Source organism: Lycium ferocissimum, unplaced genomic scaffold (genome assembly GCF_029784015.1).
Source record: "Lycium ferocissimum isolate CSIRO_LF1 unplaced genomic scaffold, AGI_CSIRO_Lferr_CH_V1 ctg4949, whole genome shotgun sequence".
NCBI lineage: Eukaryota > Viridiplantae > Streptophyta > Magnoliopsida > Solanales > Solanaceae > Lycium > Lycium ferocissimum.
Window position 1 is genome coordinate 1 of NW_026725821.1, and position 51,244 is coordinate 51,244.

A 51,244-nucleotide genomic window follows, 5' to 3' on the forward strand; every position below is an offset into this window, starting at 1 on the left:
GTTTTTGGCCTTGGTTTTTTTTGGGCCGGTTATTTTGGATAGTGTAAAACAAAGGTTTCGAAATTTTTCCGGAAATTATAAAATTTGGAACCCCCTTTTTTTATATACTTGGAGCTTTTGATATACCTTGATAGCGTTTGAATGTGTTTGGGTCCCCGGAGGGGCGCTAGTCACCCACGGGGGGGGTGAAAATACGATCCATCTACAAAAATATACCTACAAATTATTGTGGTTATAGAAATATATTATAATTAAGAATTCAAACAAAATATAATTAAAAAAACACAATCCCAATCAATTCTAACTTTAAATTCTAACAATTCGAATTTTAATAACTTATGGATTCAATTTTAATATAACTTTTAAAAGCACAATCCCAACCAATTCAAATTTTAATAACTTTATTCTAACTTTAATTCTAAAAATTGAAAAGAAATCTAATCAAATAAAGTCTACATTTTAGTTTAGGGGTTATAGAAATATTATTTAACAATTCTAACCTTGAAAAGCACAATCCCAACCACTTCTAACTTTGAATTCTCAATAACAATTTAATTTAATAATTTTAGGGATTCTAATTTTAATATATTGGGAAAAGCACAACCCCAAACCAACTAACAAGTAAACTACATGACAATGAACAAAAAAAATAGCACAATTAAAATATATATATATATATATATAGATATAGATATAAAAGTAAACAGTCAAAAAAGTTTACATTTTTTACAAATTGAACATCGAAAATTTTAAAGGGCACAATACCACCAATTCAACTTTGAATTCTCAATAACAATTCTCTTTAATAACTTAGGGGTCTAACTTTAATATAATTTGAAAAGCACAACCCCCAACCAATTCTAATTTTGAATTTAAAACCCAATTCTAACTTTAATAACTTATGGATTCTTTTAATTTTAAAAAATTGAAAAGTAAATCTAGTCAAATAAAGTCTACATTTTAGTTTTAGGTTATAGAAATATTATAACTTAATAATTCTAACATAACTTAATAATTCTAACCTTGAAAAGCACAATCCCAACCAATTCTAAAAATTGAAAAGTAAATCTAGTGAAATAAAGTCTACATTTTAGTTTTGAGGTTATACAAATACTATAACTTAACAAGCATGGTATATCATGATACATGTAGCTTAGGGTCATCATGAGTTAGAACAGAAACCCTAAGTCTGTGAAATTCCGTATTTTCATGGATGAACGTGGCGTGGGAAAAAAAAAAAGATATTCCCACACACAGATAGAAACCCTACATACATGTAAATGCTCCAATCTAACGAAGTAGTTTGCTTTTCTGACGAGGACCACCCAAAACCCTAGCTTAGATCACTTGAGATGGATTACCTTGGAAATCCTATATATTTTTTTTTTTAGGAATCATGTCCTTAGTGTTAGCATTGATTAGAAATTGGCAGAATGTTCTTACCTTGGTATGAGAGGCTGGGAGGAGAGAAAAGTCATGCTTAGGGCTTGGAAAACTGAAAATGGAATTAAATTCTCGAAAAATGCATTTTAAAGAAAAAGGACTGAATGCGACGCATATCCCATTATGCAGTCGCAGATGCGAACGCATCTCGAACCAGTGAACTAGCACTTTTGTGACAGACATTTTTGTTCCGAAATGCGTCGCATAACCCCATATGCGACACATAACCCGATAGGCGGACGCATATGTGAACGTATAGCCCGATATGCGGACACATATTGAAAACAGAGAGTTAGGAAATCCGAGCGAAGGTCTGCACGTCGATATGCGGTGCATATCCTTACCGCGGACTGCTTGCGACCTTTTCGTTGCCCAATCATAACTCCTTGTACTTAGGTCCGATTGGCAATCCTTACGTGGATGGAATGGTACTTCAAAACACATCTTACATTCCTCATGGTGGTTCCATTATATCTCTGTCTCCTAAGTCAACGCTTAGCCCGAAGGCACGAAGTGTTACAATATAAATTTTTTCCCTATGTAACACGAGCACGGGCTATGGTAGGTAAATTAGGGGAAAAGACTTGTAAAGAAATGAATCTTGGGTCTAACTCAATCCCAAAAGCTAGCTTATGAGGGGAGGATTGCCCAAGTCCATATAAGGAGTCCACTCATCCCTTAAACCACCGATGTGGAATATTTTAACACCCCACCTCACGCCCAGGACTAGACATCTGGTGCGTAGGTAATTTAATATGGGGCCCACTATCGAGAAATAATAATTGGGATGAGTTCTGCTCTAATACCATGTAAAGAAATGAATCTTGGGTCTCACTCAACCCCAAAAGCTAGCTTATGAGGGGAGGATTGTCTAAGTACATATAAGGAGTTCACTCATCCCTTAAACCACTGACGTGGAATTTTTTAACAGTATTAAATAGAGATCTTACATCCCCGCATTTATTATCTTTGCCTCTAGCTAGATACATCTTTAGGAAAGGCGTATTGGATGCTTTTCTTTTTCTCTTTTTGAATAATGTCATCATAATTGATGAAGTACTAGTAAATAAGCATAATACTTTATTTTCCATAGTTTATCTTTTTAAAACTATAACAACCTGAAATGAAGTTCTTCTTACGTAAACAAAATTGACTATAAGTAGCATTAATCATATCTTCTAAAATTCAACCTACATTCTCACCTTAAGCATTAGTGCATGGTATAAAAGGTATAGCCACAATATTATTTTATAAAAAATACGACGGCTATTTGGTCATTAGGGATCATGCAGAAGTCAATAAATATATTCGGATCGGAGATGATTACATTCAGGGGATCAAACCTCTATAAATATAGATTTTAGTCTTATGACATTGAGTCCAACTAGGAATAATTTGTTTTTGTCAGAATTAAGACGTCTGAATCTGAAGCACATTACAAATATTAAGATATGCATTAAAATATAAATGTGTGGACTTGAATGCACATCTGAACATTAAAATGTTATGTTAAGATCTAAATACTAAATAATTAAGATTGTTTGTTGTCTCAACATCTCAATGCATAAAACTTGTTTTTATTTAAGACTTACCAAACATAAAACTAGAATAACATACTAAATTAGTCTAATATTATATCAACAAAACATATTGCGGTTGTTGGTGGTGATCATGCCTGGCGATAGATGTTGTGGGTACCGATCCATAATGGTGTTGGCTGATGGTGGTTTGTTTTTAGGTAAGAACTAGTGGTGATGTTGGTTGACACTAGTGCTTAAAGGTGCAGGTTGTTGATGGTGGTGGCGGCTGATAATTATAGTGGATGATAGTGATAGCAAATAGTGATGGTGGATGATGATGGTAGTTGGTGTTGGGTGTGCGAACAAAGTACCACATTGGTAGCTGAAAAGAAAAAGAAGCTACTTATAAGGTGTTAGATACTCTTAATGATGTGAGGGCTTTGGGAAACTGGTATGGTTTGGCCCAAAACAGACAATATCACATCATGTTAAGAGTATCTTTGGACCATTTTAGCCCAACAAAGTGGTATCAGAGCTTGTGGTTGTATTTGGTTGTGTTGATCGTCTATTTGAATGATAGAGACAAATATGAGCAAGATGGTTTGCTTAAATGGCAGTAATTATCATATTTAGAATAGCAAGATGAAAGATCTTCTATTTATCAAGAAATTGCATTTACCTGTGTTTGCTTCTAAGAAACCCGAGTCTATTGAAGATGAGGATTGGGAATTTGAGCACTTACAGGTTTGTGGCTAAATTAGACAATGGGTTGAAGATAATGTTCGAAATAATATTGTGAATGAGACAAATGCTAAAAGCTTGTGGGAAAATCTCGAGATGCTTTATGCTTCGAAAACTGGCAATAATAAGTTGTTCCTACTGAAACAATTGATGAATATTAGATACAAAGAGGGAAACCCTATTTTTGATCATATCAATGATTTTTTGGGCGTCCTTGAATGGGTGTGAAGTTTGATGAAGAAATACAGGGACTTTGGCTTCTTAATACTCAGCCAAACTCTTGGGAAACTCTTTGAGTTTCTTTGACTAATTTTGCTCCCAGTGATAGCGTAACTATGGAACATGCTAAAAGTGGTGTTTTGAATGAAGAGATGAGAAGAAGATCTCAAGCTTCGTCTTCTTCAACTTCACACTCCGATATTTTGGTTACTGAAGACAGCTGGAGAAGTAACTTCAAAGGTCAGAATGACAGAGGCAAAAGTAGAAGCAAGTCAAGATCCTCCAGATACAAGAATCTTACATGTGACAATTGTCACTTGAAAGGACACATCAAAAATCATTGCTACAAGTTTAAGAGAAATCAGAAAAAGCAAAAGAAAGAAGGCGATAATGAAAATCGTGTTGCTGTTGTTGCTGAAAATGATCTTCTTGTTGGTTGTGGTAAAAATGATATCAATCTTGTTTGTGATAAGTCTACTTGGTTTGTGGATTCAGGTGCCACTTCTCATGTCACGCCAAAGAAGGAATTATTTTCTTCTTATACCCCGGTAATTTTAGAATGTTACGCATGGGCAATAATAGTGAGGTTGAGGTATTTGGCATTAGCACAGTTTGCTTGAAAAGTAAGAACAGTTCGAGGTTGGTTCTTAACAATGTCAAGCATGCTCCAGATGTTCATCTGAATTTAATTTCTGTAGAAAAGCTTGATGATGAGGGTTATGATCAAACCGTTGGTGGTGGCCAGTGGAAGCTTCTTAGAGGTTCAATGATTATGGCTCGAGATAACAAGATATCTGACTTACACTTATTTTAGGGCTCCAGTTGTGGTGACTCAGTAAATTTGGTGGAGAATGATACTTCATTAGAGTTATGGCATAGAAGGCTGAGTCATATGAGCGAGAAGGGGATTGATAACTTGGCTAAGAAGAATTTGCTTTCTGGAGTGAAACAAGCAAAGTTAAAGAGATGTGTTCATTGCTTAGCTGGGAAACATAAAAGAGTTTCCTTTTAGAGTCATTCGCCTTCAAGAGAGCTTGACTTGCTGGAATTGATACATTCTGATTTGTGTGGTCCTTTTAAAGTAAGCTATCGTGGTGGTGCACTTTACTTTGTGACTTTATTGATGATCATTCTCGCAAACTCTGGGTATTTCCTTTGAAGTCCAAAGATCAAGTACTTGATGTGTTCAAGACTTTTCAGGCCTTGGTTGAGAGACAAATAGGGAAGAAACTAAAATGCATCCGCTCAGACAATGGTGGTGAATACATTGGTCCTTTTGATAATTATTGTAGACAGCAGGATATTCGGCATCAGAAAACTCCACCAAAGACTTCTCAGTTAAATGGTTTAGCAGAGAGGATGAACAGAACTCTAGTTGAGAGGGTTAGATGTTTGCTTTCATATGCTAAGTTGCCAGATTCATTTTGGGCGAAGCCTTAATCTGCTCGCTATGTTATCAACTTATCTCCATCGTTGCTTTGGATGGTGATGTCCTGACGAGAGTTTGGTTTGGTAAGGATGTCTCTTATTCTCATCTGAGAGTCTTCGGGTGTAAGACCTTTGTGCATGTTCCTAAGGATGAGAGGTCAAAGGTGGAAGTTAAAACTAGGCAATGTATCTTCATTGGTTATGGTCAAGACGAATTTGGCTATCGTTTCTATGATCCAGTTGAGAAGAAACTTGTTAGAAGCCGTGATGTTGTGTTCTTTGAAGACCAGACAATTGAAGATTTTGACAAAGCTGAGAAGGTTGATTCTCAGAGTAGTGAGAGCTTAGTTGATGTTGATCCAGTTCCTGTGACTATAGCACCTGAAGAAAATCTTCAAAATGATGAAGCTCAAGTTGATAATGAAGATAATGATCATGTTCAGAATGACCAGCATGATGTTGTTAATGCTCCAGTATTGCTACTCGTAGAGTTCTCTCAGAAGATCTATTAGAGAGAAAGTACCTTCATCTCGTTATTATCCCAATGAGTTTGTACTGTACCTTCATCTCGTTATTCTCCCAATGAGTTTGTACTCTTGACTGACGGGGGAGAACTTGAAAGTTTTGATGAAGCCATGGATAGTGAAGAAAAAGAAAGGTGGTTTGATGCTATGCATGATGAGATTAAATCCTTGCATGATAATCATACATTTGATCTGGTTATGATTCCTAGAGACAGAAATGCTTTAAAAAAATAGGTGGGTTTTTAGGGTGAAACATGAAGATGGTAACCTAGCTCCACGGTACAAGGCTAGATTGGTTGTCAAGAGCTTTAATCAGAAGAAGGGAGTTGATTTTGATGAAATCTTTTCTCCAGTTGTGAAGATATCATCCATTTGCGTTGTTCTGGCCTTGGCTGCAAGTCTAGATTTAGGGTGTTGCATGATCACCGGGATGGAGGTCTCCTCCACATAGTCAGGAGGGGGAGAACTGTTGGGTTTTTGGGTTTTTCCTTCCTATATGGAATTGGATTAATAAAACCCAATCCAATTTGGACCAGGCCACTTTTGCCCTAAAATCCTCTATATATAGGATCAACTTAGGTCTTATTTTTATAACACAAGAGTGAATTCATAGCAGCCATATAGAGAGAAAAATTGAGAGAGAAGAGGTGATTTTCGGACCAGTAAAAATCAGCCACATCAGGCCACTTAAAATTGTTTTTCCAATTTGTTAACCGTTGGATCATGCTAAAATTTGAACTGAGGGTTCTCAACATCTGGTTCTTGGATTTCAACGGTGGAGATCGGATTTTGTGGTCTGTAGCTCCAGTTTTCGAGTACGAATAGTAGCTCATTTTTGGGGGTGATTTCTCTCCTTTCTTCACTAGTTTTGGTGCTATCTTTTATGTATTGTTGCTCTGTGTTTGGTTTTGATGTTGTAGCCATTTGGAGAACATTGTTGTAACTCTTGTTGATTTTAGTGAAGCTTTTGTGGGCCGGAGGTCCCGTGGATGTTTCCTCTTCACCTTGAAGGGGTTTTACCACGTAAATTTAGTGTCTCTTATATTGATTTACTTTTGCTTGCTTTGCTATTTTGTTGTGGTATAGTTGCTGTCCGGATTTCCATTTGTGCTAGTGTTTATTGTCTTCTCTTGGTTCAAATAGTGTGAGAAGCTTTGACTTGGGTATTTCTTCCGTTGTTACCTCGTCGTGCAATTTGGTTATTGCTTGTTTCTTCCCAACAGTTGGTTATAGGCAAAAGTGGTTGATGATGGCGATTGTCGTTAGTGATCAATGATTGTAACGGTGGTGGTTAGTGTGATGATTGTAAATGGTGGTGACGACTAACTGTGGTGATTGGCGGCGATAGTGCTTGTAGGTGGTAATAGTTATAATGGCGGGTGATGGCGATGGTTATAGTGGTGAAAGTGAATGGAACAGTGTGAACTTCTATTTTGCAAAAAATTTTGAATATACATCTTAATGATATTAAGATTTTGAAATAGACCTTAATTATTCAGATACATTTTGTGGTTGTAAACTAAAAAGGAGAAACAAATTTAATGGTTAAGATGATTAAGATTCTGGCTTAGGAAATAATAAACTTTCATTAAAATTTAGACCTTCATTAAGTGTATTGAGATGAGACCTAAGACTCTTGGTGGAGCTATATCTATGATCCTATCTCAATTACTAGCTCGTTAGGACTACAATACATAGCAGCTAACATTTGCACTTAAGCTACACAAAACCTGAATTGCTATCTCTTTCGGTTTCTCAATACTAACGCAACAAAAATATTTTTCCATAACATTAAGCAGTGATATTTTATTTTCTATTTTTAGAGTAAAAAGGAATATTTTGCCACAGTTAATTGGAAAGAAAAAATAAAAAAGAAAACCCGAGCTTGGCCAAAAAAAAATATAGCTGGCAAGGGCCAAAACGTACAGCCGTGCCAATGGGAGATTTAGGTTTAATTTTCCATATCATTCTAATGTAATTTTTTTTTCATAATCCCTCTAACGTTATAAAAAATTTAAAAAGAAAAAAAAAGGCTCGTAAGGGAGGCAATCGACACGTTTGGTATACTGAAGGTACAGAATGTAACCTTTAAGTTTGTACTTTGACGTTGTTATTCATGTCCAATAGGTAATACGATGTATCGCGATGTGAAACATTAATTTACCCAAAACCACAAAAGTGAAAACATCAGGAAAGTAGTAATATACAAACATACCTCTTTCTTTAGGTATAAACTGTAGCTACTTATATAGAGTAACTCCATGTGCCCCTTTTGCTTCAAGTGGCTATACTTATAACTTTACATAAATACATATTCGCATGGACATATTTCTTACATATATAGATATACACTTTTTAGGGTATAAAAATGTATAACTTAAACGGTAAAATTTTAGTATTCAGTTCTCAGGTGAAATCTATTACTAGTGTATATCTATTGTATGTTTATTAGTAGTTGTCTGTTTGAGAATACATACCAAGTTGATTGGGCTTTTTTAGAAGGGCAGAGATTTGAGAGAAAAAGTTACGAGCACTTGGTGTTTATATCGGTCAATGAGTCCAAAAAATGTATCTTTATTACTATATGCATTTAACGCTTAACATAGTATATAATATGTGTATTCTCAGTTTAATTTATAAATATTAAGATTTAAAATATTTGATTTAATATAAATATCATGTGAATAAGTTTTTACTAAACAGAAGCTGGCGTAGTGGCTGGAGCGGATGTACGATGACTTATGAATTCATCAAAATCCACTAGCTTCAACTTGAATTTCGTCTATGTAGTAAACTAATCATAAAATTAAGTATAACTAATAAATTTTAAACTTAATAAATCGAATGAGTTAGTATGATATATCTTAGGCCTAACTAAATCTCAAAAGCTAGATCTTGAGAGGAGGATTGCCCACACCATATTAAAGAGACCACATATCTCTTAAAGGCCGATGTGGGACTCTTAACAAGTTTAATAGCTTGCTATTTGACCAGGCTTCTAGGAAGCTAAAAGTGCGTATATTTTTAAAATTGAGGTGTTTGGTCAAAACTTTTAGAGAAAAAATAAGTGTTTTTGAACAGTAGTGGAAATTATTTTTTAAAAGCTAAAAAAAGCAGGCCAAGCATAAAGTACTGATTTAGTCAAACACACTGCTACTCTCCAAAAATACTTTTTCGAAAAATACTTCTGAACCTACAAAAAATACACTTTTCAAGATAAGCAAGACTTAGGAAAATTGACCAACCATGCTAGATAAGAAAGAGTAGCTGGTTATAGTAAAGTGACCAAAGATAGGGCATATCAGGGCTTCCATTTTCTCTCTCTCCCCCCTTTCATATCACACTGTTCATGTCACTCATTTCCACTAAATTTGGGTACTCTTTTATATCCACATACTAGCAAAAGTGGGTTCAGTTGTTAACCTAGAGGGGAATAATAATACTTATAGCAACTACACTTATTTCTTCTTTCTTCTGTGAGAGAGAAAGAATGGGAAGGGGAAGAGTAGAACTGAAGAGAATAGAGAACAAAATAAACAGGCAAGTCACTTTTGCTAAAAGAAGAAATGGACTTCTCAAGAAAGCTTATGAACTTTCTGTTTTATGTGATGCTGAAGTTGCTCTTATCATCTTCTCTAGCCGTGGTAAACTCTATGAATTTTGCAGCACTTCCAGGTATATCCATATATGTGTGTGTGTCTAAATGTTTTTGTGTCTATTTTGTTTATACCTTTTTGGTGTGTGTTTTATGTCTATAAACGTAGTGCTTTTACTAAACCCTTATCTGTGAAAGTTCTGTATTAAAGTAGCAAATTAATTTGCTGTCTTTAAAAACTTTGTTTCGTTTTTTATATTTCATTAATTAACTCCAGCTTAAGAACTTCTCTTTCTCCTCAATTTTGTTCAAGATCTAAATGTTTTCTCCATTTAGGTCTAGTACTATCCCTTATATTTGTTTACGTACAACTATATTTGTTAGATAAATCCTCTATCTTCATTCCCAAGATTTAGTTATAAGGGATAGCAAATACTTTGAGTCATTTTTTTTTGACTAAGTTTCCTTCATACCTTTGAAGATCTACTTCTTTTCTCTATATAAGAAGATCGATTTGGTTTATCTTTATTTTTTCTACTATGTTTAGTACATGTTGAGGTATAAAATAATCTTCTTAAGAATTTAATTAATTTTTTCTCATCAATTTGATTCTTGCGCTGTAGATTGCATGTGGATTCATATTTCCTTTTTTATTTTTATCTTTTTTTAAAAAAAAAAAAAAAATCTTTTGACGGTAGACGTTTGTGTTAGATTACTAATTACTTTGCTCATCTAATGGATTTTTGGATGAAAATTAGCGAGTGATTAAGGCCTTGCTAATAAGGAATTAACAAAAGTCTGAAAACCTAATTAAGAATTTTCCAGGGTAACCAATTCACTGTTAAGATTTGATTTGCAGATGTGTCATTTTTTAACGGTGCAAAACTGCTAGTACTCTCTTCTGATTTTTATTGATTTCCAAGAAGGGAGAAAAGGCTGCTTTTATGCAGGGTGATAAAGATAAATAGCTTTAAATATCGTGAAGATAACATAATCAATAACATAATATTAACTAAATTCGAAGGTAATTATCCAGCAGATAATCTTCTGTCACGCCGTACTGTATACTTCTAAGAATCATCACATGAGAAATATATGATTTATTTTCTGCAATGGTTTTTAAGCAAATTCAAATAAACATAATTTATCTTTAAAAAAAGAAAATAGTTCCAAAATGTAATTAATTGACAAGATCTGATATCCTTTTTTTCCAGCATAATCATATTTCAAACAAACGATAATTGTTGTATGTCTATGGTACGTATAAATTGAACACTTTGTTTGAAGAGCATGCTTCATATTTTAATAAGTAAAACGGAGTGAAGTTTGCTAATCAAGGTTTGATTTATTTGAATATTTAATAAAGGAATAAGCAAGTTTTAAAACAATTATTTTTCAGATTAAAATAGTCAAAAATGGCATGTAAAACTAGTTGTGGAAGAACTTCAGAACATCTCTCATTCTGTCTGATTTGTTTTTAGGATTTTTTTTTTAAAAAAAAAACCTATCTCTATAATATCACAATAACACATGCAACAATCATATGTGGAAAACAACCGTAGCATTCTACATAGCCATCTACTACGCTTCACTTTCTTTGGCTTCATTTTCTTAATAACTTGTTCTAAAAAGAATAATATATTTTTATATTTTCTTGATGAAACTTTATCTTCATCATAGAGTGATTGTTCAATCTTTTTCTTCTTTATAATTTGTTTCATCATTCAGTCAAAATTTCTCGAGTTCTTCTAATTTTAGCTTTACCAAAATCGATCGAAATTTTTATAGCCACATAAACGTTATAATATATTTAAGATCACAAGTCACATCAAAAGTTTATAACCACACCCATGGTAACAAGGATCTTCTCGCGCTTCTCTATGAACCTCTAAGCGATTGTAGTGGTTGGAGTACAGTCAAACTCTGGAGGAAAAAAATTCATAAAAGATTCGATCTTTCTCACACTATCATCACCGGCAGTACAAGAAGGTCCTGCTCCACCCAATGGTACCACATGTTAGGAAGCCTCAATTAGAACTTGGACCAAAGTCTAAGTGGCTGGAATTGGCTGCTGAGATAGGAATAACAGTAGGAATTTGTGCACCAGTGGTAGTCTAGGCCTTAGTATATAGTAACTGGCTGCACTGGCACCTCAACTGGTTGAGGAGAATAGGACTCCAACACGCTCAATAGTCTTACCACCACATCCCTACAAGAGTAATGGTAGGACTAAAAACGGTAGTTTGTACGAGAGCATACTGCATCTCAGGTGCCACTAACTGCTACTTTAGCTCGCCTAGTAGTCGAGGACCCACCTCTAGTAGCCTTAGCAGTCGTGACCCTAAGCTGAGTAGTCTAAGAACCGGCCTGTGCTCTAGTCCTACCACATACCCTAACCATGCCTGCACTGGTGGTGCCTCATTCGGTCCTCTAGGGGATGATCTTGTTTTCACCATCTGTGTTGAAAACATTCAAGGAATAGACCTTAGTTCAAACTCTAAAATGAAAGAACGACGGAAAACTTTCCGAAAATGCTGTTATAACCTCCTATCTATAGACATGGTCGACAACATATCTTTAAACAAGACTCGACTAGGATACCCTTGACTCAAAGACATTGAACCTAGAGCTCAGATATCAAGTGTGTCACAATCCAAATCAAAGCCATGGCATTGAACTAAAAAAGCCACTACCATCAATAATAAGCCCAAAGGAGACATTATTATTGTCTCAGAAATCTCATAACGTACATAGATAAAATAGTATCTCATAACAATGAAAGCTTTAAGTAGGAATTCAATGACCGAAATGCCCAAAACCTGATAATACAAATGTCAAGGAGCACCTAACATGGAATAAATACATACGTTTGGAAATACATAGTTCGAAAATAAAAGAACTAGAATAGAAGCTGCTCCACGATTAAACTGTGGCAAGCTCACACGTGTTGGAAACTCTTTACACCTCGAACAAGATCAATGAGGCCTAATAACACTAGTAAACAGATCTGCACAAAGAAGTGAGTGAAATTTGGTGAGCCTAAGCCCAGTGAGATATTGACGCGCTTCTCCATCTTACCCTCACAGAAAGTCTTTCTGAATAATGCATGAATGCAACAACAATAGAGTGTGTGTGTGTGTGTGTGTATAACATGTAGAAGCATGTACAAGTCAAGCCACATCGTAAGCCAACCATGAGCTCTCGTGGGTTAGAATCACTAGACCAGTCAATCTAATTTGTGGGCCTTGTGGATAGCCTGTAATCCACTGGACCAAAATCATATAGCTCCTTATGGATACTCGAGATCTATTAGATCTGAATTCATAGGTCCTCGCGTATAGTACGAATTCGATAAACTGATAAAATTGATATCAATATCAATTCAAATAGCTAAAATGCACAATAAAGTACAAGAAACACATTATACATTGTCATACAAGCTAAAACAATGCATGTAATGATGCCAAATACCATAGCATTATTTAACAATGAATTCTATTGTATGCGATGCTTAGTTTGTTGAAAACAGTTCTAGTCGTGCTTTAAATCTCTGTAAAGTCATGGCATAGTTATAAAAGATCAGTATAACATATGAAGCGTAGCTCAAAGTATTAGAAATGACCTTGTACGCGCTCTCCCAATAATGTACCAAGTATTTAGAAAGCAGACAATCAATAATGCACATTTCTAGTCATGCTTTTTGAAAACAAGTAATCCAAAAGTTAAAATCTCACTCACATCGAAGTCGGTGAAATTCTCGAACCTAGCACTATCCAATTTTCCTCCTGAACGACCTCCAATAACCTCAATCTACCCAAAAATATGAAACAATGCATCAATTAGGTTAGATGGTCTATTTCAGAAATCTTTTTGGATAGTTAAAGTCAAAGTCAAAATTAACCCCTAAAGTGAACCGTCGGTCAACCCAATCAAGACTCGGAATAAATTACATCGACAGGTTACCTATACACTCACGGATTTCAATTCTACAATCGTGTATTGATTTTGATTTCAATTGCTACGTCAATCTCAAACTTACCCAATTAATAAACTAGGTCAAAATCTCCCAATTTTAGGAATTTAATTAATTATACCAGATCTAACCTATCTTCGCGATTGTTAAAGAGTCCATGATGGTCATGAAGTGAAACTTTTCCAGATTCTTCGCGGTTACGGTTGGGACCTCGCGTTCAAGGAGAACAGTTGACTAGTTGGTCAACGTCACACCTTCTCCTCGCGACCGTAAAACACAAAATGCCATAGACCAGTCAAACCGCCGGGTAAACTTTCGCGATCATGGGGTCTGGTATTGCAATCACGATGCACCAAACACTGACAAAAAATATGAAATTTTAATTAAGTTCAACATGAGCCAAAATACTCTTGAGCCCTCGAGTTTCCACCCTGACCATCTCGACAAGTCCCAAATATACATACAAACTCATCCCAAAATTTAAAATACAAATCTGATTACATTTTAACAAATTTAGGAGTTGATTTGTTATAATGATTTATATTCACACAAATATATATGTTTTATACTAAATTACAGATTTTAAAAGTCTTTTCATATATCTTCACCTCTGTGCCATTCAAAGTGCAACACATGTGAGATGGGAGGAGTAATTACTAATTAATGTGTTCAAAGTTATGCTTTCTCATCTAAAAAACTCGATTGCTTAAGTATACGACATTTTATAACTTTTAGAGGCAGTTTTTTCTTAAGGGTGCATTTGGTATGAAAGAAAATATTGTCCACGCGTGAAATGTTTTTGTAGACAAAATATTATCTCAAAAATATTTACATGTAATCTAGGCAAATATTATGGGAGAGTAGGGGTGGGAGTGAGGGTAAGGTATGTTGGAGGGTGGGGATGAGACATTCAAGAGTCGTTTGGTTGCTAGTTAATTAAAAAGTGAATTGTTCATGTATTAAAGCCCGCATAACTAATTAATACCATCCTTGACAGCATTTTAGTAGCTACGCATAAAATTTTGCACACCAGGTATAATGTTTGATTCCAGTTTACAATCTCGTATAACTAAAACATGTATAAGTTGTGAGTCAACTTTATGTACTCCCTCTGTCCCAATTTATGTGCAGATATTTGACTGCGCACGGAGATTAAGAGAAAAATGATGACTTTTAAAATTTGTGGTCTAAAACAAGTAATATAAATTTCTATGGCTATAAATCATTTCAGCAAGTGTAAAATGAGAAGTTTGAAGTTAAATTGTTACTAAATTTTGAAAGATGTTATTCTTTTTAGGACTGACTAAAAAGGAAAGTGTCACATAAATTGGGATGGGAGGAGTATTATTTTATGCTGGGTAAAAAATCGAATAACTAATACATGAATAACTAAATTCTGCATAATTCATCCCTACATTATTAATACCTGCATCCTCTAACCAGCAACCAAATGACCCCTTAGTGTAATATGCCACTTATAGAGCTTGTTTTCACTACTTTTACGAGGCAAATCATTTTTCTCATTTTTAACAAACTGATTTTCCTTGAGAAAATGTTTTTCAAAACTTTTGACCAAACAAACATGAAAAAGCCCTACCAAACACACCCTTAGACAGATAGTGTTTTCCTTTTTGCTTTTGGTGATGATGCTTTATCTATTTTACCATGCATCCCCAGCATTTGTGAAAGAATTTGAGCATTGAACGTCCAACCTGAATTTTAATGCTATACGTGGAGTGGTGCAAAACCTTCTAGACCCCTCCGGATGCGTGTCTATACTTGATGTGAGACTATATATAATCCAACAATGGCAGCTTTAACATGGTCCAGGAAAATGACTAATTGTGTTTTTTTTTTCCATAAAATTGTTGAAGCATGATGGCAACACTTGAAAAGTATCAACAGTGCAGTTATGCGTCTTTGGACTCGATGCAATCAACTAATGATACTCAGGTATTATTTGTCTACTTTATCTTGTATATTTTAGCTATGATTGTATGATTTGATAAGCTATCAAGGATATTACTACCATTACTTGGTGTATACTTGCATTACTAGTCTCTTTAAACATTTGCAATTGTTGTGTAGAGTGCAGAGGATATCTAGTACTTGTTGAGATGTTACAGTCCTTAATTAGTACTAACTAATAGTTGCTAAGTGAAAAAAGATGGAGGTCACAAATGTGCAATCGTTTCCCCGAAGAGAGAATACATAAATACCCCCGGAGATGACACCTTTTTTCAATAAGACACCTAAACTTTGCGGGGTCCTAATACCCCCTTAATCTTATTTACAGTGGATTTATCACCCCCTTATGAGCCCACGTGGCATATAGAGTGTATTCACTCTCCAATAGAGCGTGAGTTAAGTTTTGTTTTTTTTTTTTTTTTTTTTCAGCATTTGTTTCATTAAAAATACCTTTTCCTTTTACTTTATTTATTTTATTTAATATTTTTTTTTTCCTTATCTTCTTCACCAAGAAGACCCAATTGGTTACCCTTTTTTTTCTTTTTGTTTTTTCCTCTGTTTCTTCAAGATAGTTCTTCTATGGACTTTTCCGAATCGTCCTTATTCTCTGTCTTTTTTTGCTTTTGATTTTTGTTATGGAGCTTGGGGTAAGTCATTGGAGATGGAATGGTGGCTTGAAGGTGATTTCTAAGTTTCAAAGTTTGATTTGGTGATCGTTAATGCTATTTTGATTGGAGATGGAATGGTGATTCTTCCAATTCTGGCCAGTTTGAAAAACAATACTTTTGTTTTCTATCTTATTCTTTTTTTTTTTTTAGTTGGGTTCATTAATTTTTTTCCTTCCTAAAAATGGAGGTTGAAAGTGGTGAGGTTAAGGGATATTGATTTGGGGGTAAGAAGTTGGATAGATGTTGATTTAAATTTCACATTTGGTTTGGTGCTAATTTTAATTATTTGGTGATGGTTTGGCAACTTTCGGTGGTGCTATGGTGGAATTGGTGGGGCAGTGGCGGTGATGGGGTGGCTAAGGTGGGGGGAAGTTGAGGTGAAGAAGAAGGGGGGAAAGAAAAATAAAAGAAATGAAAGAAAAGGAATCAAATAGGAAAAATAAAAATCAAAAAATTTAAAAATCAATTTGACACGTGGCAAGTGATGATTGGTGCGTGAGTTGCACAGATCTTCTTATACTTGGGGTTGATCGAAAAAAGGGTGAATATATACTATTTTGAAGCTGTTCAGGGGGGTCATAGGACCCCCGCAAAGTTAAGGTGTCTTATTGAAAAAATGTGTCATCTCCAGAGGGGTATTTATGTATTCTCTCTTTCCCCGAATAGTATAATATGACTTTAAGTTATATTATGAAAAAGTTTGAAGGAATTAATGTTGTAATTGAAAAGGCTAAACCCAAATATATATACAAATCCTAAACCTTGCTAACCAAGAAAACCTATCGTAAATAAGGTAATAGTCTCCTAAATATATACAACTTCCTAAAATATTCCACTGCCTATTTACACTTATGGTACATCTTCTTAATACTCCCCCTCAAGTTGCAGCATGAAGGTCACGAATGCCCAACTTCCGAAGTAGATACAAAAACTGTTGCTTCCCGAGCGCCTTAGTAAATATGTCAGCTAGTTGTTGAGAAGTGTGCACATGAGATGCAACAATATGACTAGCTACTATTTCATCACGTACGACGTGGCAATCAACCTCAATGTGCTTCGTGCGCTCATGGAAAACTGGATTTGCAGATATATGGAGATCAGCTTGACTGTCACAATACAACCGAACAGGATCCTTGTGAAAGACGCTGAAGGATCATAACAAAGCCTTGAGCCATTTCAACTCACACACCGTTGTTGCCATAGAATGATATTCCGCTTCGGCTGAGGAGCGAGAGACAGTATGTTGCTTCTTGGTTTTCCAAGAAACTGGTGAATTTCCCAATACAATAAAATAACTAGTTATAGAGCGTCGTGTTACCGAACAACTTGCATAATCTGAATCACAATATGCATTTAAGAGCAAATTGCTATCAGCTCATAAAAAAATTCCTTTACCTGGCTTGCCTTTAAAATATCACACTACGTGAAGTGCTTCCTCCTCCCAATGTCTCTCCTTCGGATGATGCATGAACTGAGCCAATATATGAATTGAGTAGCACAGCTCATGATGAGTGATGGTCAAATAAATCAACCGACCGACCAAGCGCCTATATTTTTCAGGTTCAGCAAAATCATTACCGTTGTCCAACGCGAGTTTGTGATTTTACTCAATAGGAAAACTCGTTAGTTTGGCACCAAGAAGACCAGTTTCACTCAAAATATCGAGTGCATATTTTCTTTGACAAAGAAACAGACCACTTGTACTTCTGGCCACTTCTATGCCCAAAAAATATTTTAAAAGCCCAAGATCTTTCATGTGAAAACACCGATGCAAATATTATTTGAAGTTAGTAATAGCACCAGAATCATCTCCTACAATGATCAGAACATCGACATAAACAAGAACATGTAGTGTCAAACCATTCTTTATATGAGAAAATAAAGAGTAATCCGCTTATGATTGAACAAAACCAAATGTCTTTAAAGCAGTAGCGAGTTTGGCAAACCAATTTCTTGGAGCTTGTCCCAATCCATATAATGATTTGGGAGATGACACACCTTCCCTTGAGTCGAGGTCTCAAATCCATGTGGATGTTGCATATAAACTTCTTCATCTAAATCACCATGCAAGAATGCATTATGAACATCCATTTGATACAACTCCCATTTTTTAGCTACAGCAATGCTAAGGAAAACTCGTATAGTTATCATTTTCGCCATCGGAGCGAAAGTTTCATTATAATCAACGTCGGCCACCTAGTTGTTGCCAAAAATCACAAGTCGAGCTTTGAACCGCTCAAATGTACCATTGGAATTATATTTTATCTTATACACCTATTTGCATCCGATCGCCTCTTTCCCCGGAGGAAAAGACTCCAATGTCCATGTACCGTTCTTTTCCAGTGTATCAATTTCTTTTTTCATAGCATGTCACCAAAGAGGGTCGCGCACAGCATCAAAAAACGTTGTGGGTTCAGTTCCTGCAGTTTACGGTACGTCAAAAAATACTTGTGCCTAGAAGAAAAATTATTGCAAGTCACAAAGTTAACTATAGGATACGGCATACCTGAGGACTGTGAACTAGTGGGTGACGAGCTTTGCGCTGGGGTATTTGTGCAGCGAGTAACATGACATTAAGTTATATAACAAACATGATCTTTCAGTCTACTGGAAACTTTGTGTTCCCGATATCCCCGACCAAAAGCATCATCCACAATAGTAGTAGTAGGTTGTGTATCCATAATAGGCAAACTTGTGTTCTTATTTTCCTCCTGAGTAGGACTAGGAGAAACAATCTCTACCCTACTATCTTCATTGGCGTTAGGCTCAATATCGACGCTCCCCCTTGAGTCAATAGAGGGTGAGTGGGCATGTTGCATAGTAGGAGAATTCAGCGAAGTGATAGTCTGGGGGCAGTTACTATACTAGCACAAGGGAAGATTTTTTGATCAAAAGTGACATCACGAGACACAAAAATATCTCCAGTCTCCAACTAATAAACATGCCATCCTTTCTTCCCGAAAGGATATCTAATAAAAATACATCAACGACTCCTGGACCCAAACTTATCTTTGTCACAGGACTTAGCAAAACATAGACGTCCAAATACTTTTAGGGGCTTATATGAAGGTTCTTTTCCAAAGATTATGTCATGACCCAACCCCGTAGGCCGTGACTAGTGCCCGAGCTGGACACTCGTACATACCCAATAACCAGAATCAGCATACAAATAGCTTATACATATACAAAGGTCAGACGTCGTCTCCAAAGTGTCGCATGTACAAATAGATATCACAGGCTGCAAAGGCTATCATAAAGCACAACGTCCCAAAATATGTACATACGCAAGCCGATGAGGCTGCCACGGCGAGTGGGACCGCCCAAAACATATATCATACGAACACAACTGAACAGTAATACTCACAACCCACATATATGTCTACAGACCTCTAAAAGTAGCAACAAAATCATATGTCGGGACAGGGCCCCGCCGTACCCCTGAATGGATATATGCATATACAACGGAAGAGTCTGTACCAAAATATAGGCTCCGGAACAAAGGAGCACTCCAAGATAGTAGAGTAGATGTCCTAAGCTGGCGGATCACCAAAGTGGGCGTCGTACGCGGGCATGAAACGCGACCCCGAAGAAAGAAGGTCGAGACGGAATATGTCGAGTATGCAAAGCATGAAATACAAGAAATGTGATCATAACCGGAACGAGAAGCAAGAGAATAAGTACAATATCCAAAATGCCAAAACATTTACTTTTGAAACACAAATCATGCGTGGGGCTCGTGGAACATGGTCGCCACCCCGTCTTTGGCGCCATAACACATCATGCTCCGAGAAGATTTCATATCTCCGTAACCCAAAGATATCTCCATAACACATCATAACGCCATAACACATCATAACACTGAATATATATACGGTACCCGGCCCTCTAGCGAGGGACTCGCGAACCATAACACATCATACTCCGAATATAGCATAGTGCGCACGATGATATAACCGGCCCGGGACTCGGCGAAAGATGTAACAACAGTATGCACGAGCAGAGTCGTGAGTAACCATATGCATATAAATCATCATTACAGACTCAACAGATAAGTAAGTAATCAACGCTCACATGTTCAAGTACTAATCCGAGATCATTCAAACAAGATTCAAGTCAACCCGCACAATATTCAAAACAACCCAACCAAAACATCACTCCACCCGAAACCTCCCCAAACCCGACAAGCACAACAACAACACATTCCTCTCTCCTAAATTCATGAACTACACCAACAATCCACACTCTAACAATATCATTCTCATAAATATAAAAACTACATACAAATCACGTTGGCTTCTAAAATGCCCACAACGATTACAACTTCAACTTGAATCATTAAACTTTCATTATCATCATAGCATCCACAACAACAACAACCAAAATACTAAATAAAATTAGTTCATTCCTTGCCATACAAAACAGCCCATATTCGGCCACCACCCCAACACACAAATTTCATGATTTTCATCCATTTATACACTCTACAACACACACAAACGATCCATAACATATGAAAAAGAAGATTAAACCTTACCTTTTCCACTTAACTCCACAACTTGGCTAGGGTTGTAAATGGTAAAAACGAATGGTTTGATCGCTCCAACAACTATTTCACGTTAACAAGGACCTTCCAATTGGTTGAATTGCTAGAAGAAAATATTTTTTTGATCAATGTTTCATGGACCTTGTTCGGCTAGACCATGGCCGAATATGGCTTCTTCTTTTTTTTCTCCAAGGTTCTCCAAGTTTCTAAGGTGAAAGATGAATATAATTTGTCTTGCTTGTCATCAATTGTATGCCTATATAACTCATCCAAGTGGCCCATGCCCCACACATGGCTTGGATCAATTAAATTTGGCCAAGCCATGGGTGGGAACCCACCTATGCCACACGGCCAACTTGGCCTTTGTTTCATGAATTATTAACTTTCCATAATTAACTTTTAACCCCAAATTTTCCTTAATATTCCATGCCAATAAAATCATAAGCAACTTGTGCCTTAAAACAAAATCGGAGGTTAAGAGTCTTTACCTCGTATCCCGAAATAGTCTTGTCCTTAACTTATCACAGTTAGCTCGGAATGTCCCAATGTACAAAATACGGGATAACATCCTCCCCCCCCTTTAGAACATTCATCCTCGAATGTTAAACTAGCCCTACAGGGTCTTATAAGCATTTTTTGGGGGAGTTTCTTCTATAGCTATCACACACAGTTCATTCATCAATCAACATAACCAAGTAAGGGATTTAGATTACCTGTAGGCATCGAAAATGAGTGGGGATACTTCTTCTTCATCTCCTCTTGACTTCCCTGTGTCATCTCCTCCCTATTATTGTTCCGCCACAATACCTTAACGGAAGCCATATCTTTAGTACGCAACTTCCTCACTCGACGATCCCGTATGGCTATAGTCGCTCCTCGTAGGATAATTCCTCCGTCACCGGATATCTCTACGGAAATATTCTCGGAAGGGTCACCAATGCATTTGCGAAGCATAGACACGTGGAATACCGGATGCGCTCTCTCTCAATCGGTAAGTCTAACTCATAGGCAACCTTGCCTACCTTACGATGATCCGATAAGGCCCAATATATCTCGACCGAGCTTTCCTTTCTTGCCGAATGTCATAACACCCTTCATGGGTGACACTTTCAAAAATACCCAGTCACCAACCCAGAACTCTAAGTGTCGACGTCGATTATCTGCATATGATTTCTGTCGACTCTGAGCTGCTAATAACCGTTCCCGAATGAGTTTCACTTTATCAACTGCTTGCTGAATCATATCTGGGCCAATTAACTTAGTTTCACCAACATCGAACCAGCCAATCGGTGACCTGCATTTCCTGCCATACAGAGCCTCATACGGTGCCATCTGGATACTAGAATGGTAGCTATTATTATAAGCAAATTCAACAAGTGGCAAATGATCATCCCAGCTACCTCTGAAATCAATAACACAGGCCCGCAACATATCTTCTAGCGTCTGAATAGTACGCTCGGCCTGTCCGTCAGACTGAGGGTGAAATGCTGTACTAAGACTCACCTGTGTCCCCAATCCTTCCTGAAATGATCTCCAAAAGTTAGCTGTAAACTGGGCACCTCTGTCGGAGATAATAGATATGGGAACTCCGTGAAGTCTTACTATCTCCTTAATATATAACCTGGCATAGTCCTCAGCTGAATAAGTAGTCCTGACTGGAAGGAAATGGGCTGATTTTGTCAGCCTATCAATGATAACCCATATGGAGTCATACTTCCGTGGAGTGCGAGGTAAGCCTGTAATGAAGTCCATATTAATTATTTCCCACTTCCAAGTCGGAATCTCCATCTCCTGATGCTCGATCTTAACCTGTTGGCAATTCGGGCACTGAGCAACAAATTCGGCACCAGTACAAGCATCTGAGGTCATGATACATCTTTGTTGATCCCGGATGAACAGAATAACGGGCATAATGTGCCTCTCCCATAACCTGTCGCCGCAGCCCTGCAACCTCAGGTACACATAATCTGCCCCTATGTAGTAATACTCCATCAGGTGTAATCTCGAACGGGGTCTTCTCCTTTTCAAGGGCTGCATCTCTGTACTGTGCCAGAACAGGGTCCTCATACTGACGTCGCTTTACCTCTTCCATAATAGAGGATTCAGCAATTCCTCGAACAGAAATCCCAGTATCTCCAGAATCGGCCAGACGGACTCCAAGACTAGCTAGCTGATGGATCTCGCGAACCATTTCTTTTCTTTCTGGCTGCACGTCCGCCAAGCTGCCCATAGACTTACGGCTGAGTGCATCTGCTACAACATTGGCTTTCCCAGGATGATATAAAATGTAAACATCATAGTCTTTCAGCAACTCTAGCCACCTTCTCTACCGCAAATTCAACTCCTTTCTCGCTTAAAGATATCTTTTGGAGGCTTTTTGTGATCCGTATAAATATCAACATGAACGCCATATAGATAGTGTCTCCATATCTTCAAAGCATGAATTACCGCTGCTAGCTCCAGATCATGAGTAGGATAATTCCTTTCGTGCTTTTTGAGCTGCCGGGAGGCATAGTCTATAACTCTGCCATGCTGCATTAATACACAACCTAGCCCAACACCGGAAGCATCACAATAAATAACATAACCGTCCAGTCCCTCAGGAAGAGTCAGAACTGGAGCTGTAGTCAACTTCTCTTTCAGCAACTGGAAGCTTCGTTCGCAAGCATCGGTCCACTGGAACTTAGTTGCCTTCTGAGTTAGCCTCGTTAAAGGCGCTGAAATCGAAGCAAACTTTTTCACAAATCTCCTGTAATATCCTGCTAACCCCAGAAAACTACGTACCTCAGTAGGTGTCGTAGGTCTAGGCCAATTCTTTACGGCCTCAATCTTCTGTGTATCAACTCGGATGCCATCAGCTCCAATAATATGCCCCAAGAATGCAACTGAAGTCAACCAGAATTCACATTTAGAGAACTTAGCATACAATTTCTGGTGCTGGAGCACCCCAAGTACTACCCTCAGATGATCTGCATGCTCCTCTTCTGGTCGTGAATAGACCAGAATATCGTCAATAAATACAATCACGAACATATCTAGGAACGGCTTGAATACTCGGTTCATCAGATCCATAAACACTGCTGGAGCATTGGTCAGCCCAAAAGACATCACTCTAAACTCATAATGCCCATATCGGGTCCTGAATGCAGTCTTTGGGATATCTGCCTCTCTTACCCGCACCTGGTGATAGCCTGACCGCAGGTCTATCTTCGAGAAACACTTAGCACCCTGCAACTGGTCAAACAAATCATCAATCCTGGGGAGGGGATATTTATTCTTTATGGTTACCTTATTCAGCTGCCTATAATCAATACACATCCGCAGCCGACCCATCTTTCTTTCTCACGAACAATACCGCGCGCTCCCCAAGGTGATGTGTTGGGCCTAGTGAAGCCCTTCTCTAATAAATCCCTCACCGCTCCTTCAATTCTTTCAATTCTCAGTGCCATTCGTACGGAGGAATAGATATAGGCCGAGTATAATAGATATAGGCCGAGTATGGCAACACATCTATGGTGAACTCTATCTCCCGCTCGAGGAAGACACTGAAGTTCATCTAGGAATACATCCGGAAATTCATTAACCACGGGATCGACCGAGGCTCGGTGCCTCTGCTTTCAAGTCATGTACACGAACCAGATGATAAATGTAACCCTTTCTAACCATCTTTCTTGCCTTGAGGTATGAAATAAACTTACCCCTCGGCGATGCTGTATTTCCTGTCCACTCTATAACTGGTTCTCCTGGGAATCGGAAGTGAACTACCTTCTTCTAACAGTCAACGTTGGCATAACAAGAAGCTAGCCAATCCATACCTATAATAACATCGAATTCTTACCATATCCAGCTCTATCAAATCTGCTTTAGTGCAACGGCCACATATAATTACCGAACAATCTCTATATACCTGCCTTGCGATGACAGAATCTCCTACCGGTGTAGCTACCTCAAACGGTTCTATCGATTCAGGTTTTATCCCAATTCTACTAGCAACAAGGGAGAAATGTACGATAAAGTAGAGCCTGGGTCTATCAATGCATATACATCTCGGGAGAAGATCAATAATATACCTGTAACCACATTAGGTGACGCCTCCTGATCCTGTCGGCTAGCCAAGGCATATATGCGGTTCGAAGGACCGCTAGAACCGGAAGCTCCGCCACGGCCTCTACCGCGGCCTGCTGGTGTCGGCATACCCTGCCCCACAGGGTGCATAGCTACAGAAGAGGACGATGAACCAAAGAATCGACCCCGGGGCCGAGCCGCACCACCTGGACTACCCCCACGCGGACAATCTCTCATAAGGTGGCCCTGACGGCCACAGGAAAAACAAGCACCCGTAGCACGATAACACTCTCCAGGGTGATGTCTCCCACAGTGAGAACACCGAGGTATGGGTGGCCTCGACTGACCGGAACCTCTGTCCACCTGCGAACCCGAAGCCCTGGAGCTCTGACCTGCTCCTGAATACCCTGTACTGTCCGGTCTCCTACCCGTAAACTGTGGGGGTGTACTCCGTGCTGGCTGGGAAGGATATCTACTATGCTGCTGCTGAGGCTGCCTGCCTCGAGACTCCCCGGAATAACCAGCTGATCTAGCCCTCTTGGGCTGGCTCCTGTCATAATCTCTGTCGGGCTGACGCCCTCTATGTCGATCCTCCATACCCTGGGCATGCGCCTGTACCCGTGCAATATCCATCCCCGGGCCGGGAAGCCATCACCATACAGCTGTCAACCAAATAACGATCCAACCCCACCACATATCGATGCATCCTATCGGTCATATCGCCTACAATAGTGGGTGCATATCCGGCCGTGAGTCGAACTCTAGACTATACCTCGAACATTCCGCCCTCTCGTCTCAACCGCAGAATCGTCAACCCTAGCTCGCCGCATCTCCGGAGGCGTAAAGTGGCCAAGAAAGGCCTCTCGTAAACTCATCCCACACCGCCGGAGGAGCACCCTCGCCCCTAGACAACTCCCCAGACTTGTACCACCAGCGCCTACATCATGCAACCGATATGAAGCCAGCCGACAGACCCGCCTCGAAGCCTTAATTAACCGCAACGTACGCCGCATCCGCCGAATAAACTCCCCGGGGATCCTCCGCGGCCGTGACCCGAAGAACTCGGGAGGATTACAAGTCAGAAATCACGGCCCTCAAACCGTCATGTCCGTCGCCCGATCACCTCCCGGTCCGCGTCTCGCGAGCCCGCCCTCGCCACTAGTCCGGTCGAGAATCGGACCGCATCTCTCATAGCCCTATCCTCAACCCCGGCCGAGGAGCCGGAGGCTCGGCACGGAACCCGGAGCCGGCGTGGAGCCGCCCCCTCGATCCGCACCGCCGGCCGCCCTATGCGCCTCTCGCTAGTGGCGTGTAGCGCAGCTCGTCGCCGACGGAACACAACCTCGGGGCCGAGCACGGCCCCGGTAACTCTCCGGCCCTGGCTAGTCTCTCCGGCCGCCGCCGACTTGCCTTCTCGGGGCGCCCGTCGCCTTCTTTGGAGGCATCGCCGAAAACATAACAATTCGTTGGGGAGGAGTCATCCCGATAATACGGCTCTATCGCACGATCTAGGATAAGAAGGAAAAGGTAACATCCTAAATGTCCCGTAGCTTCCCGTTTATAGATGCGGTGCACAACATACCGATAAACAAGACTCTACCGGACACGGTGCTTGTAGACACTCCGAGGACGAACCGCTCTGATACCACTTTTGTCACGACCCAACCCCGTAGGCCGTGACTAGTGCCCGAGCTGGACACTCGTACATACCCAATAACCAGAATCAGCATACAAATAGCTTATACATATACAAAGGTCAGACATCGTCTCTAAAGTGTCGCATGTACAAATAGATATCACAGAAGCCAGCAAGGCTATCATAAAGCACAACGTCCTAAAATATGTACATACGCAAGCCGATGAGGCTGCCACGGCGAGTGGGACCGCCCAAAACATATATCATACGAAAACAACTGAACAGTAATACTCACAACCCACATATATGTCTAGAAACCTCTAAAAGTAACAACGTAATCATATGACGGGACGGGGCCCCGCCGTACCCCTGAATGGACATATGCATATACAACGGAAGAGTCTGTACCAAAATATAGGCTCGGAACAAAGGAGCACTCCAAGATAGCAGAGTAGATGTCCTAAGCTGGCGGATCACCAAAGTGGGCGTTCGTACTGCGGCATGAAACGCGACCCCAGAAAGTTGGGGGTCACGAAACGTGTCGAGTATGCAAAGCATGAAATATAATAAACAAGATCATAACCGGAACAAGAAGTACAGTAAATAAGTACAATATCCAAAATACCAAAATATTTATTTTTGAAACACAAGTCATGCGAGAACATGGTCGCAAAGTCTTTGGCGCCATAACACATCATAACACCGTAAAATTGCATATCTCATAATCTCTCCATAAACGATAAGTAACACATCATAAATAAATATAATATCCAAAATACCAAAACATTTACTTTTGAAACACAAATCATGACATAATGGCCCGTGGCTCGAAAGAGGAACATGGTCGCCACCCGTCTTTGGCGCCATAACACATCATCCTAATAGATAAGTAGACTAAGATTTCATATCTCCGTAATGCCACTAGAACATATCTCCATAACACATCATAACGCCATAACACATCATAACACCGTAATATATATACGAACGTAGCGATCCGAGCCCCCTATGAAAGTTACGACATTATACGACATAGGAACAAAACTTTTTATGCAACATTTGAACCATAACACATCATACTCATCGAATATAGCATAGTGCGCACGATGATATAACCGACATGCCAAAAGAAAGAAAGGGGCCTTACAACAACTACTACTAACATTAGTTATAGGCACTTAAATTCAATCTCAAGCTAGCAACAAGAAATTCGGCGTATGCACGAGCAACAACCCCGAGTCGCGAGTAACCATATGCATATAAATCATCATTACATAGTTCGACAACATTCCATTTACATTCAATTCAACTAAGTAAGCCAACATCAACACTCACATGTTCAAGTACTAATCCGAGATCATTCAAACAAGATCCAAGAACACTTCAAACAACCCGCACAATATTCAAAACAACCCAACCAAAACATCACTCCACCCGAAACCTCCCCAAACCCGACAAGCACAACAACAACACATTCCTCTCTCCCAAATTCATGAACTACACCAACAATCCACACTCTAACAATATCATTCTCATAAATATAAAAACTACATACAAATCACGTTGGCTTCTAAACAGCCCACAATAATTACAACTTCAACTTGAATCATTAAACTTTCATTATCATCATAGCATCCACAACAACAACAACCAAAATACTAAATAAAATTAGTTCATTCCTTGCCATACAAAACAGCCCATATTCGGCCACCACCCCAACACAAAAATTTCATGATTTTCATCCATTTATACACTCTACAACACACACAAACCATCCATAACATATGAAAAAGAAGATTAAACCTTACCTTTTCCACTTAACTCCACAACTTGGCTAGGGTTGTAAATGGTAAAAACGAATGGTTTGATCGCTCCAACAACTATTTCACATTAACAAGGACCTTCCAATTGGTTGAATTGCTAGAAGAAAATATTTTTTCGATCAATTTTTCATGGACCTTGTTCGGCTAGACCATGGCCGAATATGGATTCTTTTTTTTTCTCCAAGGTTCTCCAAGTTTCTAAGGTGAAAGATGAATATAATTTGTCTTGCTAGTCATCAATTGTATGCCTATATAACTCATCCAAGTGGCCCATGCCCCACACATGGCTTGGATCAATTAAATTTGGCCAAGCCATGGGTGGGAACCCACCTATGCCACACGGCCAACTTGGCCTTTGTTTCATGAATTATTAACTTTCCATAATTAACTTTTAACCCCAAATTTTCCTTAATATTCCATGCCAATAAAATCATAAGCAACTTGTGCCTTAAAACAAAATTGGAGGTTAAGAGTCTTTACCTCGTATGCCGAAATAGTCTTGTCCTTAACTTATCACAGTTAGCTCGGAATGTCCCAATGTACAAAATACAGGATATAACAGATTAACTCATAAGGAGTCTTTCCATTCAATACAGTAGTTAGTTCAATTAATAAGATAAACTGTGGTCAAGACACATTCTCTCCAAAATGAGATCGGCATATTCGCTTGGAAACGAAGTGCATGAGCAACATTCAAAATATGCCGGTGCTTCTGTTCCACTCATCCATTTTGCTGTGGGGTATCAACACAAGTTGTTTGATGCACTATTCCCTGCTCCGCAGAGAAAACATGAAGACACATGTGTTACGGTTCACTTTTACGTTGGTTAAGGCATAAAAGTTACTACAAAGTTGTTGGTGCTCAAATTGGATTTTTGTATTTCTAGAGTCGCCACCTAATTTATTATGGGAAACTAGGAAAACCAGATTTAAAGATTTTTCAAGCAAGAGAGAAATCTTTTGGTACCAAAGTTCGAGATAAGGGTTCTGGTGATCCCTTAGGGAAGGTTTACGCACCCTAGTATTAAAGATCCGTAGAATACGGTTGACCTATGAGCTTCAATGTGTCATTTAACTGTATTTATTTGTTTTAAAAATGTTAGTTTTCCTCAAAAAATCATCATTCATTTGTATCATAAACTCCAGGAAAAATTTGGCAAAAAGTCCCCTTAGAAAAAGGGGGTTTTAGGTTTCAAAAATCCATATAAGTGTTCAACTCACTTCATTTCCGGACCAAGACACACTCGGGATTCCTCTCGGGTAGAGTCACTACTATTTTGGTCCTAATGATATGAGTTTTTTTCTTATAGGTTTTATACACATATATAAGAATATATGGAGTATATCTCCTATTTTATACATATATACATAGGAAATGCTTATTTATTTGAAGCTCATATGGGCCAACTCATAGTCTAGTCCAAATTCCATCTTACTTCAAACTTGGTCCGAATATATTTCTCCTTGATTTGGTCCCTTAAGTTTGGGCTTTTGGCCCCAAAATACCCTTTATCCTATTTTGAAAAAAGAGTTTGTCCAAGTTAAAGGCAAAACGAGTCATTGTCTTGATTTTGAAAACTTGGTCTTTTACATCTATTTTTTCTCAAAATTCAGTCTAAGTTATAATCCCCAACAGTTGTTAAAATACCTCTGGTGCAGTCCAAATTACAACCAAAATCGTACAGCCTTGTTTTCCTTTTTCAAAGAAATTCTTTTGTGGGCTTAAGGCCCAAAAATCATTTCCGTTTGATCCATTTATATCCGAATCGTACAAGGGGCAGAAGCCCAAAAATCATTCAACTTCAATCAAGTTATTAGACCAGTTCAGATTTAACAAATTAAATACCGATTTCATGCAAAATTAGGACTAGTCGAGTTTGAAAATCTTTGGGCGACATTCCTACTAATACTAGCGTTTTCCCTAAATTCTAACATTCATAGGGGTTTCAATATTATACATATGTTTTCACAAATACATTTACATCATGTGAAATAAATAAAAGGAGGAGAGTTTAGGCTGGTGGGCCTACCTAATCCCACCAGTTGCCTATATTCACCCATAGGTGGGCCTTCAAATGCAAATGTTAGCTTCCCTTTCAATTTTTCCTGCGGACTCGATCAAGAAAGGTTATTGGGCCCTTGGCCCAATGGAATAGAAATCACCCAAACAATGATGTTTCATGCCAGCAAAAGGGAAAAGAGATATGAATTAGGACATGTTTAAACTGAGACTGAAGTAAAAGAAAACTTGTGTAATAGATGCATATAAGGCATGTAATTCTAAAATATACATCATTCAATGAAATAGTAACTCGACTAGACATTCGTACCCATATAGACTGGAAACAACAAAGAAAAAGGCCCAAAATTGCAAATAACTATAGACTTACAACTTTAAAGCCCTTATAAATTAAAACAGCACAGAAGCAGGCCCAACATCAAAAATAAAAAAAAACAGGCCCACAAGATCATCTTCTTGAACAAAACAGGCAATGCCACACAAACAAATATACACAACCATAAGCCGATATACCATGGATATATACACACCCATGGAGATACTAAAATAGCCCAAAAAGGAAAGCTTTCACCCTCTTGTTCCTGATGCCGCACAAGATCCAAGGGGTTTCCAAGAACCCCAGGCATGGCAGACACCAGGGAAAGCTTAAGCTTAATCCTTAAGTGTCATTTGGCATCTCCATTTATATGTTAAGCTCATGGTATATAGAGGAGTGTTCAAGATTGGTATACTAAACTTACAAGAAGAAACTTAGCTATACTTATCCACACATATAGTATACAATCACATAATTAATTAAGTTAATATGGCACAAAGGTCTGGCCCAAACACAGATGGCCCAACTGAACCAAACTTTAAAAGAAATGAAGAAAGTAGACAGCCCAAACTCTAATCGTATACTTAAAGAAAAAATTCATATGAGGTTAACAGATTTAGATCAAGGCAATTATGGCCCAGAAATGAGGCCTAAAGAGTTTCATAACAATCAATAAAGTTAAGGTTCAACAACAAGACATAGAGGAGTAGGTCCAAAACCAAGACACAACTTAACAGCAAAGGCAACATTTATGGACTCATATGGGTGGTATACCCACCATATACCAAGTATACAAATCCTCATATACTACAGAGTATATGACAATCATGTATGCCTAGTATACTGGGGTATATCCCTCATGTACAACATGTATTCACACAATCCACTTCATAAAAACTCACAGAAAATCTCAGATACACATTGATATACCTCATATGCATTCAACAAACAAATTCACATCTGGACAGAGATAGTGCATGCTTAAGATGCTATCTTAAATATGTAAAAGGGCATTCCCTAAAGGAAACACTACATTCAGCAGGTATTACTCCACATGTAGACAACAGTTTAACAAGGTATGCATTAAGACACTTAGAGGAAATAGTAGGAAAGCACAAAGAGGAAGGCAGGTCTCAACAGATTACATTTGACACTTTAAAAGAGTTTACAAAGAAAACCTTGAAGGACTTAAGCAAGATTCCAATCAAACACAGAAAGCTTTATTCACATATGCTCTGAACTTAAAGAAATTTGTAATACAACACTTGACTCACAGAAAAACCATTCTAAACACCAGCATGTATCAGACTCAATCAAACAAGATGCTGCACCCACTATGTTCAACTAACATGCTTCCTAGTCACAACTAGCTTTCAAAATAGGATAAGACAAGCAGGGATAGGCTTTGACAATCAAATGGACAAAAAACATGACCATAGTAGTAGGATACCCATATAGAAAACTTAGTTTCAGCATTTAAACACAGAGAGGCCACACACCCAACTAATTAGGTCCAGAACCAAGCACATAGAGTAACAACATAGGCTCAGACTCTCAAGTTCATCAAGATCGGTATGCGAAGCCTCAAATGAACTTAGCTATAGCATACTTGGACCCTTTTAGACTTCATGTTTCATATTGTTAATAGGAAACTAGGTGACCTAAACTAAGACAGACATGTTATAGATTAATTAGGCATACAAACATGATCAACAGGGTCTCAACCTATATAACACCCACAACTAATCACATAGCAATGTATAACATGTGTGCAGAATCTATTAACATTTTAGTATTTTGCACATGAGAGTATCAATTGAAAGACATGGTCCAGTCAAGGTAAACAAACATCCATATAAACTGATTTCCTCAACACTTTAGACCTTGACTGAGATTTAAACATGTAGAATGACAGCACATGCTCAGATTCTCAAACTTACAGGGAAGACTAGCATACACAGACTCAAGTAGGCATGGATATGAACTTAACCATAATTAGGCATGTCTAGATAACATGCACATCTCTACTTTATACTTCACATCATTTTGCTGACAGAATACTCAAGTAACCATAGCAAATAGGTTGACCATAAAACAGTTAGTACATATAAACATAGATGTTAAGCTAAATAAAATGAACTAACATGAGTTTGGAGAACACGCTAATCACAGGCAAAAATCATTTTAACATAAAGCTGGTAGATGGCTAAACTAGTTCAAACAAGCCTAAACAAAATTTTTCCTCACATACTAAGACTCTTAAAACAAACATGAACATAACTTGAGCCTATCTAAGGCGAGTGATAAAACCCCAACAATAATCAACTGAACTAAACCAAGCTAAGCACAACAAACAGATTTTAACTTCTTAAACAAAATATGGACATTATTCAACTGATTACAACTAACATCTACTTAACAAACAACTAAGCTAATACTTAATCTTCCTATTAAGATAAAGCAACATGTAATTTATATGCTTGAACAAACTAGACTAATATACCAACATGTTAACTACACAGATCAAAACAACAATTTGCAAGCCATACAAAAAAGCAATAAGCTAACACAGAGCAACTACAGAATAGGAAAGAATGCAGAAAAAATAAAAAAATAAAAAGATAGGAAATTACCTATTTTTGGAGCAGCCTTAAGTCGAGATTTTGGACTTGGAGATCTTCTCCTCCCAAATTAACTCAACTACGAACCCAAAGAGCACAAAGAAGACACAAATTTTTAAACTTACTAACTCAGAAAAGTTAAAGGTCTCAAAATATTGAAACCCTAGGTTTTTCGAGTTTTCTGTGTACAAGTAAAAAAAAAAATTCCGATCCTCTCTCTTTGCAAAGTTGGGGTTCTATTTATAAAACCCCTAAATCATAAAACCCTAAGTTCCAATCGATGTGGGACTTTTGAAATTTCTCAATTGCATATTATCACAACAAACATCAACGGCTGAGAAAAAGCAAACAAACAGATAAAGAGTTAGATTTAACCCAAAAATGAGTCGATCTTCTCGTTTCTTTGCGAACCAATGAGATTCGTCGATTCAAACTTGCAACACAACAAAAACCATTAAAATTTCTCAGTGTATTTGACCGTTGCTACACGAAAAGTCAAATAATAGAGAAAAAGTGAGAAGATATACCGTGTTTGGGGTTGAGTTTGGTGAAAATGGGTGAAGATAATAAATTCTTTACCTCAAATGGTCGGACGAATACTGAGAAAAGAAAAATCAACCTGCTCCTTACCATTTTAAGTCAGTGTGATGAGGAGAGAGAGAGAGGGTAACATGGCAGCGCCTAGCCTTAGGTTGAAGACAAACAACCCCTAAAGGGGTTTGTTTGGCCGTCCACTTACCCCTATATACTTATGTTGTAATGGGCCGGGTCTGGCCCTATATTGGGCTGGACTCGGCCAAATAGAAATAAAATGGAGGGGTAGCCCATCGTATACGCGATATATATATATATACATATATATTTTTATACTCGTGTATACACGCGTATACATGGAAGGGTACAAAAATGATTCTTTAAAAGATAGCAAACAAAAACATATTGAAAATGCCTATTGATTAAACCTTTCAATTATGACCAAAATTTGTCAGTATTTAATTAATTAATTAACTAGAGACACGGCCAATTTCATAAAAGGACTTTTAATTGCAAACATAGCCTTAATTGGCTTAATTTAAAGACCAGGCTATTTTACTTATGGTCTTATTTGGTCCAATTAGCCATCTTAGGGTAACATTTGCAAAAATGACCTTAATTACTTAGACCAATGATTTTGGCCCTTTCATATAAGGTTACAATTAAACTAAATAACAATTAAAAGGCTAATTTTGCAATAATGACTTCAAATAAGAAAATTGATTTTCAATTGGGTCATAACTGGACTATTAATTGATTATTCCAATTATAGTAATTTAATGTGTAATTTACAGAACAAACCACAATTAAACACTCAATTAATTATGATAAATTCTAATAAATTGATTAAACACGGATTGAGGGGTACAATGATTAATTTATTTAATTAGCCGGATTCCTTGTATTAAACAGAGCAAAATACTTTGCAAAATTGACATTTTAACAATTTAGACAATTAAGTGAATAATTGTGGTAAATTATTTTCTCTCTTGGTTAATTTTAGCAAAAGTATTATGATTTAAAAATACTTAAATTAATTTATAATGTTATAGAAATTATTTTATCAAGAAAAATTGGTAAAATATTATCTAAATAAATTTATAAAATTATTTTGACTTCTTAAAATACATATTTCACTCTGTTTAATATTCAAGGACTCTGGGTAATTAAAACAAATTATGGGAGGTCAAAAATTAGGTGTCAACAACGTGAACTCTTTACCGTTATCGCTTCTAAGTATTTTCACCCTTCTTCCAAACTGAGTAATTACCATGGAACAAAATTGTTTTATCTTATGCTTAGCCTCACTTTTCTCGGCCATTAAGTAGACCCACACACCACAAGAAAAATCATCCATAATAGTAAGAAAATACATTGCACCACAAGAAGAAGGAACACGATAATGGCCCCACACATCACAATGAATTAATTCAAATAAATCAACACTTTTATTCTTACTATTAGGAAAAACTTCTCGTGTCTGTTTTGCTCTTAAGCAAATACTACACAACTCATCTACTTTATTACGACTACTAATTTCAGGAAGAAAAGAAACTATCTTATCGGAGGGATGACCAAGGCGACAATGTCATAAATCAAAATTGTCCACTTTATGTGTGTTGTTTGCTTGTGCTTGAGCTCGTGTTGCTGCCTTGAGATAATACACCCCATCGCGTTGTTCACCTAAACCAGTCATTTTCCTCAAAGTCCGGTCCTGTATCACACCAAGCTTCTCATCAAATATGACTAAACAATGATTTTCAATAGTAAGCTTAGATACAGAGATTAAATTGCATTTTAACTGAGGTACATAAAGAACACTATGCAATTTCATATTATTTGCGAGTATAATAGTTCCGATCTTCGAAGCGATAGTCGTGGAACCGTTTGGAAGGCTGACCAAATATGGTGGCGCATCACATGAGTCACTTAATAACTTAGCATCACTACTCATATGGTGAGACGCCCCTGTGTCGACAATCCAGCGAATTCCAAAAACATTACCTAGAAACCAGCGCAGTCCACTGATCATTAGATAACCCCGTCCAAGCATTCACATCTGCCTCTGTCTTACTATTCGATTCGGTTGCTTGAGTAACATTGGCAACTGCTGCAATTCCACGACCAGTGCCACTACATCCGGTGCTACCATATCTGTTGCCACCACGTCCAGAATTACCAAAGCTTCCAGATTGTCCGCCATGATTCATTAGTCCTTCCTCCTCCTTGTCTTGTACCCTACCATTCAGGATACCCGATCAACTGAAAACAGTCTTTTTCCTCATGATTCAGTTTTCCACAATAAGCACATCTTAGTTTTTTCGAGTTATTAGATCGTCCGCCACTATAGTTGCTGTGAGCATGAGATAAGGACTGCACAACAAAGGCTACAACATCTGCACACTCCTCCTTAGCTCGAGCAACATTCCGATGTCGCTCCTCCTGTATAATCATGGCATAGACTCTATTTAACGTGGGCCGAGGTTCCGTGCTCAATATGTTGGAACGCGTAATCCCGAACACCTCATCATCAAGTCCCATCAAGAATTGATGAACTTTCTCCTTTTCACGTTCTTGCACCAGTTCCTTCGCTGCCCCACAAGTGCACCCAGCACATACGCATATTGGACTTTTTGTATAGCTAACAAGTTCTTCCCCCATGCTTTTCAGTTTACCGTAGTATGCAACAACAGTTTGTCCTCACTGTTTACAGGATGCAAGTTTGCTTTTCAATTGGTGCATTCTCATGTCATTACCAATTGAAAATTGTTCTCGCAAGTCTTCCCATAGTTCTTTAACAGTTTTTGTGTAAGAGATCGTCGAACGAAGTGGCAGATCTATTGTGTTAAAGACTCAAGCAACCAACATCGAATTGACGGCATACTAGTCATTGAGTTCAAATCCTTCTTCCTTGGGTTGTGTAATCAGTTCATCGATAAAACCCAATTTCTTTTTGGCTCTAAAAGTGTTTCTCACTGCCTCAGCCCATTCAGCATAGTTTTCGCCCTTCAAAACCACAGGAGTCATACATATTCCTGTGTGATCTGCCGAAAGCAAAAAATATGGAGATGCCGGATCATTCATGGGAGTTTTGCTACTTCCTGATCCACTGCCTCCGTCTCCATTCTTCTTCTTATCGTCGCCAACCATCTCCCAATTTCTTCTGGGTTATGGCTCTGGTACCATGAAAAAGTTTGAAGGAATTAACGTTGTATTCCATTGAATAGGCTGAAGCCAAATACATATATACAAATCCTAAATCTTGCTAACCAGGAAAACCTTTCGTAAATTAGGTAATAGTCTCCTAAATATATACAGCTTCCTAAAATATTGCACCGCCTATTTATGCTTATGGTACATCTCCTAATATATTATGACGGCGCAAATAAAATCAAGTGCTAGTTGTGTAATTGGTTTCGTATAGTGTGAGAACTTTATGATGCCAACATATAAAAGTTAACCCTTATTGTATACCGTCTATAAAAACTATAATTATGATCTTATTGAAATAATCTTGCGTACGTTATTACTCTAACATGGAACTCATTTAATATTGTATTCTACGTTTCTTCCAAGCATATTTAAACTGTAATTAAAAATAAAATAAAGTTGTAGTTAGTGATTTAAAGTTTCAACTAGTACCTTCATAAAGAATGTCTTGAAATCATCGAAATTTGACATTATATTTGGTTCCACTTTATAGAGTGATTTTGATTATGTTAGGTAAATACTAAATACCTTTCTAACACTGGTTGCACATTGTAAGCTTTGAGGAGATGAGTGTTTTATTCATGAGGAAAACACCCCAATATATACAGGACCCTATACACGTATAGTCGTATAGTTGAGTACAAACTCTCTTAACAGATAGTATTTGAGTTTATCCTAAAGTTTAACTAACATGTAGTTGGAAATATAAAGATATATGTTTTACCCCGAAATCGGATAATAAGTTGAATTTGTAAATGAGGTATAGGATATGTGGCACTTTAATCTATTTTTTGGTGAACAAAGATGTATATGTATATTTCACTTATGAAATGGCCTAAATATGAATTGGTGTGCTATAAAAAACTGAATAATGATATTAGGGATTTGTTTAAGTTAAGATCTTATGTGTATTCCAAGCAATGTTTGAATAAGGTGATTCAATGAATTGTTTAAGCTGGAAAATCGGACCAAAGTCTCAGGAAACCAAAGAGGGAGAGATTTTTTATATATATCTATATTCAAAGTACAAAGCTCTTGGATCTAAAAAGTCAACCCTCAAAAATGAGAGAATGCCTCCTATTTATAGTTTTCCTCTATGGGCCTTCTATACATCATGGGCCCCTTTTAGGATAAAGAAAACCTAATATGGATAAGGTTAGGTCGTACGGTCTAACACCCGTAAGACTGTCAGAAGCAGGTGGCAGATTCCCACACGTGGCGGGCAAATAACCGATTATCCGGACCGACGGCCACGATCAGAATGGTCACGAAGAAATGGCTAATGTACCACGACCGATTTCGCCATATTCGAACCGGCAAACGGCCACAACCAACTCGGCCATATAAGGATCTGACACGGACCAACCACGATAAGGAGTTATCTCCGGATACAACGAATTCACGCAAAGCTTCTTCGGATCAGACACTACCGTTCGTTCTCTTCCTTTTACCAATCCCGAGTTGCACCGGACAAACTTTACCCGGTTTTTACCGTATACAGATAGTCCCCACACTTTTTGGACCGAGATCATATCGGAGTAACGGGAAGTGGATGAATAGTGCAACCGGGGATCACATTGGCTCGTTCTTATCTTCTCGTTTTGGCGGGAACAGTTGTCACCTTCTTCTGTCATTTGCCACGTGTCGTACCCCGACTGGTCCAAGCTCTGCAACCGCCGTTACGCACGTCCCTTCAAATCACGTCCTCATTTATTACGGGACACATGGCGCTCGCCGATTGGTCGGGATTTTTAACCGCCCGATCCCACGCGTGTATATATAACCTTCCATATGCTTCCTTCTTCATTTTACTTTCTCCATTTTCACCATCTTCACTTCAAACTTCTTCACTTCACTTCTGTTCTTCATTTTATTTTACCATCTTCTTTTTCATCGTTGATTCTGTCATCTTACCACCCATATTTGCCACTTAAATTTGCTTGCAAGGAACCCGTTCCACTCCAGTGTCGCTTTGCTGATCATTTTTTTCCATTTGTGCTTTCGTTTTCCTTACTTCACAGTTTCCATCCTCTTACCTTCATCCCTTTATCAAATTTTCAAACTCTCCACCCATCACAAATGTCTGCCAATACTGAAACCACTTCCCAGGATATTCCCTCGGTTTCCTCCCAAGGGGCTGAGCCGGTGTCTCAGCCGAAGGGAAAGAATGTGGCCGAGCCTACGGCTTTGGATATCGTGCCGATCAAACCCAACTTCAACAAAGAGTTTGAAGCAGAGAAGCCTTCATTAGTTTCGGATAGAGGGTATGACGTAAGGCGATATCCCTCTTCCATCACCGAGGATAAGCTTGACCAGGTCCAGACTGATTGTGGATGGGATAGCCGTCCGGTGCAAGTATTTGCTCCTGGCCCGGATGAATCTATTACCGGCCACCGGGAGGGTTTCTTATATGTTTACACTTACCCTTTCACGCTGAAGCTGGAACCTGCAATTGATCCGGTCGTACTGGAGATGTGCCGGACCTACAATGTCACCCTCGCACAAATTGGACCGATAATCTGGAGGACGGTAGCTTGCCTCCGGTTGTTGGCCAACAACGCCAAGAAACCATTCACGATGGCACATTTGATCCGCCTGTATTCCCCGAGGCGATTCCGGGGAGGCGTAATAAAATTAGCCAAGAGAGGCCGAAATCCGATCTTCTCAAAAATGGACGAAGATAGAGACCGGGGCTGGTTAGAACGCTTCGTTCGAGTGAGGACCTCGGATATTATCCCGGAGGAATACATGCCTTTCCCGAAAAAATGGAATGACAATCGTAAGTGTCTCAATCCCAACTTCATTAGTTTATGCTTCTATTCCTTCATTCAGTCCCTTGCGCTTACATTCCCCCTTTCTTTCTCAATAGCCACGGCAAGGATACCCCCGGTCATCCCGCATATGAACGAGTGGGTCGAAGCGCTCCTTGACCGGCATACACACGAAATGGCCTAAATATGAATTGGTGTGCTATAAAAAACTGAATAATGATATTAGGGATTTGTTTAAGTTAAGATCTTATGTGTATTCCAAGCAATGTTTGAATAAGGTGATTCAATGAATTGTTTAAGCTGGAAAATCGGACCAAAGTCTCAGGAAACCAAAGAGGGAGAGATTTTATATATATATCTATATTCAAAGTACAAAGCTCTTGGATCTAAAAAGCCAACCCTAAAAAATGAGAGAATGCCTCCTATTTATAGTTTTTCCTCTATGGGCCTTCTATACATCATGGGCCCTTTTAGGATAAAGAAAACCTAATATGGATAAGGTTAGGTCGTACGGTCTGACACCCGTACGACTGTCAGAAACAGGTGGCAGATTCCCACACGTGGCGGGCAAATAACCGATTATCCGGACCAATGGCCACGATCAGAATGGTCACGAAGAAACCGGGCTAACGGCCACGACCGATTTCGCCATATTCGAACCGGGCAGACGACCACAACCAACTCGGCCATATAAGGATCGGACACCGGACCAACCACGATAAGGAGTTATCTCCGGATACAACGAATTCACGCAAAGCTTCTTAGGATCAGACACTACCGTTCGTTCTCTTCCTTTTACCAATCCCGAGTTGCACCGGACAAACTTTACCCGGTTTTTACCGTATACAATATAACGTAAAGATAAACATGCGGGGATGTAATTCAAATACAACATGGCTGATCCACGACCATAGTCACGTGAGATTTTCTCCTACACATATAGTGGAACCAAAAGAGCAATTTTCCCTGATATTGTGAAAGTGCAAGTTAGAGTATGATAATTGTAAATCCTAGATTTGCCTCTAAATCAACCATATTCTCAACCACAATGAGCATTAATGCATTCCTTGTTGTAGCCAGACATTTGCATCTTAATTAGGAGTACACCTTTATCAATTAGGTTTCTTCTTTCTAGAATCGGAATCGTCAATTGATTAAACGACTTTCATTTTCCAGAATGCAATAGTTTCGCTATTTAAATGACACTATTTCCTTATTAATATGTTTCAAAAAGCATGACACATTTTCATATTTGCAATCAATTGAATTTTAAACTTGTCAATTTACTCTTAATGACAACTTTAATAGCCTCAGATCTCATCACATGTTTAAGATCACAAGTTTAAAAGTCTGTCTTTCTCTCTTAAATTAAACTTTGCACATGTCTCTTCCAATAAATTTTCTTTAGATAATATATGAATTGCTCCGTTCATATTCACAGTAAATTCTTATGATAAATTTTAAATGTTTTTGGTTTGTTTTTACAGAACAACTACCATGAGTATGTGAGGCTAAAAGCTAGGGTTGAGCTCCTTCAAAAATCTCAGAGGTAAGGAATTAGTGATCTAATTAAATCACCCTGAACGAGTATACTTGATTTTTTTTATTTTATTTTTTGGTAGATATTTGACACTATCACTTCAATGAAAATAATTTTAGTTAGCTAAGTTTTCTCATGTATTCCCTATACACCTGCTTCTTTTATTTGTAAAAAAATAATCTGGCATTAATATTTGTTTTTATCAATTTAATAGAAATCTTCTTGGAGAGGATTTGGGCTCACTAAATTCGAAGGAACTTGAGCAGCTTGAGCACCAATTGGATGCTTCCTTGAAGCAAATCAGGTCAAAGAAGGTAATTCCAAATAATTCAATTCGAACTGCTAATTTTGGACTAGATGTGTACCTCCCTTAGCTTAATACCTAAATGTTGTGAGGATTTAACCTATACTCCCTGCGTCCCAAAATAATTGTCATGTTTCATTTTTCGAGAGTCAATTTGACTTATCTTCTTTGGAACTAAAACGGATTATGTTAATTTAAAATTTTGAAATTAAAATTTAGATATTTGAAAACTACACGAAAAGTATAATAAGTTGCAATTTTTTTCATATCATCATAATGAAAAGAATATTGTTCAAAGTTTGTATAACTTGACTCTCGAAAAAAAAAATGTGAAAAGTAATTTGGGACGAAGGGAGTATACTAATAATGTAATTTCTTTTGCACTATATAACAATCTAATTTAATCAGTTATATTAGACTGCTTGCCTAGATTATATTACTAGTTCCACTTGTTATCGATAGCACGTACATGACTTATGCTTGTGGTGGCCTAATGGCGTAAAATTCATTCATAGAAGTTAAACTAATGTTGTAAACATGAGGAAACTGACGAAAAATGAATAAATTTCATTTTACAACACCAATTTTATCTGTAAGCACCTTTGCAGACTCAATCCATGCTGGACCAGCTCGCAGACCTTCAGCAAAAGGTACACCTTCACATTACAAAATTCATTTATCCTATCAAAAGGAAATTATAAAATTCTAATATGGGTATAAATTTATTAGGAGCAAATGCTGGCAGAAACAAATAAACAACTTAGAAGCAAGGTATGAAAAATCATCTAACATAGAAACTTAACTTGAGCATTTAATTTGCTTGTCAACTTTGTATTCAAATCATTCTTTGTTATGTTTATCAGCTGGAAGAAAATGCAGCTCGAATTCCACTTGGATTGTCCTGGGGAAATAATAATGGAGGGCAAACAATGCAACCAAATCGACAAACTGATCAAGGATTCTTTCAACCTCTGGGATTGAATTCTTCATCTCCTCAATTTGGGTATTACTTTTAAACTTGGCAGAGTCCGATCCATAATTTAATGCTTTGATTGGGTTGTGGCAAAGGGTTTATCTGAATCACTTTCATCAACATATCATACTGCGCAAATAAGACAGTTTTTTAATTACTACTTTCTCCGTCCCAATTCATGTTGCACCTTTCAGATGTCGAGAGTCAAACAGTATAATTTTGACCGCGAATTCGCGCATGGAATCTGTAAGTTTTTTAAAAAAATAAAATACATACTATTTGAAAATTACGTAAAAAGTACAATAAGTCACAATAATAGATAATTCAAAATATTTTAAAAGATATATTGAAAAATTATGGTAAAAAAAAGACTTGTTTGAATCTTGAAATCTGAAAGGTGCCACATAAATTGGAATGGAGGGAGTATATAAAAACGGAGACTCAAAAATTACTTAAGGTCACATAATCAAATCTTAAGAGTGACATTTTAGAATTATTAGTAATTTCCTTATATGATTATATTCCTAATTCCATCTCTACCGACTGCTAATATGTTGGAATTATCTATGCCTTGCAATTAGAGGCAAATTCATTCAGGATTTGAATTTTATGGGTTTAACCTTAAAAGATTTTAGGATTGAACCCAATTTATTTTTAAAATTATGGGTTCATACCTACTATACCTTGTAATTTTAGTAGATTTTTACAAATAAGTTTATGTTTCGCGTCGGAAGTACTAGGTTCAGATGAAACTGGTATGATAATTGTGCATCTGCCCTGCCTTGCATTCATTAGCTTCGTTCGAAATTTTTGAAGTACTATAATACACTTAATGTTTTTTTTTTTTTTTTATTTAATCTTCCTTATGCAGATACAATCCCAATATGGGTGCAAATCATGAGGCTAATGCAGCAGCAACTGCTCACAATATTAATGGATTTATTCCAGGATGGATGCTGTAATGGATTACTAAAATATGTTATCTCTTTTTCTCCTTGCATGACTAATGCGAAGATGATATTAATTTCTGTATTCTCGTTTTTACTGTGGCCACATTCTGTATTTAGCAACTTGTAATTATTGTTGAAGCAGAGAGGACACTAATACACTCATAACTTGTTATAAAAATAACAACTGCTGATGGTCCCATCTGAACTATGCAAAAACATCTATATCCTATGTAATTTAACGGAATTATTGCACTGTGGTATCTTGGAATTGATGATTATAGGCGATATTTTTGTTATCATTTTGTCCAACTTTAAATACATGATTGTCTAAGTGGCAGGATTCAGATGAGTCGTCTTCACCTATATATGCTTTGATGATTGAAGGATTCAGATGAGTCGTCTTCACCTATATATGTTTTGATGATTGAAAGACTTTATATCGAAGGAGTAAATGATGTCGGGGTAACAACTATCCAGTGTATCTTATAACTTCGTTTGAGTTGATAATCTAGCTTGTTCTTTAAGAATTTGTATCTATTGTGACTCTCTACGTGAACGTGTATAAAGAGGATGGTTCCTCAAGTCCGTCACATCAATTGAAACCTTCTTGAATATTGTTGAGCTAGGCTAAATTCATGTTTTGATGACCAACAAATAATACACAAGAATCAGGTCCTGATCATGTCTATTAAAGAAATTGAATAAGCTATGTACAAGGTTGAAGTAATGTCATGCAGACATTGCAAGAACCAGGTCCTTCATAGACAACTGAATGTGACTGGTGATCAGTGGTACGAAGCAGTTTCCATGTGCAAGAAGAATTCCTCGAGGAATTAGTTTATGGTTTAAAGGTGTGATCAGAATAACGTGCTCAAACTAGGAAATATGACTACACTTGCATATATGAAAAGTGTGTTGGATATAGGAGAAAAAACACGTGGAGTTGGAAACAATTAAGGAAATGAATTCCAATTCTAATTGGATTCCTTAATCAAATTTCTATGGGATTTTGGATTGGGAGAACGTATTCAATTCGGTCTACCACCACTCCTATATAAAGCACGACATTGATGCTAATTGTTCTTGACACTATTCGCGCAGATTCAGATTTATTCATAGCAAATAGTTGTTATTGTGAGGACTGCATGCATTACGAGAGTCAAACTGCAACGTGGACAACATTTTCCTACCGAAGTTGTTGCTCAGTTCTCTAATTGTTAGTCTCATGGTATTTGATTTCTTGAATTTATTTTCCTTTTTGGAGATGCAGTGTTGCAAAACTGTGCATTTTTGTGTTTACAGGCTAGGCGAGAGATATTACAAACTTAGATCACCTTTAAATACATTCTTTTTAAGGGGTCGTTTGGTAGGATGCATTAGAAAAAATAATGCATGCAGTAGCTTTTGGTATTACTAATCCCTTGTTTGGTACACTTTCTCAACCAATGTATAACTAATGCAAGTATTAATTATACACCCTATTTGATATTATTCTTTGTATAAGTAATACATAGCAAACCATGATATTAGCAATACAAGGATTTCTATTCTTGTTGGTGATTTCAATGGCCTCATCGGGACGTCGGCTAGGGGATACGATGATGTGCATGGAGGCTTCGGGTTAGGGATAGGAATGAGGGAGGTACGGAGCTGTTGGATTTCACGAGAGCTTTCGATTTGGTGATAGCGAACTCTAGTTTTCAGAAGAGGGAAGCGCACTTGGTCACCTTTCGGAGTACGAGGGCCAAGACACAAATGGATTACCTACTCTCCCGAAAGTGCGATAGACGTTTATGCACGGATTGTAAGGTTATCCCGAGCGAGAACCTCACGACTCAACACAGGCTCTTGGTTATGGATCTAGAGATAAAAAGGAAGAGGAGAAAGAGGGTTGTATCGGGTCAGCCGAAGATTAGGTGGGCCGCTTTGAACAAGGACAATGCCCAGGAGCTGGGGGAGCGGTTGAGGGCGTTGGGAGCTTGGAAGAGTAGCAGGGATGCGAGTATTATGTGGACTACGACGGCTGCTAACATCAAGGAAGCGGCAAGAGAGGTGCTAGGGGTCTCGAAGGGCTACTCTGGCAGACTCAAAGAGGACTGGTGGTGGAACGGAGAGGTACAAGGTAAAGTGGAAGTTAAGAAAGCAGCATATCTAAAGCTGGTAGAGAGCACAGACGAGAAGGAGAAGAGGACTAACAGGGAGTAGTATAACAAGGCGAGGAAGGAGGCGAAGTTAGCTGTTACGGCGGCTAACACTGCTGCTTTTGGACGCTTGTATGAAGAACTGGGGGAAAAAGGCGGGGACAAGAAGTTGTACAGGCTAGCCAAAGCGAGGGAGAGGAAGGCAAGGGACCTGGATCAAGTGAAGTGTATCAAAGACGAGGGAGGAGAAATTTTGGTGGAGGATGCCCTTATTAGACGAAGATGGCAGACCTACTTTCATAAACTCTTGACGAAGAGGGGGACCGGAACATCGTATTAGGCGAATTGGAGCTCTCAGAGAGTCACCGCGATTTTGGGTATTGCAGACGGGTCAAGGTTGAAGAGGTCAAGGGGGTTATGCGGAAGATGAGCAGGGGGAGAGCAACTGAGCCAGATGAAATACCAGTAGAATTTTGGAAGGATGCGGGTAGGGGAGGCTTGGAGTGGCTTACGCAGTTGCTGAATGTTATTTTTAGGACAGCGAAGATGCCTGAAGAGTGGAGATGGAGCCCCATGATCCCGTTGTATAAAAACAAGGGGCATATCCAGAACTGCAACAACTATAGGGGTATCAAGCTGTTAAGCCATACGATGAAAGTTTGGGAGAGAGTGGTGGAAGCGAGGATGAGGAAGATAGTATCTATTTCAGAGAACCAGTTCGGATTCATGCAGGGGCATTCGACTACAGAAGCCATTCACCTTGTGAGGAGGTTGGTGGAGCAGTATAGGGATAAGAAGACTGACTTGGACATGGTGTTTGTTGACCTTGAGAAGGCTTACGACAAAGTCCCTAGAGAGGTCTTTGTGGAGATGTGTGGAGGCTAGAGGTGTTCCTGTGGCATACATTAGAGCGATTAAGGACATGTATGATGGAGCAAAGACCTGGGTAAGGACGGTTGGAGGTGACTCTGAGCACTTCCCAGGCATGATGGGCCTGCACCAGGGGTCTGCGCTTAGTCCGTTTTTGTTTGCTTTGGCAATGGACGCACTGACAAGACACATTCAAGGAGAGGTGTCGTGGTGCATGTTGTTTGCAGATGACATTGTGCTTATTGACGGGTCGCGGAGCGGTGTTAACGCGAGACTAGAGGTTTGGCGACAGACTCTGGAGTCGAAGGGTTTCAAGTTGAGCAGGACTAAGACATAGTACATAGAGTGCAAGTTCAGTGATGTGATTCAGGTAGAGGACGAGGATGTGCAGCTGCATACTTAGGTCATCCCGAAGAAAGAAAGCTTCAAGTACCTTAGGTCGATCATCCAAGGGACTGGCGAGATTGACGATGATGTCACACATCGTATTGGAGCGGGATGGATGAAATGGAAGCTCGCATCAGGGGCGTTGTGCGATAAGAAGGTGCCGCCTATACTAAAGGGAAAGTTCTACAAAGCGATGGTTAGACCGACTACGTTGTATGGGACGGAATGCTCTCCAGTTAAGAAAGCTCTTGTCTAGAAGATGAAGGTAGCAGAGATGCAGATGCTGAGATGGATGTGCGGGCATACTAGGAGAGATAGGATTCGAAATGAAGTGATTCGGGACAAGGTGGTTGTGGCCTCCTTTGGTGGATAAGATGCGGGAAGGGAGGTTGAGATGGTTCGGCCATGTGCAGCGGAGATGCGTTGATGTGCCAGTAAGGAGGTATAAGAGGATGGCAGTGGTGGGCCTGAAGAGAGGGACAGGTAGGCCAAAGAAAGCCTGGGGAGAGGTGATTCGGCAGGATATGGCGCTACTTCAGTTTACCAAGGACATGACCGGTGATAGGAGGGGGTGGAGGTTGAGTATCAGGGTAGGGGGCTAGTGGGGGGCCATGAGGATTTCTTTCCCGTATTAGGAGTATTTTTATCCTGCTTCTATGTGTTGGGTCTTGTCTATCTTTCTTTGTTTTATCATAACTTCCTTGCTCTTGTTATTTCTCATTTTTGCATTGCTTTGATTTGTTTGTCCGTATCCGACTCTTTTCCCATGTTTTCCCTTGTTTTCTTTTGAGCCGGGGGTCTTTCGGAAACAACCTCCCTAACTTCCAAGGTGGAGGTAAGGTCTGCGTACACTTTACCCTTCCCAAACCCCACATTATGGGATTCAACTGGGTATGTTGTTGCTTAAGTATATATTAGAAACATGAGACAATTTTTTTTTTTTTTTCAATTGCCCCTGAAGTCCCTCAAAACCTTTTCCAAATTATTAAATTGGACCTACTTTAATTTATCCAAACAGGAGAATTTTTTTTTTCTTTTCAGAATCTTGACAATACATATATTCTCCTACTATATACTTTTTTCACTCAATGCCATGTTGACAACAATATGAGATGATACTGTTGTCTTCACAATGAGGCATCTACATTGGCTGCCCAAATAAGTTGAAACAGAAAATTGAAATTTAAAAGAAAGATGAACAACAAATTAAAATCTGAACTTTCTTTAAAACTGCGGCAGTAATGAAATTTGAAGGTCCTCTTTCCTCATGTATGCATCCGTTGTATGTGGTTCAATCAAACCCCTTTACAAAGCTAAAGATTGTGGAGGATATTTATGTTAACAATCAATTTTTTTTTTTTTAAATTATGCAATGCATTTCTTTTTTAATACACCAAATCAAACAGTGGATAAGAAATAATGCCATCATAACTAATGCCAGCATTATTAATACCAATATTGCTAATACACCTTATTCAGCATTATTCTTGTACATTCTGCCAAACGATCCCTAAGTGTACTTTCCCTCTCATCCTCATTATTCTTTCTTTTTTTAAGTTCTCATGGTATTTGATTTCTTGCGACCTTTTTTCTTGTTTTTCTTTTTTCTTTTTGGAGATGTGGGCAGTGGATATGAGAGGGGGAAGTAAAGAGAGGAGATCAAATAATGTAGGTATTTCAATCAAGTTTAATTAAACTCGAATATACATTGACAACAAACAAATTGGGATTAGGTTAGCCGTTATTGTGGAAAAGAGAGTAGTAACGAAAGGCAAGGCCATTGGAGAATATGAAGATGGACATAAGACGCTATGGTCCATTGATATCATGTAAAAGTTACTATATTTTTGTTATATTATGCTGCCCCTAATGCACTGAAGAACCTGGTTCTTCAGCCTAAAAATGAAGTAAAGTGAGGAATGTAAATCTCAAGAAATTTTACCATGGAAAACTCCGTGGTTAAGGGAGTAAAAGCCATGATCTAATTCGCTTGTGACCATAAAAAAAGTAGAGATGACGAAGGCTCTGTTTGTTGTAAAGCCAAACATGGCGGCGCTGTGTATCCGTCGATTGAGCACCTCCGTTCCGCCACGTTTACCTGCCATTGTGAAATGCTATTCTGTTTCTTCACGTTCATACAGGTCGATTAAGGTCCTTCCCCTTATAGGGTCGAAGATTGATGCATTTGCTTGTCATCGGAGTTTCAGTATTCGAGCAAGTAGCGATACTGGAAATAATAGCTCATTTGATTCTCCTCTTATGCAGTCTATGGAAAAAAAAGATCAAGGAACAGTTGAATGCGGACACAGTCGTAGTGAAAGATGCTTATGGTGATGGTCGGCATGTCAGCATTGATGTAATCTCTTCAGCTTTTGAGGGACAATCTGCTGTGAATAGGCAGAGGATGGTCTACAAAGCCATATGGGAAGAACTTCAGAACACTGTGCATGCAGTTGACCAGATGACTACCAAAACACCAACTGAAGCAGCTGCAGGGAAGTGATCGTCTTAGGTATCAAAACACCACCTGGTCAACTACTTTATGTTCAAGTCACGAAACTTTTCATTGATATCATACACAGTTACTACGAAAAAAGAAAACTTCGAATGATGTTAACTTTAAAGTAGTATTGCTTTACATTGTTAGTTAGAGACGGGGCATTGAATTCCTGCCATTTTGTAAGAGCAGTTGGTTCATTTTTAGAATTTAGTTCTTCCCTACTACTGGTTGATGAAAAAAAAAAAAAAAGACCATGATCTATCTCATTAGGATTTGCCCCAAATTTCTCAAGCAGTAGTAAGGTTACAACTCAATAAATCAAGGAACAAATAACTTAGTACCTTTCCGTACAATTCTACCAAATTGTAACTGCTCCTTTCAAGATGTTTCCCAAGTTCTGAACGTCTTTACTTCGTCTTCCAAAATTGTTCAATCAATGAAGCTAAAGCGTACATGAATTTGTACCATAGTTATCCTAATGTGTACAAGAATTTCCTCGGTAGGTCTTGGAAGGAATACTAGAGGACGTTTTTTTGTAAATTCTAATTTGAGGTTTTGGTCCGCCCTGAGGGATAGATGGCTAGATGCCATGGAACAGTGAGTTTGCTTTGGAGACGCTTTACTATCGTAAATTTAATAGTGGTGGTGCTGGGGGGTTAATGTAACAGGGCGAGTGCCACGGAGTAGCCAATTTCCACCTGAACATTTTGATTCTTAGTCCGTGAGAAATTTCCTTAGATATACATTGTTATCTACAGATCCACTACTAAAAAACTATCAAAAACCGACGGCCCGCGTCGGTTTTTCCAATGAAATCGACGGGTAACCGATCCATTACGGACCGTCGGTTTCCATAGCGTCGCTTTCTGAAAACCGACGGACTGCGTCGCTTACGCGGTCCGTCGGTTTTTTATCCAATTTAAAAAAAAAAAAAAATTAAAAACCGACGCAGTTCTAATTTTTAAATTTAAATAGAAAAAATATAAATTTTATTAAAAACCGACGCAGTTATTTATTTTTATTTTAAATAAAAAACCGATGCAGTGCGTCGATTTTCGGGAAATATTACAGAATTAATTTCCAGAAAACCGACGGACTGCGTCGGTTTTTCTGGAAAATTTCCTGCATGCAATTGCTGCATTTTTTGCAGCCACACCTGCACAAAAACCAGCAAAAGCTGCTCAAAACCAGCACTTAATGTTACAAATCAATTCTAAAAGAGCTACAACACATAAAATCACCCTAAGTAACAATAAAACACATCAAACACTATCTAAACACATCAAATACGATCTAAATAGACCTTCAAAGTTCAAAAATATTTAAATGTCCAACCAAAAGTAACATTAACTAGTTCTACATAGTTTTAACATAAGTCCATAAAACATAAGTCCATTAAATCCAAACTACTACAACTGATCATCCGGTCTCCGGGCTAGGTAATCACTGTCATCATCATCTGCATCATCTGCTTCTGGGTCGGAGGGGGGAGAAGGGGGCACACCAAATGGTCCACATGCAATGTGGCTTTTAACTTGTGCCTTGAGCGATTCAAGGTTCGCTTTCATGAAATTACTTTCCTCAACTCTTTTTGCCTCAGTCTCAGCTAATTTCCGATTAAGTTCTGTGATTTCCTGCGCCATAGCTGCAACCTGAACACCATCAACTCCCTCGGCTTGTCGAGAAGACCCTTCAACTCGCAATCCTGACCGAAGGCGACTTAAGTTGTTCCTTGGGCCTAGACCGTACGCTCTACCCTTTTGTACTCCCCCAACTGCTCTACACTAAAAAACTACCTCTAATTCCGGTGGAGGACGGCTCGGGTGGTCAGGCTGAGCTTGGCTGTACTGGTCCACATCTTGCATAAATTGCGTATGTATATTAAAAAATGAAACTTAGTATATAACGAATATATCAAAATTAGACTTATATATAATTATTTAAATAATAAAATTATCACT

At 38.3% G+C, this 51,244-nt stretch overlaps 1 protein-coding gene and 1 pseudogene across 1 annotated transcript; both read left to right on the forward strand.

The window, feature by feature from the left end:
- Positions 1–9,176: 9,176 nt before the first annotated feature.
- Positions 9,177–43,670, forward strand: LOC132044585 (MADS-box protein J2-like). The gene is made up of 8 exons (XM_059435080.1): positions 9,177–9,550; positions 15,318–15,396; positions 41,106–41,167; positions 41,373–41,472; positions 42,071–42,112; positions 42,192–42,233; positions 42,326–42,465; positions 43,307–43,670. The coding sequence occupies exons 1-8, from the start codon at positions 9,366–9,368 to the stop codon at positions 43,395–43,397; spliced, it is 741 nt and encodes a 246-aa protein (XP_059291063.1). The 5' UTR covers positions 9,177–9,365; the 3' UTR covers positions 43,398–43,670.
- Positions 43,671–48,752: 5,082 nt separating this feature from the next.
- Positions 48,753–49,309, forward strand: LOC132044583 (protein BOLA4, chloroplastic/mitochondrial-like; annotated as a pseudogene).
- Positions 49,310–51,244: the final 1,935 nt, after the last annotated feature.

What these genes read in the sequence shown, in the direction of transcription:
- LOC132044585 (XM_059435080.1), top strand. Translation starts at nt 9,366, where the DNA reads ATGGGAAGGGGAAGAGTAGAACTGAAGAGAATAGAGAACAAAATAAAC. An exon ending in AATCAACTAATGATACTCAG is followed by an intron (nt 15,397 to 41,105) that starts GTATTATTTGTC and finishes TTGTTTTTACAG; the next exon opens with AACAACTACCATGAGTATGT. An exon ending in TCTTCATCTCCTCAATTTGG is followed by an intron (nt 42,466 to 43,306) that starts GTATTACTTTTA and finishes TTCCTTATGCAG; the next exon opens with ATACAATCCCAATATGGGTG.